Source organism: Beta vulgaris, chromosome 6 (genome assembly GCF_026745355.1).
Source record: "Beta vulgaris subsp. vulgaris cultivar EL10 chromosome 6, EL10.2, whole genome shotgun sequence".
NCBI lineage: Eukaryota > Viridiplantae > Streptophyta > Magnoliopsida > Caryophyllales > Amaranthaceae > Beta > Beta vulgaris.
In genome coordinates this window covers 70,019,900-70,090,865 of record NC_079207.1, presented here as the reverse complement: position 1 = coordinate 70,090,865, position 70,966 = coordinate 70,019,900, and the positions used below count along the sequence as shown (strand labels likewise).

At 33.8% G+C, this 70,966-nt stretch overlaps 8 protein-coding genes across 11 annotated transcripts; 2 read left to right on the top strand and 6 right to left on the bottom strand.

Moving 5' to 3' along the window:
- Positions 1–1,657: 1,657 nt before the first annotated feature.
- On the bottom strand, positions 1,658–10,354 carry LOC104897882 (hypothetical protein). Its single transcript, XM_010684847.4, has 4 exons — positions 10,068–10,354; positions 5,644–6,376; positions 2,896–2,936; positions 1,658–2,805 (listed from the first exon to the last, which is right to left on the bottom strand). The coding sequence occupies exons 2-4, from the start codon at positions 5,960–5,962 to the stop codon at positions 1,933–1,935; spliced, it is 1,233 nt and encodes a 410-aa protein (XP_010683149.1). The 5' UTR covers positions 5,963–6,376; positions 10,068–10,354; the 3' UTR covers positions 1,658–1,932.
- Positions 10,355–12,284: 1,930 nt separating this feature from the next.
- On the bottom strand, positions 12,285–16,049 carry LOC104897881 (uncharacterized). 3 transcript variants are annotated; one of them, XM_010684846.4, is made up of 6 exons: positions 15,650–16,049; positions 14,269–14,364; positions 13,955–14,170; positions 13,408–13,504; positions 12,764–12,826; positions 12,285–12,665 (listed from the first exon to the last, which is right to left on the bottom strand). In XM_010684846.4, exons 1-6 carry the CDS (start codon positions 15,962–15,964, stop codon positions 12,625–12,627), a joined length of 828 nt encoding a protein of 275 aa, XP_010683148.1. In that variant the 5' UTR covers positions 15,965–16,049; the 3' UTR covers positions 12,285–12,624. The 3 variants fall into 3 exon arrangements, with proteins under 3 accessions (XP_010683148.1, XP_010683147.1, XP_048503265.1); XM_010684845.4 differs by having other exon boundaries at positions 12,285–12,681; positions 15,650–16,047; XM_048647308.2 differs by lacking the exon at positions 12,764–12,826 and having other exon boundaries at positions 12,285–12,681.
- A 9,039-nt stretch (positions 16,050–25,088) lies between these two features.
- Positions 25,089–29,040, top strand: LOC104897880 (hypothetical protein). Of its 2 annotated transcripts, none has more exons than XM_010684844.4 (7): positions 25,089–25,247; positions 27,268–27,418; positions 27,609–27,671; positions 27,773–27,820; positions 27,942–27,995; positions 28,484–28,544; positions 28,627–29,040. In XM_010684844.4, exons 2-7 carry the CDS (start codon positions 27,275–27,277, stop codon positions 28,719–28,721), a joined length of 465 nt encoding a protein of 154 aa, XP_010683146.1. In that variant the 5' UTR covers positions 25,089–25,247; positions 27,268–27,274; the 3' UTR covers positions 28,722–29,040. The 2 variants fall into 2 exon arrangements, with proteins under 2 accessions (XP_010683146.1, XP_010683145.1); XM_010684843.4 differs by having other exon boundaries at positions 27,250–27,418.
- Positions 29,041–34,618: 5,578 nt separating this feature from the next.
- LOC104897879 (casparian strip membrane protein 3) lies at positions 34,619–36,262 on the top strand. Its single transcript, XM_010684841.4, has 3 exons — positions 34,619–34,934; positions 35,622–35,745; positions 35,839–36,262. The coding sequence occupies exons 1-3, from the start codon at positions 34,723–34,725 to the stop codon at positions 36,055–36,057; spliced, it is 555 nt and encodes a 184-aa protein (XP_010683143.1). The 5' UTR covers positions 34,619–34,722; the 3' UTR covers positions 36,058–36,262.
- Positions 36,230–37,822, bottom strand: LOC104897878 (photosynthetic NDH subunit of lumenal location 2, chloroplastic). Its single transcript, XM_010684840.4, has 2 exons — positions 37,274–37,822; positions 36,230–36,494 (listed from the first exon to the last, which is right to left on the bottom strand). The coding sequence occupies exons 1-2, from the start codon at positions 37,766–37,768 to the stop codon at positions 36,396–36,398; spliced, it is 594 nt and encodes a 197-aa protein (XP_010683142.1). The 5' UTR covers positions 37,769–37,822; the 3' UTR covers positions 36,230–36,395.
- A 904-nt stretch (positions 37,823–38,726) lies between these two features.
- On the bottom strand, positions 38,727–45,868 carry LOC104897877 (cytochrome P450 704B1). Its single transcript, XM_010684839.4, has 6 exons — positions 45,200–45,868; positions 43,566–43,781; positions 42,068–42,364; positions 40,540–40,926; positions 39,636–39,836; positions 38,727–39,098 (listed from the first exon to the last, which is right to left on the bottom strand). Exons 1-6 carry the CDS (start codon positions 45,536–45,538, stop codon positions 38,919–38,921), a joined length of 1,620 nt encoding a protein of 539 aa, XP_010683141.1. The 5' UTR covers positions 45,539–45,868; the 3' UTR covers positions 38,727–38,918.
- An 8,884-nt stretch (positions 45,869–54,752) lies between these two features.
- On the bottom strand, positions 54,753–56,416 carry LOC104897876 (NAC domain-containing protein 2). Its single transcript, XM_010684838.4, has 3 exons — positions 56,112–56,416; positions 55,723–56,003; positions 54,753–55,349 (listed from the first exon to the last, which is right to left on the bottom strand). Exons 1-3 carry the CDS (start codon positions 56,281–56,283, stop codon positions 54,978–54,980), a joined length of 825 nt encoding a protein of 274 aa, XP_010683140.1. The 5' UTR covers positions 56,284–56,416; the 3' UTR covers positions 54,753–54,977.
- A 9,830-nt stretch (positions 56,417–66,246) lies between these two features.
- On the bottom strand, positions 66,247–68,251 carry LOC104897875 (hypothetical protein). Its single transcript, XM_010684837.4, has one exon. The coding sequence runs from the start codon at positions 68,141–68,143 to the stop codon at positions 66,512–66,514; it is 1,632 nt and encodes a 543-aa protein (XP_010683139.1). The 5' UTR covers positions 68,144–68,251; the 3' UTR covers positions 66,247–66,511.
- Between the last annotated feature and the right edge of the window lie 2,715 nt (positions 68,252–70,966).

The window sequence follows — 70,966 nt, the reverse complement described above, 5'->3', positions numbered from 1 at the left end:
GATTGGACTTGAAACTTAATATTTTTTAATTTTTTTTACATCGAGAAAATTTACATTAAATAAAAGGAAAGTACAGCCTAATGCTAATACAACCAAACTAAAACAAACATGAGCCTCATTGGCTCGTACATACTTTATGAAGAAAAAACTAACTACAATTTGTCCAGTCCAAATGACGTATGTCCTGAATGATGGCGGGAAGGGTTGGATTACATGTCTTGATGAAAAAGACCTGATATGAGAGGGAAACTGTTGAGATACGAAACCCTGACGATCTTGGAAGAGAGATTGTCGCACGACAACTAGTAAACTCCAATGTCTACAATATGCTAAATCACAATGTCCTTGAAAAGAAATATCTTCCTGGAATTATACTGATTCAACGAGCAATGAAGTCACGTCCTTTGGTGACTTCTAATCCTGCTGCGAGGGAACCCAGAGTTTAATCTCAGTAGACAGAAACTCGAAATGCGTGGAGGTCATAAGCTCATAACATGCCCCAGTTCAAACTGGAGAGCCTCCTACAAAATGCATTTTTTTAATTGTGATGACGCTTGAATCATCACGAGAACTTTTGGCGAATCTAATTCGCCCAACTTACGGATCTTCAGATCCAACCTCGCAATCTCCAAAAGAAGAACGACGCTCAACAGATCTAAATTGAGAACCTCTTCTCATCTTATCCAACATTAGAAGTCCTAAAGAGGCATAAACACGACAGCCAACTCCAAGATCATTAACTCTATTAACCACGTTTCCTAAACTTCCTTCGTCATAGGAAACCAAAAACCTTGTAATGCCCACCAATCATCATTGCCGAATTTTCAAGCACAACCATACACAAAAAGGCAAGGGTAATTGGATCTGCAAGAAACTGAACTAAAACTTAAACATAAAACCACCATTAAACAAACTAACAACCCAATGACTAGATTCATGCTAGCCCTCAGACGATGACACAAACCGGGGAACGGGAAGGGGAAACTTGACCAAACCATGGGAGGGGGAAGGGGAAACTGGGGAAAACGCGAAGGGTAGGGGACCTAATGAACTAGAGGAAGGAGGAGAAGGGATGCGCCGCAACAACTTAAGGGGAATGGGGATTCGACAGAGACTCGACGGGGACTCGACGAAAACTCGACCCACAAACGTGACAAGGAAGGAGAACGGAAGGCCCACGAACACAACAGGGCAGAGGTGGCAAGGGAGGCCCAAGAACGCAACAGGGACGGGGGAGGGGAGGCAGACAAATGCAACGAGGGAGGGGGTGGGGAAGCTGACGAACTAACTGGGGAAGGGGGAGGGGAACTAGGGTGACGACGAACCTTGCAACGGCAAAGAAGACAAGAAGAAAGAATGACGAACAAGGAAAGGAAAACAGAGAAAATGGACAAGAAACGACGGTGATAAAGGAACAAGCAAGCTTGTCGCCGACGACCCAGCGGCGATCAGCAAGCCTACGGCAGGAGAGTTATCCTAGGTTTCTTTTTTTGGGGAGAGAGAGAGCCCACGCTAGGGTTTTTATCTTCTTAAAAGTTTGAAATTTAATTTATCAAGGTGAAGAGAATGCACCCTTAACAATAGACAAAAACGAATGAAAAAAAAGAAGATAAAATCACATTGCAAAGCCACATGCACAAAAAAAAAAAAAAAAAAGGATCAACAACCACACAGGATGAAGCTCATATCAGAGCAGCGAAATCACACCAGAATTTTAGTACAACCTTAAATATACATATAAACATAAATCTAGCGAATATCATCTAAGAATCTAACTGCAATCTGAATAGCTGTCAACTAAGAGCTAAATGTGTTCTTTAGAATGTAAACCAACAGTTCAAATCAGAAAAACTACAGATTTACACCTATAATTTAAAAAGGTTATCAAAATCCATACTTCAGAAATTAGTCGCACGACCTTTCTCCCTCCATTCATCCTTTCTTAATGCTAGGACCAGCTGCTGTCTTTGAGCACCCACCTGCACCATGATCCGCAAATCTTCCACCAAAAAGATGCAGCGACGTAGTCTTCTTCAGTTTGCCGGGAAAATCTTTGCCTGAGCTACCCTTATGAGAAAGACTGTTTTTTATTTTATGTCGGGTAAGGAGCAACTTACTGGTTTTCTGTGGAGTATGCAAGGCCCCTTCAACACAATCACCAGCTTGAACACAACCCCAACTTCTTGATGTTCCCTCTTCACTGAAAGCTCTAAGTCGTGGGAGATGATTGCGCAATCTGGGAAATACATGCTGTTCTGGGGAGTGCTCTCTCTCCGGTTTAGAACAAATAGGACAAGGAGGATCACTTTTATGGGACTTTGGAGTTGTTTGGTCCAAGCATTCTGCATGGAAAACATGCCGGCAGGAAAGAACTCCAGCAACAGGCATATCTTCACTTTTAACAATCCGTCTTGAGCTCCAAGGTGATCTCTGAGAAAGCAATCTATCACACAATCCACATTTAAAGACCTCACTAGCATTGGATGGTCGAGTAAGAAACTCGGGCTCAAATTGGTCGGAAATATCTGTTAAGTCAATGCTGCTGCTGCCACTGCTCAAGCGATGATTATCCCTCTGGGGAGTGGTAGCATCATATGCAGAAAGTCCTGTAACAGGACTTGCAGACGCTTCTCTTGTAAAGGAATGAGCCGGGAAGGATAGAGGATGAATAGGTTTGGACATGAAAGAACGACGACTTGGGAAGTTTCGAGGAGTTGAAAGGTTTAGCTTCCCTGTGAGATCAAACTCACTACCATCTGAGTGAGGTGAAGTAAATCCCCCGCCATCTCGAACCATGGATGTACCCTTCAGAGAGAACAGACAGAAAATAGGTTACTAACAAATTCATATCTAAGGCGATTCTAGACATGAAGAAAGACAAACATTCTATAGTACCTCCATTGTAGGCGTGAAGCTTAATGGCCCAGATACTGTATCTGCAAGATTTAAATTATTTTAAAAACATGAAGAAAGACAATATAAAAACTGAGTCATCTCATCAACATACAGGAACAGCAAACTCAATAGGCTATTAACTAACATAATTGGACTTTGGGATTTGACGTTTTAGGATCACACGCCAGTAAAAAGATTACATAAAACACCACTCTTAGTAACATCACAATATACATTTCACACACTAAAACCAAATGAAATGTTGGACGTATTACATGGCCCCTTTCTTTCACCTTCAAAGCACCTGCAAACATACTTACCTAGATATTGTAGGACGCTTTAAATTAGGCCAAAAACATGTTACATATTGAAATTGACCGAGTATTGCATCTGCACACACTCAGGCTGGTTATTTCCAGCCAAACAGCATATACCATATGCTATTTGCAACCGAGTTTGATATCATATTCTGAAGCCTATTATCATTTAGCAAAGCATGGGATCAAGATATTAACACTTTTTAAATGTGAGAAGCCCTAAGACTATACAAATTAATGTTTGCCTGCGTATCTAAGAGGTGATTATCAAGCTCTACTGTTTTTATAAGATTTTCACAAAAACATACGAATGAATCCACATACAATCATACATCACAACCGAACTCTTCTAGCAGAGGAATGACGAGAGAAAAATCTTGACACCTGAATGGTTGCTTCAAGTGGACATCTAAAATGTTTAAACCTCGACTACATGAAATTATTATAAGGCTAAAAGATGGGTAGACCAATTCAAAGATAATTTAAGAATCAAGATTGGCCTAGTTGGTTAGAAGCTCTCCTTCCACCCTTGTAACAAGGGTTCGATTCTTGGCCCTCACAAAGTGGGATCCCCAATCCCCCCAAAACTTGTGCAAGGGGTATTCATCTTACCTTAATAATAAATTACAAAATAATTTTTAAATGGAAAATTTGTCAAAAACTACCTTTTAAATGCCAGTTTTTGTGAGAAACCACCTAATAATTTTTCTTTTGGCATGAAACTACCTTTCATGAACTTTCCTTAGCGATGAAACTTGTCACCATATTTTGGCCATTTACTTTCATTGTTCAGGCGTTCCTCGCATGGTGACCTCACATGACCCACTTAACCCCCCCAAATTTCTTTCTTTTCTACTCAAGATTCTTCAAGAGGATGAGGTTCAGAATGCAAAAAGATGAGAGTGAACCAAGATAGGGAAAGCAATCGAGGGGGTTAAGTGGGTTATATGAGGTCTGCTTGCGAGTCAATGCCTGAAAATGAAAATTTATGACCGAAATTCAACGACATATTTCATCTCACAAAAAATATTTCATAAAAGGTGGTTTCGTGCCCATGTTATTTATAATGTGGAATCTCACAAAAAATGACATTTAAAAGGTGGTTTTTGACAAGTTTTCCTTTTGAAAAAAAAAAACAGATATGAATTAATCCACCATGATAGCTGAAGCTTCAAGTGGACATCTAAAAAAATTAACCTCAGCAACATGATATATTATTATAAGTTGAAAGATGGGCAGATCAGAAAAAGACTACCCAAATTCAATACACAACCAATACACATTCCAATTAATCACCAATAAGTATAAAAAGTTAGATTAAGGGCTATTAAGACTACACTTGTTTTATACAAAGAACTCCTTTATCCATTCCTTAACTTTTCAACCTTGATCTGAACTTATTAGACCTACCCTAATTATCTTAACTTATTGGACAGTACCCTAATTATCAGTACGTATAAGACTAGCCTCATTATCTAACCTTATTGGCCATGATATGAACTTACGTTAGTTGGGAATTCAACTTAGTAGCCTTTACCTAAACTTATTGGTTTACCTTGAAGTAATTCAACCTTACCTCAAGTTATTAGCTCTCAACTAAACTTATAGGCTCTTACATGAAGTAAGTTTTTTTGAAACTTCTTTTTGTAAGATAAATTGAACAAAGCTGAAGTTCTAATATGGATTTAACAAGTGGAAGAACAAAGCCTGAATAACAATAATCCTAAGATACATTTGAATCAACTTTGGATTCAACTGAAACTGAACAAATAAGCCACGTAAAAATCAATGGTTACTGCCATATGAAAAGCAAAAGGATGATGCATAGCCACACTACACATGAAAAAGTTCATGAACATGTATACTCTTACCACTTAATAAAAAAATGTCAAAATTTGTGTAGTTGAAGTTCTTGGAATTAGACAAAAAAATTATGTCTGCAATTAATATATGTAAGAATCCTTATTTTTCATCATTTCCAAAGATGGACGAACTTTTAAGGAGGGAGGAAGTACTAGACATCAGCCCCAACTCAAGGCTCTAGAATAAACCCCCAAAACAACAGAATCAGCAGATTCATGCTACCCCTAGTCCCCTACCACGTGCCAGATGTCAATTCACAGTGTCCCCTAAATATTGGTCCACTCGGAGCATCAAATGCACAAAAGCGTGTCAATTTTGAATTATGGCCTCTTTATATTCTAATCTCTAGCATTATCTTGTTCCAATAGGTACAGTCTGCTAAACATGGCAGGTTTGTACGTAACAAAGTGAACTCCAAAGTTATGATCAAAGTTGACATCATTTAGGACACTCTCGTGATGGGACAAGTAGTAGTAGAATACAACTGATTAATTCAGGCATCGCATATGAATAAGGGAGGGAAAGTAATCAACCAAAAGATGATTTCTTGATGCAAAGCAATACACACCTCTCCTGGCAGAAGTTACAAAATCATCAATACTGACCCCTCTTACTGGTGGAGGAGTCCATGGCTGAATAAGAGAGGCATCAGACGGACTACTAAAATACAGGGCACCGCCCTCAGATGCAGAGTATTGGTGAGTTGGATGATAACCACCTCTTATCCAGCTCCTGCTTTCTTTACTGTTTGATGATGTAGATCCAAACAACTGAATGCTGTCACTAGAGCCATACTGCATGCCTTCAGGCTGAAAGCCATAATCCCATCTTGATGGTGGAGGTGAGAAGCTTGTATTAGTTCGCCAATATGGTTCATGAGGCCCCATAGGCCACTCCCGGCTTGTTGCACTGGATCCATGTGGCCTAGCGGCCACACAACATAGGGACCCCGTTTTAGCTATGTTTTGTGGAACCAAATAAACCCGACCCCCTTGGCTTTAATCTTTACTAAACTAGCATATACCACCTTGAGAAATATACAATCTTTATTCAGTCACAACAATCAACAAGATCAATGTGTACAAGCCTGCAATCTTCAGATATCCAAAGTATTCTCCGACGAGGACAAACAATTGTAAGCAAGTTGGATAAAGAGAGATGTTACTAAGTGGAATCGTATCATGAAAAAGACAATATGCACAGTATCTCTACCACGGATTATTACAGAGACATAGTTCCATCTTGTGGCAGCTTTTTCAGTATCTATAACATAGTTACAACTTCACACCTCAATGCAAGTCCTGCGTAGTACAGAAAACAAATAGAGCTCAATGATATTGTTCTACCATATTAACAACCTTACAGGTTATTCTTTTGCTCAGTTAAAAACAAATCACTTTGATGATGAGGCTCAGAAAAATATCAGTGAAGAAGCAATCAATATTGAGGCTCATGCAACAGAAACAGAACAAGTTTATGAAATTCAACCAGAATACCTAGTTCTTCAATATTTCAACTGTGTAAAATGGCAATTTAAAGCTTGAATCTCACCTAAAATCCTATATGTAACCCTAGGGTACCCAAAGGAGACACTTCAACTTATCTCTATCTCTTTGAAATGCCTGATGACAACAGAAGGCAGAACTTTCACAATAATCTTCTCACGTATCCAATGTTTGTGCCTATGTGGTCTAAGGTCGGACAAATGCTACCTTCTGAATCAGAATAATTGACCCTTCGTCCAATAATGGTCCCTAATTATCCAAACATCTTTAAATAGTTGATAACAATCCCAAGATTGAGGTCCGAAGGCCTGAAAAACCCTAATGGAAGTTGAGAATAGCAGTTATAAGTGTATATTAACAGTGCATGCTGTTGTAGGAAGCCTATACTTATTGCTTAACAGCTAGAAAATAAAGCCCTTGATGTCCAAGCAACGTCACTCAAATATACCCATGGCATGCCAACAAAACATCTCATCTAGACTACCATAGGCCTATGTTTTACTTGTGCCCATGTACAACAACCTAAGCACTCAACACATCTGTATAAAGGCAAGTCCAACAACTGTAACAGAAGCCTCGCTAACAAAGCAAAACCACCTAGCATGCTAACTTGCTAAGGCACAAGCTGATGACTGGGACATCTCCAGAGACATGTTGATGCACAACTAGTGGCACACAAAGCCAAGGATCAGCTGGAAAAATAATCCTCACAAGTTCTAATGCTTGTCGAAGCTCGCAGCTGCAAGTAAAGAGCTAAGAAGAGTAGCATAGACACTCAAGTTCAAACCACCCAGCTGGATCGGAGGCCAGAGGAACATGCAGCCGGCGCAGAATGCTGTGTGAGTGTGACTAGAGCCACCTCTGCACATACTAGTATGCAGATATTCACAATGCAGTAGTGGTACCATGTATCGTCAGGTGCTGTCCATCTCTCACAAAGCCAAGTATAAAGGCAAGTCCAACAACTGTAACAGAAGCCTCGCTAACAAAGCAAAACCACCTAGCATGCTAACTTGCTAAGGCACAAGCTGATGACTGGGACATCTCCAGAGACATGTTGATGCACAACTAGTGGCACACAAAGCCAAGGATCAGCTGGAAAAATAATCCTCACAAGTTCTAATGCTTGTCGAAGCTCGCAGCTGCAAGTAAAGAGCTAAGAAGAGTAGCATAGACACTCAAGTTCAAACCACCAGCTGGATCGGAGGCCAGAGGAACATGCAGCCGGCGCAGAATGCTGTGTGAGTGTGACTAGAGCCACCTCTGCACATACTAGTATGCAGATATTCACAATGCAGTAGTGGTACCATGTATCGTCAGGTGCTGTCCATCTCTGGTGCTTCCAGAGCTTTTCTACCGACCTCAAGGTCCCTGCTTGGCTAATATCAAATCCCTTCATGCCCATGCCTATATATATTCATAATTGAATCCCACTACCCCAGCATGCCTCTCTCATTAGTTATAACACTAATCACCACTCGAAAGTCTGCTAGAATCTCTTTCAAGACTTGCATAAATGCCTGTCTCTATCACCATATTCAAGCATCACATGCACTATCCTGACAAACAACCACCTTCGCTATTTGATCCTCAATTGTGACTCTAATCTTCGACTTTTGGGCTTCTTGCCTCTCTTATTTAAATTATTCTTTTTCCAGTGTGTGTACTCGATTGTTTTGATTAATTTATTTTTACTTTTAAAGTTTATTGATGTATATAGTAATCCTATTTCCACCATATTGTATAAGCATAAATTTGACATAATATCACTAAATTAATTGATGTGATTACTAAACCAAGCTTAAGTACTAGTTGTAGGGTGTCTTAGTCAAATTGCAGTATGGTCAGCACCGTCATTTACTTCTTGTAGATGTAAGTTTGAGTGATGGGCATGCCAAAGGACAAGATTGACGAACTTCTAACATACCCGTTCATCACCTTCAAATCTGAGCTTTTGGCTTCAACCATCAGTTTGGTCTTTGGTGATTCACTTAATTTTTCCCTCTAGTATTAGTTGCTTAGCTTGTCCCTCTATGTTTAGATACTGACTTGCTCTATGATTAGGGTCTATTAATTTTTTCCAAAAGTTCTTTGGTAACTTCCAGAGTTCCACTTCTATATTTGATGCCCTAATTGTTTCCTTCCCCATATCGCAAAACTTTAGTGAACCCCCATGGTCCACACTCTACACGAATACACATTGAGTCTTTAAAAGTTCTTATCACACTTAGATGGGTCCCCACCCACATGTCCAAATAACATAGTTTTTGGCACAATATACGGATCCTTTTACACTAAGAAGATTGTGCCTTGAACTTGGTGGATATTCTTGATAATGAGGAAGTTGGGAGTTTCATATGTAGCATTCGAGAACTGACGCTAACTAGACATTTATAAACTACAAATTGCCTCTAACAAAATTTAGTTTAGGTGACAATAATACAGCAGTTGCAATTTGATAAAAGTCAAACTTAACAGTTATTCTGTTAAAACAACACTGCAAAGTATAAAAATAGTACTAGACTTCCACATCAAGAATCGGAAGTAAACAATTGTCGACCTAATCTCGACTTCTCAAACTCTTAGTTCAAATATTAGTGCCTCCATTAGGATCTTTTAATTTCCATTCTACACCATTCATCAAGAAACTCACTTTTTCTACAGCAATCACAGTACGAGTGTATCACTAATCCCTAGTGCCTTGCCCAACCCTTTCCCACTCATCCAAAAGAAATTTGTATCTGCACTAGTTAATTCTAATCCCACAAGCAAAGGATTTTATCAGAACTAATTCATCATTCAGACTTCATATCAGAACTCCAAGTTTCCATGATTTTGAGACAGACGGAGCACGATTTTCCCTATAGCTCTAAGATAATGTCAAAATACCAGAAATTAGTGAAGTTATTCTTTCTCCTTTTCTCATCTAAAGCAAAAAGAACATCAATTTCGAAAACCCGCCAATCTCATAACTCATGGGTGTCTGTCTGCATGAATCCCAGCAATATATATCAACTAACCCATTCAACTCCTTTTCCTGGTTCCAGTGTCAAGTCAAGAACACAAAATTTAACAACAAAAACAGACAACCAAAGAAATCTCAAAAATAAAAGGGGAAAAAAGACAAAATTTTCAAGGTTTTTCCACTTTCAACTAATCACCTGTAGCTTTGAGATTCTAATCCAGTATATCAGAGCTTCAATAAAATTGCCTTTCACTTTTTTATCGGATATTTAACTCCAATATTTTCATAATTTCTCTTTAAATGAGACCCAAATTTATAAGCTAAAACAGAACACTTCAACCTTTTCACTTGAATCCAACAGATTATGAAGAAAAGCAGCTAAAAAAAGCAACACCCACTAAAGCTAACAAAAGTAACATCATATTCTTAGCATCAAAACAGATAAACTTATGCAAAAAAAAAAAAAAAAAAAAAAAAAAAAAAAAAAAAACTTGATTTTCCATTGAAGAAAGGAGGGTTTACCTGAGAAAAACAGTTGACCAAAAATAGGAGAGAGAAAGTGTGTGAAATGATGGAAGCCATGGGAGAAATCATTAGCAGAATAAAATCCAAATAATTCCTCTATTAGCACATTCTTCGCTGAACAAAAACCCTAATTTGTCGGAGAAGGGAATTATACCCAATTTTATTTGTAAAAAAATTGCGTTTCTCTTCTTTACACAGGCGCTACTACTGATGAGAAGTGCAGAAATTCTCTCTTTTGTTTATACTTTTATCGTGTGATTAGCTTTTTAGTCTTTTACTTTGTCTTTTTTTATGCTTTTGTTTATTGGTTTTGCATTTCTTTTTCAATTGAAAGATGACTCACTCTCTTTCTCAGATTAAGACTGTGAAACTACTCACTTATGAATACTACTTAGCCGTTAGTCATAATACTCACTCTACTTTTAAGTGGATGTCCTAGATTTTTTTTTAAAACGAGATTTAATCTCAGGTCTCGATTCTCGAGTACTATCCTTATAAGACTTTAACAATTAAGTTAGATGGTAGCTATTGTTGATACTAGTATGTAGTTATAGTACTTGTGTGATGCATCATGCATGATAACATTATAGAAGTATGTCTTAATAGTTTGTGATCGTCAAATCACATGTAATTGGTTAGCTACTGGCTAGAAATATTAAAATTGAAGTCATTGCAACGCACGGGGTTGTGATTTAGTGTTTTACGTAGTATGGCTTTTGACAAATTTAATATATTTACTTAATATACTAGGAGTTATATTATTAGTGTTTTAAATGGAGAAGAAATAGGGTATCTAATATAATATATACATTCCACAAAAAAAAAGGGTGGAAATGAATGGAGCGAGTATGATTTTGATTGAGTGATTTATTGGTTCATACTTAAGATTTAAGAATCAATATTACATCTTGCTTACATTTACGATTTTGGATCAATTTCATTTTTGGTTATTGTAATCCCAAAGGATCCAATGGGTAGTAGGTTAAAAAAGCGTAGGTTTCACATTAGGTCATGGTGAAGCTTGTAGGCAAAGTAAGAAAAAACATGTGTATTGGTGCGTCCAATCCTAGCTGATTGTTGTCAGAAATTTTTTATTTATTTATTGGGAAATTAAGTCAGCCCAAGGGTTAACCCCTACCAAGGCTACTAGCCTTGTAGGAACTACCAACACAAGGCTACTAGCCTTGTAGGAACTACCAACACATTGGCTGGTAAAGCATGCTAAGAAAATACCCCAACATAATGCTGGGGGTAAGGATCGAACCCCTAACATACGAAAACCTCAAGGATTAGAGGGGAGTGCTCTACCACATGAGCTAGCTCCTCATCCTTTGTTGTCAGCAATTTTATCTATAGCTTCTTTGTTGCAAAGTTTTTCTTCTGTTAGTTAATTTAGGATTCTTAAAGATTTTTAATTCTCTAATTACTCTAGTTGATAATTGTATACGTAAAATAAATATCTAATTTCACATCATATTATTATATTCTTGATCTTTATAAGAGTAATATGTTTGTTTTTGGAGAAGGGAATAAGGGATATGACTTTGTGTATTATATAAAGTCATAAAAGGGTCTTGGGTTTTGACTCGATCATACTTCCTTTATTTCTTTTTACTTGTAACAATTTGACTTTCACGTTTGCCAATGAATAATTTCAATCATCAATAAGTTTAATTACCGATAAATAAAAATTATAAAAAGTATATATTCGGAAAATATGCATTCATACAAATCCAACAACATCCCACATGAATATATTTTTCCTTAACTATAAATCACCAAACATAAATTAAGTAGAGTTAGTGAATAATGTAAAAGTCAAACCGTTACAAGTAAAAAGAAACGGAGGAAGTATATCATAACATTGGTATTCAAATACAAGAAGTGATTAACTTTCTTTATGTACCAAAAAAAAAAAAATACAAGAAGTGATTACAAACACTAAAGTTTATGGATTAAAATTCTTGAGAAAGACTACAATTCGTGGTATGTGTCGTTTACTGATAAACATTTCATAGTTTTGGTGTTATTTCCCCTACGAGTTTGTGAGGTGTTTTTCCATATTACATTTGCATTTATCATTGTTTTCTATTGTCATTTTTAAAATTTGTTCATATATTTTTCTTGTTAATTGCTTCCAACATTCTGAACCTACCATCACTTGAACAGTTGACATCATTCAGCACATATTAGGACTTAGGAGTAATGGAACACTTTTTGAAGCCAACTAGTGAAGATTTTCTATCATTGACTTTCTATGATCATATCTGCTGAACATCATTCACATTTCTGACTAATTAAAAGAGACTGATCTGATAGACTAAGAAATCCAACCAACCCACTTTGTCCACTAATATTTGCTCTATACTTTGTCTATTACACCTTCAAAGATGCCTTGAAAGGAACTTCACCAGAAATCACTTGCGAGCGATCCCATAGAGATGAGGATTTACAAACATGGAACTCGAGATGGAAATCGTGCTGCTATCGACACTAGAAAAGCCCGCTTCAGAAACGAACCTCCCTGTTTCCCTTGTCAGATGACAACCATCAGCTAACAGCTGCTGCAACGGGTCGAGAATTTTCTGCACAAGTCTGAGAGATGTTCCATCTGTAAATTAAAGTAGCTTGTAATATATCAGACACAATTATGCTGTTCCAAAGCAGGAGAAATTCGGTTCAGTAATCAGTACCATCTGCTGCCACATGCTCTACAAACAAGTAAAGGCCTCCTGGTTTAAGCACCCTCTTTACCTCTGTTATAAAGGTGAAAAAATAGTTAAGAAAGTGTGATTCTGGGTGTGGTTTTAAATTGGAATAACTAAGATGATTGTTGTTGATATAACTGAGTCAAAACAACAATTTTGAGACTACAATATTCTCGAATCCCCAACTGTTTCCGTGCTAACAAAGCCCAAAATGGCTACAACTTGAGACTTCCCCATATATTGACACATTTTTCGTTTATGAAACACCAACTGTTTCCGTCCTACATAACCTCTACTAAATTTCTCATCGCATCTACTTCAAAGAATTATCCTTAGGTTAAGTAATCACTTAGGATTCATGATTTTCAAATCCTATTAAAATTAGTTGTTACTAAACATGATTTCAATTTTCAAGCAATGCAAGGACATGAAAATAGTCTGGGACTGATACTTGAGAGGCAATTTCCAGAAGTTAACCTGGATTCTTTCACTGGAATACACCAATTAGCTCATAAGTCCTCGTCTTCCATCCTTGAGTTTATCGTTATTATAAGTTTCAAACATTATTCTCATTACATATGTGAATTCAGAAACAAATGAAAGGAAGCTTCCTAAGAGAAGGCGGGTACCTTGAAGAGTCCTGTGAACATCAGTAACAGAACACAATACAAGTGTTCCAATGACAGCGTCAACAGAAGCATCATTCAGTGGCAATGCCTCTCCTACCTGAACAAATAGTGGCTGTAATTTATATCACAAACATAAGAAGAACTATGCCAAATTCCACATTGGCGGTAAGACAACATATATGGACTCCCTCTGTCTAAAATCTCCGTTTTTCCTTATAGTCTTGTCTTAAAATCTTAGCTCTAATCTATTTTTGGTGAACTTTTTCTCCAAATTTCCACACTCGTTTTTTTCTCTTTACTTTTCTAACTCTCGTAGAAAGTGTGTAGAAAGAGTTTGGGACACGGGGAGTACATTTTTATGTTCGCTATCAGAATTCCATTAGAGCAGCACTTAATTCATCCTTGCAAGATCCAAACTTTTATTTTTACAGTGTCTAATTACATTTTTTTGCAGAAATACTATAAGCTAAAGGGAATTAGTAATCTGTAGTTAATCATCACCAATGTACGACATCTGAAACTAGTGATGACAAACACAGAAACTTACAGCTTGCATAAATTTGAACTTTTCTGGTGAAAGACCTGCAGCTTCTGCAGCTCCCCTGGCATACTTCTCCATTTTTCTGTTTGGATCAATGCCGAAAACTGTACGTGCATTGCTGGAATAGTATTTGAGGTTAGGACCCGTCCCAACACCAATCTCTAATACTTCTTTGGCTTCTCCTCTCAACTCATTAAAGAGCTTAGACTTGTAACCTGCAATCTTACCAAGTAACAGAAGAAGAGCAAATTCGGTAAGCTAGCAAGAAAGAAACAACAGCATAAAAGGATTAAAGGAGTCATTAATTGATGATAACTAACCTCTTCCTCATATGATTTCATGCCATTGTTCATAACTGATGCGTAGAACTCCTCATACCAATCTGGCCTTGGAGGGTGGACTTTCTCTAACATTCCCTATGTTTTTATAAAATGTCATACATTAAGGATAAAGATCAATGAGCTCGTCCATTTCACTTACCAATTTGGTCGCGAAGATGATAACAACCTCACCACGACTAGTATCCTAGCGTTGTGATGATTACACTCTCCTGTAGCTATGTACTTACATATATATGTAAAGCATCACACCAAGGAATGTGCAAATCAATACTCCTATAAATCATTCATTCTTTCAACTTTTTCAAGTTTTTTTTTTTAACGAGCTCTTTCATTCTTTCTATGATACTTGCATTGTTAATTTTCTACCTTAGTCACTCTCTTCCATTACATGCCTGCACAACGTGAAATTCCTGTAATTGTATCAAAATTTTAATGGATTCACATTAAAACTGTATAGGTAGGAACTACAAATCACTCACAGCAATTCCCACTTCTCCCCCAATTCACCAGCGCTAGCAGACTTTTTGGTCCAAATTCCAATATGTACCACCATAGTTATACAAGATACTACTATGACTTTGTTCTCCTCACCTTATTTTAAACTATTTAAGTTCAGACAAATTAAGTTAAAAGGCCAATAAATTCAAATCAGATCAAATAAGTTAAGTCCTCGATACTCAAGTTTCATTTCACAGCTAAAATAAGTTCAAGTTCAATAAGTTCAGATAAGTCCTATGGTGTGTTAAGTTCACATAAGTGAATAAATATTAAGCGAAGAGAGCGCACCGTACAGGCTACAACTAATGGATCATAAGTAACTATTTTTTCAACTTTATGGAGATTGATTGAGTGACTGTAAGGATTGCCAACTCCCTCTTATTGAATTTTCATTGGTTTAGATATACATTGAAACATTAATTTTATATCACTTCTCCCCTCATTTATTACATACATATATAGCCACATAGGGTTGGCAACGCTAAGGATTACTCAAACATTTCCCGGGATAAAGTTTGCTTGACAAATCCCGGGATTTGTGTAACATACCTCCTTAATTCCTAGTATGAACTCGCGTGATAAAATGTTCAAACTTGAGCACAAAGTATTCATTACTCTTTTTATAATAGTCTATATAAATGCATTATCTTTTATAATCAATGAAAACAGAATTCCCCAAATAAAAGCTAAAAACTAAATATTTACAGTCAAATTAGGCCCTAATCTTTTGGGTTGAAATTTGCGAAACTGAACTGAACTGAGCGGAGCTGAATTGAACTAAACTGTATCCCAATTAGTTAAAATTAGAAAAGACATAAACTTTATCTTGAAAGAGGAAAGAGAAACAGAGGTAAATTTGTACCATGGAAGATGAGTTGGTATCTAAGGCAAGAGAAGTGAGAGAAGGATGAAGAAAATTGGTCGCAATTGTCCCCAAAACATGTCTTCTTCCACATTTGCACACTCCTAATGACTGCAAAATTATTGGTTTATCTTTATCTACTAATTGTGTATGTTTTAAAATAAACCCTTTTTGGATATTGCTGCTGTTAATGGTTTTAGTATGATTATTTAATGATTTGAACTGGGTAACAATTTTGTTGGTGGGAAATTGAAGAGGGTTTGAGTAATTTGGGAAATTTGAGGTGGGTAGTAGTAAAGTAGAGTAGAATAACATTTCCTGTTTCTGCTGCTTAATGGAGTTTTTCTATGAGAGGAGGAGATATATTGGTACAGATGGAAGAAAATAATCCATTTGGAAAAGATAATGAAAGTCAAAAGAAAAGTTAGGTCACCGTTCTTGTGAGAGTAATACCTATTTGGATTTTTTAACTACAATAATACAAACTATTGTCCGTTCTCATGCAATATAACAAACTTTTGTCCGTTCTCACGCAATAATACAAACTTTTGGTTATTTTTTAATAATATAAACTTTACATCAAAATTAGGTCAAGTTGACTTGTAACGGGTAAAACAGGTCAAAAAAACTACAAAATGATCTTTCTTCTTTCTCTCTCCTCCCCAACCCCCCACCTACCTGAACCACCTCAGCTTGTTACCTCCTACAACAAGTTAACAACCGGTATTACCCTACTAGAGGAATTTTGATCAGAATATTATTAAAAAATAATCAAAAGTTTGTATTATTGCGAGAGAACGGACAAAAGTTTGTATTATTCTTGTTGAAAAATCCTACCTATTTTATGGCTTATTTCTGAATAATTTTATCTAGTTGAGAGGAGGTAGATAGGAAATATTCATTATAACCGAGACTAAATGTCCTGCATTTCCAATCCAATTATTTGCACGATTGGCTATTTGAAAACATGGCGTGATGAGCAACTTTAAAATTGTCCAACAATTTGATGGATTTCTTCAACTATTTTTTGCAAATTCAAGGTGTGGCATAAACTTTCTCATTTAAAATAATAATATGTAAATAATTATTTATCATTCCATATTCTAATTACTTTTAACTACAGTGAAAAATAAGAAGAAAAAAAAAATACTATGTTATGATTATGGCATGGAGAGAGTAGTTAGTTAGACTTTCATCCTCATGTTCTAAAAGGAAGTTTTGTTGTAATAAGGTAGAGTCCACCTTATTTGTTGCTATATTGTGTTTTTGTGTCCATAATTCTATATAAATACAAACATTCTTTTACATTTAGATGATGATTGGTTGTGGGTTTCCCAAGATCGTGATGGAGAGTGATTGAGTGTTGTGAACACAATTTTGTCTCATGAGCATGAAGAGAATAACTTCAATCGTATTATATATTAATGATATTATTCATCTTAGCCGTTCGTTGGAAGTTGTCTCTTGGACGCATTTGAAACAAAGTAGCTCATGAGTTAGCTCATTGTTTGCCATGGGCAACGAGAAGGTGGGTGTGGTTTGCTCATTTTTCCAAAACGGTTATCCCTTTGTGATCTTAAGATGATGTTATGAAAGAAATTTAGTTGCCCATTGGGCTTTCCTCAAAAGAAAAAAAGTTCAAAGACAGTCAATTCTAATTACAAATACATTCAGGAAACATTATTCTCAATTCCTTCCTTGTATCCAACAAATTTTTCATTTTTATCTAAGGTTGTAAGGAAGATGTTTAGAGCCTTCGATTTTAATAATTTTTTTAATTTTATTTTGCGGGGGTCCAAAAGGGCTGCGTTTTTAGTCCAAAAACGCAGCCCTTTTACACATGAAGGGTTGCGCTTAAAAATCGCAACCCTTCCTTTAAAGTGAAGGGCTGCTATGGAAAGGGCTGCTGTCAGAATACGCAGCACTAAGGGCCTTTTTTGCGCAGCCCTTCCTTATTTTTCCACTAGTGCATTAATTAAACAACGAAGTACGTCCTATTACTAACACAAATAAACGTAAAACAAAGTATCAACTAATGGAGCCTTATGAGCTCTTACATGCCCTAAAAAACCAATAGAGAACCGCCGATGAAGGATGGTGTCACTGGTCGATGATTGTTCTGGTGGAGTCAAAACTTTAGTAACTGATGGAAGTGGTAGGGGAACAAAGCAAATGTCGTACACAATCCAGACAACGGACAACCATGGCAAGATTCGCATCTTGTCGCAAGAGCAATCCCAAGGAACTTCTGACGCTTGGGATTCTAGGCTCATGATATGTTGAAGAGTCACGTTCCTAAGTGACTCATGACTATCTCTCGAGAGTATTTTAGGTTTCTCCATGAAGTAGGAGAAAAGGGGAGTGCTGAAATCCACCGAATGAAATTGGGGTGCCGCCTACATATTTGAATTTTTCAAGGCAATGACCAAAAATATCGTTGCCAAGCTAGAAGAAAGTTCAACAGTTTGAGCTCTCACGCATACATCCGGCTTATGAAACCGGAAAACACATGTCTGAACCAGTGATACTTTTCATCGCCTCGACCTTGTTCACACTTCTCATCCTCTTGAGTAACCTCTTCAGTCATCATAGATTCTAAAAGAACATATTCAATGACTACAATATTAATCCACCAATCCTTATGCATCTGGCAACCATGTTTGAGTTGTCATAACCAACTACGAACGCCAACACTTACCCCATAGATTAGGAAAAAAACAACAGAGTTATGGCTAACATAGGTCGGGAAGGGAAGACTAACCACCATGGGGTTAGGGAAAGGGATGCCCAAAAACCTAAACTTGACCAAATAAGGGGGAAGGGGACTTAGCAAAATAACCTAAATAGGGGAAGGGGGAGGGGAAGCCCGATGCACAACCAGGGAGGCCCGACTGACGAAAACTAGGGGAGGGGGAGCCCGACACACAACAACCAATAGGGGAAGGGAGGCCCAACCATAAGCGCAAATTAGGGGAGGGGAGAGGGGTACCCAACAAACAGAAACAGGGGAGGGGGAGGTGGTACCCGATGCACAATCAGGGGAGGGGGAGGAGCTGGAGAAGACGCGACGAAGGTAGGGCAACTAGAACGGAAGCGGACGACGACTCGAACAGAAACAGACAACACCGCGAAGGAAAACGAACCCGCCGAAAACTAGGGAAAAACACTAAAAGAAACGAAAGAAAAGCTACGAAAAACAAGGGAAACTTGCCGGAGGACCCGTCGGAGACCTACGCGGCGCCGGAACTCCGGTGAGTTCCTAGGTTTAGGGGTTTTGGGAGTAGGTTTTGAGGAGAGAGGGCAGAGCAAATGTTTAGAGAGAGAAAAGGCTTTTGTTTGTGGTAATTGGTATTCTCAAAGTATTACTATCTTTGGACGACGTAATTTTTTTTTCATTTTGTTGAAGTCGAGAAGAATAGTTAATTAATTATGTTATAACTTCTTCATTGACAAAGACCTTGTCCATTACCAAATCTTTCTTAAATTCTAGTCCAAAGATTCTTAGCAACTTTCACAATTATGAAACTAATTAATCATCCAACTACCATACATTCACATCTAACCCACTATGATATATAAGTTGGTTCAGTTGTTGGAAAAGTTAAGAATAGTTGGTCCTGGTTCAAACTTGGAGAGTGTATTTGTATTGTCCCACTTTATTGATGGTGGACAAATAATTACATAACTATTGAAATAAATCAAATATGATCCGACATAAATTTTAATATTCTATTTTAAAATGTGAAGTAAAGCAATAAAATTTTAAAAAATGTTTCTTTCATCTATAGAAATTAGTTTATGAGCTGATAAAATTTGGTTTAAGAGTATTCTTTATACATTGACATGAATTTGATGAAATGTGATTATTTTTGGCATTTTTCTAGAATTATTTGGTAACCCGACCTGTTGAGTCTGTAGTATTTTGATAATTATAAACAAATAATAATTATTTAATTAACATATGTGTTTGATATGTGTATATTATATTAAGATAGAACAAGTTATGGAAGGTGGAAGATAACACAACCTTTATCATGGCTTTCTTAGTGTTAGTATATTTCTTATCAATTAGGAACAAACCTGATTTAATTGATATTGGAACTAGTGGTAGAAAATAAATAAATCTTATCAAAATTGAGCTACCGTGATATATATGATCAGTGTCCTAAGTTGATAGACATCAACTAAGAAGGTTAATGTGTTGTTGTGTATCCCCAACTTGCTTGTGGTAGGAATTGAATCCTAAACTTCGCCAGATTAGATGAAAAAATTCAGCACTTAAACCAATAACCTTAATATCTATGAAAAAAGTATATATAATAATTTATATAAGTACATTTTTTTAAAACGATATATAAGTATGTATAATAAGATTATATTATCTAGGAGTGTAATGGACTGTGAAAAGTCCATAGTCCAATCCAAACTTGTTAGACTTGACTGGATTCAAAATGTTTGGACTAGAAGTTCACTCAAATTTTCGAGTCCAAATATTTTCATAATGGATTTGGACTTATCCCTTTGGATTTCAATAAGTCCATTTCAGTCCAAAAATATTTTAGCATATAATATATGAATATACATTTTTGACATTTTGCACTGTTTAACATTCCCACTCTATTTTTTTTTACCTAGTGCGTATTCTTCACTTATCCTCCAAAAGTTCAAAATGAGAAAAGACAAAACTTACTTTAAACATTTTGGCGTCTTTTGTATTTTGCAATTTGCATTTTGTAAGATTTTAAAAATGTATGTAACTTACTTTGTGGAATGGATTTAATGAGTCCATTTTTAAAAATTTCAATTATTCAATCATGAAAAAACATTGTAAATCTAAATAGAAAAATAAAAATTATGTAATAATCGAACTGGACTGGATTCGGAGTCAAGAAAAAAATTTCGGGTTGCACTAGACTCAAGAAGAGTTTGAATCTAATTTGCACTCAATTTCTCGAGTCCAAAAAACTTTAGGGATCGTTTGATTCACTATTTTTGGAATTTAAGAAACGTAATCGATTGCCGATTTCCTTTCTTTTTGTTGGGTTAAACCCCTCATCAATCCCTTATCATACTAGATGGTAATGGAATCCCAATTCGTTACATTCTCTTCCCACTCAAGTAACAAAATTCATTACTTAAAGGGTGTTTGGTATAGAAAGAGTTGATGTAGGAAACAGATTCAAATAAGTGTTTCATTTCTAATTGTTTGGTAGGAGCGTTAAGTAACAAATACCGTTTCCGAAAGGATTCCCAATCCCCCCATTTAATTTGTTACCCTTATCAAACTAGTGGAAACAAATCACGTCTCGTTCCTCAATCATAAACCTCTCAATTGTTTCCATTCCATTAGGACACCAAACACTATTAAAGGTAACAATTATTATTTCCATTTCCCCTCCTTATCCAAATCATTTCTATTCCGTTTCCATTAATCATACCAAACGCCCCCTTAAAGGTAATAGTTACCATTTATCGTCATTTTTTGGCTTGAACCAAACATTCAATAAAGTTAACCATTTTTGTAATCATTTCCCTCCTATATCTATATCCATTCATTTTCTATTCCATATTTTGAACCAAATAACCCCTTAAATAATTTAGAATTTAGATAGATTGAATCCACTTACACCTCTAATATTATCCACCTTGGTACGTGCAATGCGTGAGGTATGCCGAGTCGCCGACAAGCCAATAAGAAGCCCATGACGAAGCCATCACTTAAAAATCTCTATTACATAAGGGAAGGGAGGACCTATGGTGTCTTCTTTTGAACTGACTATTTTGCCCCCCTTCCCTTTCTAAATTACAAAAAGAATATCAATACCAAAATGGGGGTTCAAACAAAGCCACCGGAAATTAAATTTCAACATCACTCACAAATCACTTATATCAGGAAACTTTACAAATCACTGAAAGAATTGAGAAAATCACGTTGAAGAAATCACGCAAATCACTCACATGATCATAAACTTTACAAAAAACTAAAAGTTAACTTATAAACTAAAACTAATATAGTAGAACGTCAATACATATAAGATATTCACAAAATTCACTTAGAAATCATTGTTTTCAAAAACCATTCACAATTACATACTCATAAAAATTACCTATAAACACATTAAATCTGAGAAAAACATATGATTTTGACAGTCATATCACACATTCGTCCCGACCATTTTCGAACTTTCAAACAGGTACATAATTCTTTTAATCTCCAAAGTTATTTCACATTAATCGATTGTTATGTAGTTGAAAAAATGGATAATAATAGCAATCAGTTGAGAAGGGCTTTTATATAATTTGATTCATTTTCATATAAAATCTAAAAAAATAAGATGTGTATGAAATTTGATTAATTTATGACACTAATAAAAAGTAACAATTTTAGTTCTTTTTTATTAAATTTCCAATATAAAATTTTTGCCCAAAATTTTTGCAAAATATCCATGTTCAGTTAAAGGGGTCAGTACTCTTCGGACAGTAAATACTATTCTCAATTAAGAGAGGTGAATAATAACTTGGCTCTAAAACTGCTTCCTCTAAAAAAACGAGGATTAAGAATATTTTTGCAAAAAGTATAAAGTATGAATAAAAGGAAATGAAAGAAAAAGGAGAAAGTAAAAATAAAAGAAGTAAAAGTGCGAGAAAATAAAAAGGACAAAAAAAAAAAAAAAAAAGAGAAACCCGAAGAGTAAAAAAGAAAAGGATAAAAAAAAGGAAGAAAAAAGGAAAAATAAAAATAGAGAAAGGAAATCAGAAACTGAAGCATCAGACCCCCTTTTTGTGAACAACTTTTCCAAAAATCCATTTTCAGAAAAATAAAATTACATTAATTTGCGAAACCAGATTGTGTGTGAAAATTTTAAAATTTCATTTCAAATATAATTGAAACTCAAAGTGTTAAAATTTACGAAAGAGAAAAATTAAAAATGACCGTTTCATGCGAAAGTAGATTATGTATGAAAAACTTAAAATTTTATTTCAAATATAATTCAAACTCAAAGTGTTAAAATTTAGAAAAGGAGAAAAATTAAAATGACCATTTCATGCAAAATCAGATTGTGTATGAAAAATTTAAAATTTCATTTCAAATATAATTGAAACTCAAAGTGTTAAACATTTAGAAAAGGAAAAAAACATGTTACCGCGCGCATCGCGTGCAAAAAATGCTAGTATAGAGATGTTTGAGCGGTTGAGGCTTGAGGGAGCAACCAAAGGCTCAATTATCTTATGATAAAGCTAAACAACCCAACGCCAATAAAAGTATTCTCCTCAGATCCTATATGTTTTTTTTGATTCATATGAGCCACGAAGGCGGTACAAAGTACAAAGAAAGGGAGAGGGGATTCGAACCCGTGACCTATCGTTCACAGCACCTCAATCTTAACCATTAGGCCAAGACATCCTTGGTTTCCTCTAATTCTATAGGTAGTATCGGAGAATTTTAATAAGCATAATTTAATCGAAACTCATTATTAAATGACAGTAAGCTAAGTGTGAACAAAAATATCTACTTTCATGTACTACTTTCGTTCCTAAATAATGGTTACACTTTGACTTTTAACACTACTATTACAAATTTCAAATTGACAATCATTTATGATTTATAGGTAAGAAAAAATTTAATCATGTGGGATCTGGTTTGATTTGTTTTAATATGTACTTCTAAAATATCAATTTTTTATAATTTTTACAAATACAAAATTAGAGATATTAATGCTCAAAGTTTTAGGTTGGCATGGATGAAAAGTGTAAGTGTAATATTATTTAGAAACGGAAGTAGTATTTGTTTATTAATATTCAATCAATATAATTTTTACTAATATGTAATGAATGATATTTAAGGTCAAAGAAGTGCATTAGCAAAAGCAAACCGCCAAAACAGGAATAACAAAAAGAAACAGAGGGAGTATACAAAAATACATAGTCACATGGGATCTTAATTTTTTGTCCCAATGTGTGTTTGTAAAATATCAATTTTTTGAAAATAATTTTTGTCTATATCTAATTACTGATACTAATGGTCAAAGATGTGTATTGACAAATCGCAAAAGTGTCTAGTCAAAATAACCTTATATATATATAAAAAAAAAATCAGAGAGAGTATGTGTTAGCAAGAGTGCCAAATGAAAGCTGAGCAAGTGAATAAAAAAATAGACTTTAAAGAAAGAAAGAAAATCATCTTATTAGATTGATTCATGTCAAAATAACTTTCAAAAATATCAACTTTTTATAATTCAACTAGTTATTGGGTCCGGGTTATGCCCCGGGTAAGAAAAGTTTTCATTTATTAATATTGTACTTTGATATGATAACACTAAATACAACTTGGTTTAGTGGTTAAAACTTTAGTAAATGAACTTGAGGTTATGGGATCAAAACCTATACTATGCAATTTCTAATTTTTTTTTATTGTACATAGATTACATGGACTAAAACTCCCTAATGAGAGCGTCACGTGGCACCGTTACTCCTAATAGATACTCTCTTCTATTTGTTTTTTGGACTTGACACACAACACTTTAATGATATGAACACATGTTAACTTAATCCCTTCTCTTAGCCATATCTAATTTTTTTTATTTGTATATCAATTCCCACTATCTATATCTAACTAAAACTACATGACCGAATATCAAATATTTTGAAATGGAGAATAAATAATCAATTTGTAAACAAGTGGAAAATTATAGATAGTCAGGTGATAATTCGAATCCTCCAAGGCAAATATTTCTATAGATTATCCAAATTCTCATCGATGTTATCTGATTAGTACTCATTCATTTATTATATTCTCAATTGACCCACATTTTTCAAGAAGCCAACCAAACAACAAATTATCTTCCCCAGAAAAGATCACAATATTTCTATTGCTAGACTAACTTGTAGTTGGTTCAGACTCTACTTTAGAAAATTATGCTCTTCTTAATCCGTCAAATTACTTTCTTTATAGAAGAGTGTCCTAACCTTCATTCTACATAGCTTCAAAAAAAATTACTTTCTCCGTAACAAAAAAAAATGCAACATTCGCCATATTTGGATGTAACACAAAAATTGCAACAATTTAAAACTTACTTTATTTAATAAAAAAATTTCAATATAGTTACAACAATGTCATTACTAAAAAAAACCCAAAATTATCATTATCACTCTCTAACCTCACGTAAGCAACAAACCCAATGATCCCTTCTTTTCTCTCTCCTCCTTTTCACTAATTCACCCCTCTAACTACAATTACCAAATTTTGACTAGAATAACGTGTCGAGCCAAATTGTTGCAATAATTTCGTTACGGAGGAAATATTAAAAAAGTGGGAAATTATAGATGGAATCTTACCAAAATTTAGTGAGGCCATCCAACATTACATTAGTTGAGCCCAAGAAGCAAAAGCAGTAGGCCAAATCCAACCAACAAAAGTTGCAAACGAATCCCAAATCTCATTGTAGACCCCACATTATTTCCCTCAATTTGCAATTTGTACAACACAACACAATTAAAACTAACGCCAATTTTTTAGTTCCAGTTTTTCCACATCTCTCTCAACTTTCTCTCTCCACTCTTTCCATTTGCTCTGCCACTCCCATTCTTATTCAATCAGGTAATTAATCATTTCTTAATCTTCATCTTCAAAATTCAATCTTTTATATTCCCTTTTATTCACATCATTTTATTATTTTTCTCCCTGAAATTTTGTTGTTCTCTTTAATTTGCTCTAAAAATGCGTAACTTTTAAGCTGAGTTTTTCTTTTCTATGTTAATTCTGTGCCACTTAATACTATTTTATTCGTTCATTGCATCTCATCGCATTTTGGGTTATCTTTATTTGGGCATTTTTTTTTCTTATTTATTAGTTTTTTCTGCAATTTTTTAGATGCACTATTTCATTTCGTTGAGCATGATCAGTTTGTGGAAATTTGATATATGGGAAATATGTGATTTACTAAGCTTCCTTCTAATTTAATTGGGTCATAGAAAATCTCATAAAATCTGGAAAAAAGATCTTTACTTTTAAAGCTATGCATGAAATTGATCACAGAAGATTAGTTGCGTAAATCGTAATTTTTGGACTGTTTATATTTTGTTTGAATATATGGATATTAGATATATATGTTAAAAGTCATATCTTTGATTATGTGAAATGAAAATCTACCTATGAAAGGTTGTTGTCAATTATATCTCATAGAGTTAATATACAAGGAAGTATATGTTCAATGTTCATCCTTGAGATTTGAACAATAATTTGATTCCATGATCGAAATCATAATTCTAAAACAAAATGAATGGATCAAACTGATACTCCCTCTGTTTCATTTAAATTATTACACTTTGATATTTTATACTATTGACAAATTTCACTTTGGCCATCATTTGTGATTTATACGCGGATGAAAATATAGCCATGTGGGATTTTGTTAGATTCATCATAACATGTATTTTATTAATATATACTTTTTATAATTTTTACAAATACAAAACTAAAGATATATGTCCTCAAAGTTTTGCATTGACATGTGTGAAAAGTGTATGTGTGTAGATTAAAATGAAACGGAGGGAGTAAGTAATACAAAAATGACTTGAAGATAGGATGTTTTCATATCTATGTTTATCTTCCATAGCTCATATTAGCTCGGATACTCTCGATCGCTTTAAGGAAATGGATGGTTCATTTCGTATATCAATGGTTAGGATTGCATGAAGGTGATGTATAGGGGGGTTACTTGGAGTATTTTTACAAATATAGAAAATGGAGGAAAGGAAATGGAGAGTATCCTAATTTCCCAATCATGAGTCATGACTGGTGCAATCAATTAGTCAGAACTAGTTTTTACTTTTTAGGCACGAGTTATGCACTGAGTAATTATAATTCTTCATTGATAAGTATTTTACTTTAAAATTATAACACCAAACATTACTTGGTTTAGTGTTTAAGACTTTAGTATACAAGGTTGAAGTCATGGATCAAATATTATGCCATGCATTTTCTAGTTTTTTATTGTATGTGGAGTACATGAATTAACACTCTAAGGGATAGCGCCTCGTGACACAGTTTCTTGTGTAGGAGCACCTTTTAATATATTAGTATAGATTATGAAAGATAATTGGCTGAAAACTTTTTTTTTGTTTTAAAATATTGACAACTATTGGAGGTTTAACTGAGTAATTTGGATGAGACTGTGTTACTAATAGCATATTACTCTTTTTGTTAGTCTCTCAGTAAAATGATCTTTATCTTAGTCAAGACGAGTTGTATTAGGTAAGGCAAGTTGTCTATTACCACTTTTGAAATTTTTAATCTTTGATGTACAAACAAGTGGAAATCTTTGTTCTTTTCTGTCTTGTAATTGCTAGAAAGTTAGAAACTAGAGAATTAAGGTTAGTTAGAACATGATGGCATTATGTGGTACGGTGCCACTTGATGGTAAATCATTCCTTTATTGCTGTTCTTGGATAAATATTCATTTGGAAAAGAGGAATATTAAGGTTTATCTTGTGTATTTAATGACCGAATCAGTTCCTTGTCTATACTAATATGATCATTTATAATATTAGTGATGTTTGCAATTGATGTTTCAAATGATCGACCTCCTTATCCTTTGCAGTATTCGTTCTTTGATCAGGCCAAAGATGTCAGGTAAAAGCGAGAAAGTTGTTCTCCAAGAGCAGGGTGTTGTTGATCGTGAGCAACAAGGGCAAGTTCATGAACTTCCGGAGGAGGCTAGACAAACCGAGAAAAATGAGGAAAATCAGATGCCTTCTACACAAGAGCAGGTATTAATTTGTGTCCTGATTTATTCATAATTTGCTCTGATGAGTTTAAGAATTCAGCCAAATTGATAGATACTTTGTGACAGTTGTGAGTGTAGGATTTGGTTTTTTAAGTTTATCCTCTCTAAAGGAAGCCTGGTCTCTATAAATATTCCCCGTGATCCCTTGGGTTACCCTCGATTTTTTTTTTCAGGAGGTAATAATCAAGAAAAAGTACGGAGGAATTCTGCCAAAGAAAAAGCCACTGATCTCAAAGGTAAGAACTCGTGACTTAGTCTCTGATCAAAGAAGCAGATGCCAATCTGTTTCTATTTGGAATGTCATAGACATTTTTACAACCATTGCATCCTTTTGCAGGACCATGAACATGCATTTTTTGATTCTGCTGATTGGGCATTAGGAAAGGTACATGAATCCCTTGCAGACTATCGAAAGTTTCCATCAATTGACATTTGTGGTGTTTATGGGGGGTGTTATATTTGTCTTCTTAACCGGTGTATCTGTGTTTTTGATGCCATCCAAGCAGCAGGGAGGCCATAAACCCAAAGGACCACTTGAGGCACTCCGCCCTAAGCTACAGGTATCACTTGGATAAATTTTCTTGGTTTGCGTCAACCCCCTAACATAATCTACGTTAACCCCCTTGATTCCACATATCTTCTCCAAAGTTTGAGCTTTCTAGTATTCTGAAGATAAACCAAGAGACTTTTTTGAAATATTATCATGAACTAATGCAGTTTTTGCATAGGAAGTTGTTGTGGGGTTCTTTTAGGAATAGTACTCGAGGATTCTTTTGCTATTGTAGGTCACTGGTCACTATATACGGCCATACGGGTATGAATTGATAGCATTAGCAATATGAGTTAGATTATGCTTTTTGGAGCACCCTACCATATCTTTTGTAATGGTGGGGGGTCATGATTTGAGTCGGTTGCACTAATAAATTTGTCAAAATTGACTAATACTTTATTGAATAGCCTTTTACAAAGATATTTTTTGTTGGATCAATTATGACACTATCATAGTATATGTAATAGCTAAATGGTACTTTTCTTCCTGATTTCTTAGCCAACTCCACATCAGCAAGTCCGTTCCAGGCGCTCAGCGTACGCTCCTGCTGATGGCGAAGGTATATCCGCTTAATTATCTCAGGTTTGGAGAGACTAGAGACATCAGTTCAGATCTCATATTCATTATCCCCTTTTCTACAGATATTTCCCATTTGTCAACTGAAGATCACGACTGCATAGCAGATGATGACAAGCATGAAAAGGTTGTTCCTGAGGATCAAACCTGCCACAACTAAGCTTTCATCTGCTCTCATTCGTGTACAAAAGAAATACCGCTACTGTTGGAAAAATGAGATATAGGGAAGCGAATTCCTAAAGATGCGGATCATAAGAAACAATGTATTCATTCTGCTGATCCACATACAAAGCTTTAGCTGGAAGTTCTCATAAAGGTGATATTGTGTGCTGTGTACACTTAATTGATCTACTAAAACAGTGTGTTGATGCAATACATGTTTAAAATTGACACTTATGAAAAGGTTTTCTGCGGATGTTCACTTATCTAGTTATCTATAAGGAGTCCTGCTGAAGCTAATATTAGCATTTGTTAGTTTATTCTGGTCTCTGCTCAACTTCTTAGAGCCACGTTCATATGCTCGCTGCTGCACTGGTTGCACACGCGTGGGCTGTGCGAGCAGTATGGGTGTGCTGCTGCTTCTGTGTATTGTAGCCGCGCACCTATAAGGCTACAAACTCAACTAGTCAACAGCTTATAGATCATGTTCTCAATGAATATTGAACCATTTATAGCAAACCAAACCGCGTTCACCAAAATTAATGGATATCCAATAACCAACGGGTCAAGAACAACAATACTTTTTAGGTTCGGTTCCGGGTAGAGCGGGAAAAAGTTGACACTACACAAACCATATATGAAAAAATGGGTTAGTGTTGACGATTTCCAAGCCATTATGACGCGACACGTCTTATTAAATGGTCGGGGTTAGTGTTGAGGTTCAATTCCCAACATGAAAATGATAAGCTTCGACCCATTTAATACAAATGTTATTAAACGGGTCAGCACAACACGGGCAGGACAACACGATACGTTTACGAAATGGGTTGGGTAAGATATCTCAACCTGTTTAATTACCAAAAAGTAGTTTACAAAACACGGGCAGGACATGGAAAAATTGGATTAGTGTTAAGACATCTCAACCTGTTTAATTAAACGGGTCAACACAACACGACATGTTTACGAAATGGGTTGGGTAAGCGTATAGCCGGCAAAATTGACCCGTACTCGTTGACCCGACACGAAATACCCGACCCGCAACCCTTTTTCCACCCGAAACTAACGACCCGAATATAACCCGACCCGAATTAAAATAGACCCGAATATGACCCGAACCCGAATCTACCCAATCCCGAATCTACCCGACCCGAAAATGACCCGATAATGATGACCACAACCCGACCCCGACCCGAAAAGTTGTCATATTAGTTACTTTTTATACAAATTTAAGGAAAATATTGTATTGAAATATTATATATAATTTAGCCACTGTCCATGAATTATTTAATCTACTCTCATTAGTTTTATATATGTTTTATTTATTTGGGAGATTGAAAACCCGATCTAACCCGACCCGAAATGACCCGAAATCTCATGGACCCGATATTAACCCATACCCGAACAAACCCGACACGAGCAAAAAGTTGACCCGATTATGACCCGACCCATTTTAACCCGACCCGTTTAACCCGTTTGCCACCTCTAGGTAAGTATCAAGGGTTTTCTACCCCGTTCATATATGACACGAACATGGACACAACATAATCACAATCCTTTGAGAACTCTAATTCCAGGTCCGACAAAAGTGGACCCGATCATAAATATTTTCAGTTTTTGGGGACCTATTATTACCCATTGTTACTTGTTGGAGATAATTTTGAAAATGATTTTGCAGTGAATCTGATCCCAATAGCAAGAGTAAGTAAGAGCTAATAAGTACAAATAAGTCTTGCTGTAAAAAATCAAAAATATTTCGATCGATAAGTGTCTCTAATCATGTTTAATAAGTCTCAATCAGATTTAATATTCCAATTACAAGTGATTATGATAAGTTCTATTCAATAAGTTAGCAAAATGCAGACGGTATCCCCAAACAAAGATAACCTTTATAATATGATGTATTCACATGCCATAGTGCAACTTGAGTGCTTACTAGCTAATTTATAAATCATCGCCACAATCAATATTATCACGATCGGGATTCTTTTTTGGATCACGGTTGGTAGGATTGAATTTTAGGGTCATAAGGTCTTACATAATTGGATAAAATAGTGAAAATTATGCTAAAATATGGTAAAAGACTCATGTTAAAAATTTAAACACATTAATTTTCATTCTCAAATGGTGATAGTAGATCAATACTCCAAGATTGAATTAACATATATGCAACCAAAATCTATTTTATGATTTTTTCAGAATAGGATTGGATCGTAAAATTGTAGGATTGTGGAATGTCATTAAGATTCTACCGTGTGAATTTATATAGTTGGTATAGGAGCTTAAGATCCAGATCGAAATTTTAATAACAACGACCATAATACTTTAATACAGGACAAAATATATCTTAGATTTTCGAATGAATATTTAACAATTACAATTGCATATTTATAGTTTTCAAAAGACTAAAGGAAATCGTTTTTTCTTTTGTATATATACTTTCGAAAATTGTATATAAGTAGTATTTTAAGTAATTATGAACAAATTCTTAAACTTCACATGTGTACAATAAATTATTATGAGATGGAGATGTGTTTTTGCCTAAATGGATCACTTCTTTTAAGTGATCCCTTTAAGTTCAAAAGAAAGTTGTTAGAATGGTGTAATTTTTTGACCTAAATGGGTCACTTTCAGTTATAAAAAAGTAACTCGATCATTTAAGGTTAAATGTTTCCTTTGTTTGAAAGTAGTCGTTTCAACTTAAAAAATTGACGTATCTATACTAATATATTAAAAGGTGCTCTTCAAAAAGGAATTGTACCACATGACACCATCCCTTAGAGTTTTGACTTAATGTACTCCACATACAATAAAAAAAATTGGGATGGTATAATTTTTGACTTCATGTACTCCACATACAATAAAAATATATTAAAAGGTGTTCCTCAACGGAGTTTAACGGTGGTGGGTGATGGTGGGGGTCGGCAGTAGGAATGCCTTTGGTTGATTTTGGATTCGAATTTCGGGGCAGCATGAAGGTGTTTTTGATGGTGGTGGTCTTTCGGTGGTGTTGGTGGTGGTGATGGTGTTTCGATGGTGCTGGTGGTGGTGGCGTTTTGGTGGTGTTGGTAGTGCCTCAGTGGTGGTGGTGGCGGCACTATGTGGTGGCAGCATTAGGTGGTTGTGGTACTAGGTGGTGGTTAATTACACTAAACACTTTCCCTCAGTTTGGTAAGTAACCCTTAAGAAATTTTTCTAGGAGATCGTTCAACCTGAATTGTTGCATTTAATTTGATACGGAGGAAGTATTTGATAATTGTAACTGACTCAGGGCATCGTCCGGGACAAAATACTAGTTTTGACTTAAAAGGTGACCTATTTTGACATAATGTCAAATATTTTACGGTCTTTTCACCAAGTACCTCTGAGTTTTCAGAAAATTCACGAGGTACCCCCATCTTTTCAAAATACAAGGGATACCCATAAGTTTCATAATAATACACCCAAATACCCTTAATGACTAACGACGTTAACCGTCATTAGTCATAATCCTAATTTTGTTTTAAAACCTAATTAACCTCTAATCCTAACCGACCCCTATCTCTAGTCCTAATCCTAACCACCCCTGCAGCCTCCCCCGCCCTCCCACCACCCGTGCAGTCTCCCCCATCCCACCCCCTCCCCTACCCCTGCAGCCCCCTCCTTCCCCCACCCTCAAGACCCCCCTCCCAACCCCCACAACCCCCACCCCAGTGCCCCTAACACCCGCAACCCAAACCTAGTTTAGTTCAGCAAAGACCCCCTGTGCGGTGGAAATTGACCTCCTTGCATGTGCGGTGGAAATCGAATGGGGGAGGAGGCAGAATTTTTTTTTTACAATGGGGAAAGCAAATAATCAAATCTATCCTATATTTTTAGTGAATCCTGAATAAGTTCGAACACAGACTTTTGCCAGGTCATGAAACTTGTTGAACTTATTGACGATTCACCTTTAACAAAAAACACTAATCCAAGTTCATAGAAAGTTGCAAAACTTTAAGGCTTAAGGGTTAAATAAATAAGATAAAAACTAGATATAGTATATAAACATTAAATATTACTTAACGCGTAATTTTGTTATAGATCTTCAGACTAATATCAATTTAGAAACTATATATTTGATACTTATTATCAGGACTTATGATTTGTTTGTCAAATCGAGTTCAAGTATCTATAGTAAACCACTTCAAGCAAGTCAGTTGCTTTGAATTAGGGTTATAACTAGAACATAAGCATTAGGAGTATATATCAAGTTTCAAATTGTATCATGTCTATATCTTTAAGTTCAAGAGATTTGCAAGATGAATTGACATGGGCTTATTCTAAAGATGAGGCTTACTCGGTGAAAACGACGTACATGCTAGGAAAAGGAGGTAATTTGGAGGATTTTCATTGAGCTTGGAGCATCTTGTGGAGCTTGGAGGTGGCACCAAAGGTATGCCATTTTCTGTGGCGCGCTTGCACCAACTCGCTTTCGGTGAGGGAGCTTCTTCATAGGTGAGATCTTGTTGAGAATTCTTGTTGTCCGTACTGCTTAGGCCACATGAAAACTCAACATCATATGTTGTTTTTTTTTGCTCGAGTGTAGCGAGTTTGTGGGAAGAGTTGGGTTGCTGTATTTTGTTGCAAGGTATCGAAGATCAAGGAATGCGCGAAACTCTTGAAAGATGGAGTTCTCTTGATTCAAAAGTTGTTCAAAAAGGCAGCTATCATATGTGGAATGTTTGGGCGGTGCGAAACAAGAAGGTATTTGAAAATCAAAGCCAACATGTTACTATGGTTAGCCAACGAATCCAACGGCAAGTTGATGCACAAAATCAATATACAATGAGAATTTATGGGAGCAATTCGAGGCATCTAGGAAGCAGTCCGACTCGGTGGTGTGCGCTCCACTCCGATATGATCAAACTAAATGCGGATGCATCTATTAGCAATGATGGGTGGGTTGGCTTAGGAGTTGTGGCTCGTGGGTCGTGACTCGAGTGGGCAAGTGATTTTTTCGGCAGTTAGAAGATGTCGTGCCTATTGGCCCCTGGAGGTGGCCGAATGCAAGGCGGTTCATATGGCTGTAAGATTGGCTATCTCGCACGGCTGGTCCCATGTTATTTTTGAGTCGGATTCGCAGGTGGTCTCTTCCAGACTCTCAAAGGCTACATTATATTTTTCAGATTTGGATACCATTCTTGGTGATATTCTCTCTCTATGTGTAACGCTTTCATTTCCATTCGTTTTAGTCATGTCAAAAAAGATGGGAATATTATTGCCCATAATTTAGCTAAAGTAGTGCCGTTTGGAGTTGAGCAATATTGGGAATGTCATTGTCCTAAAGATGTCGCCCCTTATATATTCATGGACTCTTTGTCCCTTTATTAATGCACTTCTCTTTTCCTTAAATTTTTTTTTTCATAAAAGACAGAGTTGAGTTACACCTCATTCGATATTGTTGCCGGGAAAAAGAAAAGTCACTATTTCACAGATCAGGAACACACAAATTCGTTTACGTTTGACTAAAATAAAATCCTTAGTTAAATGGACGTCAAAGATGAGTTGACTTAATTAAAAGGATTAAGAAAAGATTCACCCAAAATTATAAATTAGAAAACAAAACCAATCCACCTAAACTACCGAAGCACCAACTAATGTGGAATTGTTATTTGATCTGAAATAAGAAATGTAAGACTAACCAATTTGCACATCTAAGGCAGGTAGAAAGCCATGAAAAGTTATACAATAGCATATATTTTCTAGCTTTAGCAAGTATACAATCATGCAAATTAAACATCATATACATTATACTTTGGCGTTATTAGAGAAGAAAATTACCAATTCCACTTAGTTTCTAGCAAACCCATTAAGCCAATATTTCTTGTTTCTTCATTCTTGTATTATATTTGTTCTTCTTGGTATAAATACGATTTAGAACTCATTGCATCCATCAAGCATTAAACACCTCTAAGAAGTTACATAAAACTAAGAATTTCAGAGAATATATTAGCCAGTAATCCCAACATCCCAAAAGAAGAAAAATGTCTAAGGGACTAGTACTAGAAGCTGGTGAGGCCTCTAAAGCTCATGCTGCTAGCCGAGGAATTTCTATCCTTGACTTTGTCTTTAGGATTGTTGCTGGTGCTTCTACCTTAGGAAGCGCGATAGCCATGGGAACGACTAATCAAACACTTCCATTTTTCACACAGTTCATCCGGTTTAGTGCCCAATATGATGATCTTCCGACGTTTATGTAAGTATAGTATTATGCAGTCTCAAACTATAACTATCGTTGTCTAGATTTTTGCTATATGTCAAAGGACCAACTCAACCAAAAGTTTAAACTGATGGTTGGAGTCCCAGGAATAGTACATACTCTATCACGCTCCCTCACACGAGAGCCCATTGGGCTTGAGGTGTGGATGCAACACAAGCCTCTCTCTCAGCTGGTGCTAAACATTTCACTTAGAAAGGAGGGGTGTATGAGATTTGAACCGTGACCTTTATGTCACGTTGGCTCTGATACCATCTCAAAGACCCAACTCAACCAAAAACTTAAGCTGATGGTTAGAGTCCCAGGAATAGTACATACTCTATCACTATATTTGGCAATGCTGACTTATAAATTCGTTGAGACTGAAAGACGCTATTGGAAACTACTAATAATTTAACTGATTGCAGCGTCTGTTTAGTAAAATTGGTTATTTCTTTTAGGATTTCAGCTTCTTAATTTGAGAAGCTATTTATACTTATACTTAACTTTCGTTACCTGCCAATTACATATCTTGATATCTATTTGTGTAAGTACCTTGAATGGTTCAACTCATGATCATACAATGTATATCATATATGAGTTACCAAACATAGCTTTAATTGTCACATTAAGTCATTTGTTTACAAACAACATGGTATAATTACTCTTCTTTTTACTCCTGTGAAGGTTCTTTGTGGTGGCAAACGCGATAATAACAGGTTACCTGGTACTCTCTCTTACACTCTCTATTTTCCACATCGTACGAAGTGGAGCTAAAGGCACCAGGATCTTGTTAACCATTCTTGACACGGTATTACAAACATTAATTTACCATCATTGTATAACATATTGTTCAATATATCAATCTCTTAAACCACCTTATTTTCCTTTTCTTATTATATAGGCTGCACTAGGTCTGTTAACCTCAGCAGCATCAGCAGCAGCAGCAATTGTATACTTAGCACACAAAGGCAATACCTCGGCTAACTGGTTCGCAATCTGCCAGCAGTTTGACAGCTTCTGTGAGCGAATTTCTGGTTCACTCATCGGCTCTTTTGTTGCAATTGTCATGTTCGTACTACTAATCATATTGTCAGCATTTGCCATCTCTCGTCGTCACTGATGCATATACATTTGAAGAACTGAAGAATTTTAATGTATATTTTTCTGCCACTTCTATTCGTGTGTTCCTGATCTTTTTCCTTCTTTTCGCTGTTTGTGATTTGAGACTGTAATGTAATTGTGAATGTATCTCGAACAGAAAGTTGCTTAGTTTGTTGTTTTAAATATGAATATAATTAAGAAAGTTTTTCGTTATTTATGTTGAACATTGTTGACATTGATAGAACATAACACCATAAAAACTAGGCCAAATAATGCTTAATATTACAGTGAAGATGATCATATGTACTGAAGTTATGTAACACGGTTGAAACAGGATCCTCTGTTTCTGTGAGGCGTTTATGCAAGGAATCCCAAGAGATTGTCTATTGATTTCAATGTCTTCTCATAGAACACATACGACTCGTACACTTTTGGTGTTCGGACATAGTAATCAAACTGCAAAAAGAAAAAAGAACATTAGCATTCAACCACCAATTTTGGTGCTAAAAAAGGAAGGAACATGAAGTAGAAACTATTTTTGAATAGTTCACCCATTTTTCTTACAGTCCATATTTCTGAAACAATTAGAATAGAATTACGAGAACGAACTGATAGAGTATTAAACTATTTGTGGGACTCCAACCATCAACTTAAGCTTTTGGTTGAGTTGGTCTTTTGACATGGTATCAGAACCAGATTTAATACTCTATCACGAACTTATACATTATCAACCACTCCTCAATTATGCATGCCATTCTATAAGATTTTCATTACAGCTTAGTGATAATAAAGGTTAATGATGAAGACACCTTTTTTAAGGAGGGGGAGATATAACAAAGAACTTATCACAAGATTTTTGTACGACAATTTGATATGAACTCATTATCGTTACCTTTATCTATTACCTTGTGTCATATATGGATCTTCATTATCACCCTAATCCTAGTTTTGACCTCCTATAATATGGTTTTTGCTATGGAAAGTGAAAAAGGAAAGTATGAAATATGCATTTCTTTTCAAGATAGCAAATTATGATGAGTATGAGGAAGGGATGATAGTTGATAGAGAACCTCTAGGAGCAGGGGCGGAGCCAGGATTCCGAGCAAAGGGTAGCGTAATTTTGCTCTAAGTACAAAATTAAAATTTTACATGCATAATCCAAATACAACATCAACAACAAAAATTACAGTTATAATGGGTGTTGATTGAGGAATTATGGGAAAAACATTGATTACCTCAGCCATATTATCCACCAACTCATTAGCAGCATTAACATAATCCTGTTTTCTTCCATCAGGAACCATAACCAAAGCACTCTTCATATCCTGCTTCAAATAAGCCTGTTTTAGCCTAATATAAAATATAACATACCTCCATGACATGGTCTCCAACATGTGTCTTAGGCTATGAAGTCCCTCAGCTGTGTTCTTCATCCTAGCAACCGCATCCTCCGGTGATAAACCGGGCTCGAAAAAATGCTCCCATATAAATGAACGTGTGCCCCATTTCAATTCTTCAGCTTCTGCTTTCAATGCTAATGAAGTAGCATTAAGGCCTAGTCCTCCTAGCAATGTTGACACCATAAACTTTCGCCTGAAAGTTTGATTTTCTTCATTGGAGACTGATGATCTAATCACCCAAGTTTTATGTACATGTTGGTGAGTGTAATGTGGTGATTTTTTGATCTTTGTTTGGAGTAATGAAATTGTAGGATTTAGAATAGTGGTCATGGTTTATTGGTTTGTAGTAGTGTAATAAGTTTGTATGCATTTTGGTTGTGTTTTTGGATAAGGAGGATTCTTCTATTTGGTTGGGCACATCTTTGTGCTGACCATATTTGCCTTGCCAAAGTTGGTGTAATTTGGACCTGTAGTTTTGCAAACGTGGCATATGTTATCCATACCAATTTCGGGCTTTAAGTTAGTTAACAATGGTTTCTTTGGGTTTGGTAATTGGAATTGAGATGTGGGACAATCAAGTTTGATTCACCCATCACTATATAAGGTAGCGGTCCAATTCCGACAATTTATTATACTTTCTCTGTTTTTTTAATAAGTGACACACTTCTTCTAAAAAGCTTTCACATAAAAGGGAGAAATGTGTTACTTATTAAAAAACGGAGGTTAGTATAAGTATAGTGGGGGCAATGGTGTTTTCCTATGAATTTATATATTCACCTCTCAAACAAACCCTCCATCAATCAATTGAAATACGGTAAAATCAAAAACTTGCCAGAAAAAAAATCAATCAAATTAAAAGATTCATTAACTTGCCAGCAAAAAAGATTCAATCAATTAAAATTCACATCCCAATCAACTAAAAAAATTCATAATAAAAAACTTACCAAAAATTAATACCACAGATAATAACAAAAAGATATAACATACTCATATGGAGCTTCACGACATACAAAATCAATTACAAACTCAAACAACTTTTTCCAAAATACAAAATATATTACAAACACAAACTCAAATATTCTTCATTGACTGGAGCAACACGACATTTAATCTTTATAATTTATTTTAGCACAGGCCCCTAATTTTATGAGACGGCCCTGTTCTTTCGCCTCACTATATTTTTTGCTATTATCAATGCTCCTTATAATGTGGCACTATATTGAATCAATAATCCAAAACATAACGACAAGAAAGTAAATACCTAAGAAATAAACTCATGATAAAAAAGTTTCTAAAATTGTGATGCTCAATATTTTTCAGTAACAATCTATGATAATACAATATGAATAATCAACTCTCACTATTAGTACCAAAACAATAACCTATACCAGTTGTTTGGAGCATCATTTTTGTTGGTTACAAGTGATATTACAAGCAAGATTAGGCAAATTAATTAGTGAAATATATAGTGTTTAACTAATTAAGAGCACCTAGAGACTGTAAGCTTTAATCCATGAGCCATTGACAGAATTGTCATCATCCTATACTTGATAGGGTGCCCTGCGACCAACTTGAATGTATAAAATCTACACAGAATAGCTAATGCCATCTTCATCTGTAGATAAGCTGAATCCTTTCCGAGGCATATCCTTGGTCCAGCCTGCAAATATTCAATTCACCATTTTCTTACATTAGTTACGTTTTTGTATCCCTCCCTTTCACCTTGACCTACTCAAATACTTCCTCCGCTTTATATGACTCACATCATATGTGAGTGTCCCACATTGATTAAATAAGAGAGATGAGTTCACTTTATAATACAGAGGAGTTACTCCCTTTATTGCCATATGGTTTTAAGGTGGAACCACCTTTGTATTGTGAAGTGGACTCTACTAATGAAGTATTTACTTTTTATAACTTTTACTTTTGGATATATAAATATATTAATGATCAAAGTTTAACTTGGATAAAGTAAAAATCAAAGCGATGTAACTAGTAAATACAAAATTTTTTCTTTCAAGAGAGCGGAGGAAGTATTACGTATATATTAAATGAATTTTTCTAGAAAATGTTGCAAAACAAGAAGTAACAGGTTATGTAATTAGATACATAATGGAAAACATAAGTGCTACCACACCCATATTATAACAATCAAGAACTTAATTAGGAGGCTAGCTAGTTGCTGATAATGGAGTACCTGAAAAGCAGTGAATTTAAAAGGGGAGGCATTCTGAAAGAACCCATCTTTAAGCCATCTCTCAGGCTTGAAATCAGCAGCATCAGGTCCCCAATTGTACTCCATTCTACCCATGGAATATGGAACATAAGTCACCATACCACCTGCTTTTACTTTTGTTCCATCTGGTAGTACATCATCCTCCAATATACCTTTTGGGTCCTGCAAATTTCATGACCATTCTTAGCTTGTTCATCAACTTCTTCGAACCCACTTACTTACTCGTAACGGTCAAAGCTAGTCAAGAATAACCTATAATGTTATAAATACATCTATTGTGAATGTCCATTATACCCTTAACTTGTATATATATATATACTTCTTTGCCTCTTGAATAAGATAATTAACTTATTATTCTCTAATGTTTCTCTTCCCTTATCCCCTTCTCTCTATTTTCGTAACATGTTATCAGCATCATACTCTAATAATCCGGTTGGATCAATCAGCCTAGTCGCCAAAGGTACATATATAAACGTTTTTCATATTGCTAGACATTTGTTTGTTTCCGTAATTCAATTTATATTCTCATAATAATACCAGTTTTTAAAAAAATTTACTATTATGGAAAAGAACATTGACATAAATAATCAAAAGTGTCAATTGAAAATCGCAAAAGAAAAAACAGATGGCGGAATTAAATTTGAACGTCAAGTGTAATCCTTTATACGAAAAGTGCGCACACTTGTTATGTGGAGTGGCGGATTATAGAAGGGGAGGGTGGGGGCTTGGCTCTCCATAACTGTATAAGATAAATTAAGCAAATTGTAGTCCATGTCACAAAACAAATTATGGCACAATGGTAGTGAAGCAAGGTGTATGTAAAAGTAAATTTGAGCGCTTAAAGTTGCAAGTTCGAAGTACTGACCTGAGGAACTGCAGGATAGAGTCTAAGAGTTTCGGTAACAACAGCATGCAAATAATACAACTTAGCCAAGGAGTCATACGTCAAAAGTTGAGCAAATTGTGACACCCTTTTGTTAAAAGATACAGTGTCATCTATATCACATTCAATCAACTCCACATTCTCTTCAATTGCTCTCTCTTCTTCAAGGGCTTTTAATTCTTGATAAAGCTTTTCAGCAACACTTTGATGGCTCATTATCATGTATATTGCCCATGACAGTGTTGTTGCTGTGGTGTCGCGACCGGCGATCACAAAATTTAGCACTATATCTCTTAGGCTCTTCTCTGTTGTGTTGCTCTCTGGATCTTCTCCAAGCTCTATAAACCTTGACAATATGTCATGTTTCATCTGAAGTATTCACCACGTACAGAATAATATAACATCATGTTCTCCTTAACTTAAACGTCATATCTAATGAAAATCTAATTGAATTTGCAAAAAAAATTGTTGTTAAGACCATGTTCTCTTCAACTTAAATGTCATATTATAAACATCTATTTTTATCTGCAAAATTTTTGTTTGAATAAACAAAATGAAATTTGATTGGTTGATAATGATTCAACCGCGAAATAAATTTAGGGCTGAATTCTCTAGATTAGTATAAAAACTAGTTTATAGGCTTGGGCTATGCCTCGGGTACTTATAGGTTTCGTTATTAATAATTTACTTTAAAATGATATCATCAAATATCAATTGATTTAGTGGTTAAGATTTTAGTATATAAACTTGAATGTCATGGGGATCAAACCATATATAAAATGCATTTACTGTGTGGCGTCGTTACTGAGTTAAGAACGCCTTTTAATATATTGGTAATATAAATTTGATAGTGTTGTGTATATCTATACTAATATATTAAAAGGCGTGCCTAAAGAAAAGACGGTGCCACGTAGCGTTCTCTCGAAGAGAATTTTACTCCATGTGATACACAACAATAAAAAAAGTTAGAAATTGCGTAGTATAGAATTTGATCTCGGGACCTGATTAAGAACATTCACTAAAGTCTTAATTACAAGACCAAATAACATTTAGTGTATCATCTTAAAGTATAATATTGATAAATGAAAAGTTTCCCTTTTCGAGGCATAGCCCGGGCCTAATAACTAGTTAGTATATAAAAATCGACAAACAAATATGGCCTCTTTTGACTAAAGGTTACTTAATCACGTGCACACGATTTATTTTCCCTTTTCTATTTGGTTTTATTTTGTCAAATATTATTAGTTTATGAATTAAAATAACATACACTCCCTCCGTTTTTTTTTTTTTGACAGGTCCCTCGTTTTCTTTTGTTGTTTCTATTTAGAATATTTTTGTAAGAGGAAACTGATCAAAGTAGAAAAACTTTTAAAAACGAAGCATATATTTAAAAAGGTTCATTTTTGTAGTATTAGTCTAGCTAATCGATCAATTGTCCTTTGTTTTGGTTAGCAAAACTCAGTTAACAAAATCAAATGTCAAGTTTGGTACATTTATCAAATAGTGTTACCTTGATGGCGTTGGAATCTCTTTTAGCTTCTTCAATTTCAGATTTGCGTCTTCGGATAACAGAATAAGTAAAATCATCAATTATTTTAATACTTTCGCTAAGTAAAGCCTCCGATCCCACGTTTAGAAATTTTTTGATCTTCCAAAGAGGATCAATAAATCTTAGTGTGACAATGATGTTAGCTGTGTCAAAAGCACGAGCGAAAGAGTTCTCAGGTAGGTCAGGTGCCAAAGTTCCAATCTCTACACCAAAACCCACCTTGCATATGGAATCCAATGTCATCCTCATCAACAATTCCTATAAACATTGAAAGCAAAAGGATTTGATAACACATTACTCTAAGAAGAAAAAACATAAGTTCACAAGTCATAACATATTTGAGTACAATTTTTATCTTACATCTTGGTTTATCTCATTCTAGCCCTATACGTTCATGTGCTCTATAGTGGTACACTAAGGCCATGCATCTTAAGCTTGTTTGTTCATTTGGCGTTTTCCCCATTGTCCTAATTTGGACCCTAAATAATTAAGCCATGAGCAAAATAATAGCCTTGAGTGTACCATATACTCAGTGCACTCGAGTTTATGATAAAAATTGTACGATATATTAGACACAAAAAATAAAAAATAAAAAATACGGGTATATTAGGAAGACTAGGAAAAACACATAGCATTGATAAACCGTGTGATGAACAATTTTTATTCATGAGGAATATGATCCTGGACTTACTAGTGAGCATTTTACCATCGTGTCTTTAAAAACTTTAATTACAATGGTTTTATTGTTTATTTTTTATTAGACAGCGACTAAGTGGAGTGCTTTAGACGATATTTGATCCAAAGTTTTGGGTACTATTCCTATAAGATTTTACCAACTCAATTAATTAGTTGGCGTCTATTGAAATCGTATTTCTATTAAGCCATTAAAAGTTTCGAATAGTTATGTTAAGTGTCGATACCACGCAGATTACTAGTTTCAAACCCTAAAATTAGACCTAGGTCGGGCCAAGCTAGTTCATGGGATCGGCCCGCGGGCTTGGGACAATGGCGGGTCGGGTCGTGCTGTGTTGGTCATGAAAATTGCAGATTTTGTCCACTGTCCTGTGTGCCGGGCTCGTGCCTCCTACGCGTCTAACCCGTGTTTTATGTTGTTTTTTTTTTTTTTTTGAAATTTTAGCAGTTTTAGACTAAAAAACAAAGATAAGGTGTGTTCGGCCAGCGAGTCGGCCCACGGGAATATAGGCAAGCCTGAGATGAAATTTCTTAAACGTGGCAGGCCAACGTAGCGAATAACAGACCAGGTCTTAAGCAAGCGCAAACCGGGCCGGGGAAGCCCGCATGCTGGTCCGGGAAGCCCGCATGCTGGCCCGGCCCTTGCCCATCTCTACCTATAATTGACAACCCAAACAATACTCTTGGGCCCAAATGCTGATGGAAATAATTAATTCACATCTATATATGATGATAAATTGTTTTTGATCAATGTAAAGGATATTACCTGCATGTCGACCGACCGATTCTCAAAAGACGCCTCACTCAAAATAGTAAAAAGCTTCAAGCTATACTCTCTAAAAACAACAGTGCTGAAGTCTCTTAAGTTCTTTGATGCAAACTCAAAGCTTGCAGTTTTTCTTTGTTTTCTCCAACTTTCACCATCTGCATTAAAAATCCCATCTCCTAGCAGAACTTCCATGTACGACTGGTAGACTTCACCCTTAGTTTAGCCAGTAACACAAAAATTAAACCAAGATTAGTCTGGATTACAAAGTAAAAGATGTTTGTACCCAAAAAAAATAAACATAAAGTAAAAGATGTATCTTTACTAATATAGAAATTTGTCCAAAAAAGGAAGTTAGATGAATGGACAAAAATAGACATTGGACAGTTTTTTTATAAACAAAGAGCATTTTATTAGAAATTTAAGCTGGTGTTTAATTTGTTATCAAATGATTTTAAATATCTCTACTTTGAGATAGATTTTTAATGCTTAAATATAACCCCAAAAGCTAATTTACATTTTCCCTAAATTGTTCCACTCATAGTAACTTTGTTGTGTTATAGTGTAACATTGTGTATCTATGTTTGAAGAAGGTTTCTTAGTTCAATATTTACGAGTCAAATACTTTAGAGTAAAAGGAAAGGTAATAGGATCCCACTACCCTCAAGCATCGAGTTCATTCATCATATACCCGGGTGTATCATGTACATAGCACACCCAAGGGTCAAGACTTGTTTATCATATTCACAATACACTCGAACATATGATAAAATTATTCTCAAACATTGTGATTTGATATTATTCAAACTTGATATCTCTTAGTATGAAGAGGCTTTCAAGTGAGCCAAGTCTTGCCTGTACTCACTTTTGACTTTTGACTTTTGAGTGTTTTGGACCTTTTTGGTGTACACTTTTTTCTTTTTTTGGCTTGTGTCCCTTGTGTATGACATATGGGCTGCGTTTGAAAATGAATTGTGGGAACAAGTTATTGGGCTTTTTTGGTATTCAGCTTGATGTTAATGGCCTTTGTCAACTAAGTGTTGGGCCTTTTGTGTCATTGGGCAACTTTGTAAGCAAATCAATATTTATGTTTTCATTTCCTTCCATGGAAAAAATCAACATTTTCAATAACGGGTCAATCAACCCATTTAAGTTAGATTTTTTTTTTGTAATTGGAGTTGTCTAAATTTGCATAAAATTGACCATTTCCTAATGAAACTTTTTTTTTTTCCATTTTATAGCCTTTACTCCTTTAGGGCCAAGCACAATAAGTAGAATCAAGTTTGAAACTCTTGAAAAACTTATGCATCAATTAGTGCTATTCTTAATGTTATCCAATATCTCATATACTTCCACTTTTAGCTTATCATGCTTAATCCTTAGGCTATTTATAGCAAATTTTTTTAACTTCGATAATTATGTAATTATGTTTGCTATATATGTTACTACTCTAATAAGCGTAAACCCTAATTAAACAAGACCTCAATCAGCCCTCAAGCCAGCCTCTACACTACTATCATATCATATACATTAATTTCTCAACGTTTAGTACTCTCTAAATCAATTAGGCGACCTAAATTAGCCAGAGTTGATCAAAACCGATAAGTGAAACAAAGAGTTAATTTTGTAATTACCTTTGGATAATTAACAAAATTGGTCTTAAGAACATGCTCCACGTTAGAAGGATCAGCAATATAGGTGTATGTAGTGAAGGGCATAGGGACCACAACAGTTCTACATTTGGAGAGATATTCGACAAGCCAATCATGCATGTTATCATAATTCATAAATTGTTCAAGAGCTGCCCCAATCAAAGGCCATGTCTTAGGCCCCAACTTGTTCCTTTGGCTCAATCTATGAATGAAAAGCCATGAAAATCCCATGCAACAAGCTACCAAAAGTATGGATCCAGTGCTATAAGATGATGAAAAAGAAGAAATTATGGGCTTAGAATTATCTGTTTTGATCATCATCTGGATAATGAAGCTACACAATTATGAGATTATGGAGGTGTTTTGTTGATTAAACAAAAGAGGGTTTTGGAATTGGTGAAAATTGTTGCAAGTAAGAAGGGGGGATATTGATGTGAATAAGTTGGTAAAAAAGAGGTAATTTTCTTTGCGTGTGCAAAAGTAATGAGTTAGCTACAACATTATTGTGTGCAACAATCTTTACATGCATGCAAAAAGATAGTACCAAGGAATAATTCGTGTGTTTTGTGTTATCTACCTAATTTCTTCTTCTTGTTTATTGTAATTGTATGTAGTTTAGCATTGATGCCACAAAATGTTAATAAATAATGATCGATACCATGCAATTCAATTCTAATGTACATATTGTTACATTAAATAATAAGGATATATTATCGAGATAATCATTGCTTTAAAATTGTGTTATGCACAATATATATATATATATATATATTAATTATATATAATATATTATATATATATAATATATATATATATAATATTATATATATATTATATATATATATATATTATATATATATATATTAATATATTAATATATATATATATAATATATATATAGGGTAGGATCCGCTGAAAACAGCTCTTAATCTGAAACTGAAAACAAGGTAACTTTTAAGCCCTTTGGTTGGTAACTTTTTAACATTTTAGGGTAACTTTGTCAGTTTTGGGTAACTTTTTATATTTGTAGTTCTATATATTTCAAGGGTAAACTTTATTTATTATAAGAGTAACTATTACCACTTTTAGGGTAACTTTTACCATTTTTAGGACAACTTTTTAGATTTTAAGGGTAACTTATTTTAACTTTGATTATAGTTAAACCTATGAAGGATTCGAACCTACATAGTTGTGTCTTACACAATGTTTTGCCAATTGAGCTAATAGGTTGTATGAATTTCGCCAAATATATGTTAGTGAGAGGGGGTAACAAAGAGCTTTAATACAGCAACTAATAACAATTTTTGGAAACTAATAAAACAGAGTATGCTACACCATAATGAACAAGATAAAAATAACAGAGAGAACACCAAAAGTAAAAAGTAGACAATACCACATGAAACGAAAGTTTAGGAAAATTAAAATTATCAGTTTTACATAGAGAAAGCAACAACATCCAAGTAATGTAACCATAAGATTTCATAAACACGCAATATAAAGTTACCCTAAAAGTGCATAAAGTTACCCTTGAAATATATATGAAATTACCCTAAAATTGCTAAAAGTTAGCCTAAAAAGGTAAAAATTATCCTAAAAGTGGAATATTTAGTCTTATAATAAATAAAGTTATCCTTGAAATATATACAACTACCCTTAATATAATAAAGTTACCCCAAAACTGGCAAAAGTTATCCTAAAAGTGTTAAAAGTTACCCTAAAGGGGTTAAAAGTTACCCTTGTTTTCAGTTTTCAGCCTAAAGATAGTTTTCACGAGATCTCATTCCTATATAATATATATATATATATATATATATATATATATATATATTATATATATATATATAATAATATATATATATATATATATTATATATATATAATATTATATATATATATATATATAGTAAACTTTCACTTTCTTTGTAACTAATATATAAGTTTGTATATACTAAATAGAAAAAATAAAAATTGAAATCTATAACGGGAGAATATAACAAAATGAAAAGTCACATAATAATGCAAGATGAGTAAAAACATTGTGAAAAGTCAAAAGTTGCTTTAAGTAGAAGGATCCTTCCTACAATAAAAGTGTAAATGGTATTATGATACAAAAGAAAATGAAAAGTACTAAAACTATCTAGAGAAAAAGTGTAAATGGTATTGTGAAAAAAAAAATGAAAAGTACTAAAATTACTCTAGAGCAAAGGGAGTATTAAAAATTAGTTTACATTGATTTCAATGTACAAGACTATGAGATAAGTATATATAACAAAATAATATAATAAAAAATTTATCACAAGTTATTAAAGATTCTCATTCATGTGCAATCACTTCCTTATTTGTAGTTACTGCCAAAAATTTCTATATAGATAACACCTGCCAAAATTCTTAGTGCAAGCAGTGGTGGCCAGTGGCTGGCCTAGTGCAGTGCAGCGGTGGTGTAAGATAATAAAAAAGAAGGGGTGAGCGTGACTACGGAAAGCAGGAGTGGAAGTGGTTGCATGACTGAGTGCCATTGGTGGTGAGAATTGTGAATTTATCCAAGGCTCTAAGTGAAGCTATGAGCAGAGCAAAGACTTTCAATCAACTATTTTTTTAGTGGTCACATGTTACACCATACTACATCAATCATTGAATACACAAGTCATAAGCCAATTTAAAGACATTTTTAATGCACGATATGATTATAAAAACTTTAAATCACAAGCTACTATTCACACCATGTTTTTGGGAGAATCATCCTAAAATATCAAATTTATAAAACAAAAAATTCTCGTGTGTTTTGCATGGGTCAAGAAAAAATTACAATAGGAAACGACATATGGTTTTTTGGTGTAACTTTTAATAGTATAATATATATTTATGATCTAAATATATACGTGACCTTTTACAAGATATCATGAAACATGAGAAACAACCATTCGATGTAATTTAGTAAATCTTAAATAGTAATTGAACTCAAATAATAAGAGAAAATCAAAATCATGGCAAAGTGAGCAGCGGCTAGTGGGTGGCCTGATGTGGTGCATCAGTGGTGCAAGACAACTAGAGAGAGGGTGAGCGTGATCGGACTATCGAAAGCGGGAGCGACATCGATTGTCATGGGTGAATGTCGTGGTAGTTCGAATTGTGATTTTATTTTAACATCTGAGGGAAGCAGTGTGCAGACTAATGACTATTTTAATCAACTTTTTTGTAAAATAAAATGACGGGTCACGTGATCCACTATGACATTGACTACATGTACCACTAAACATATGAGTCATAAGTCAGTTTTAAAACAATCTTAATACACGATTATAGATCTTTTAATCAAAAGTTAATATTCATACTATTATTTTAGGAGAAACTTTGTAAAATCTTAAATTTATAAGACAAAATATTTCACGTGCAATTTGCACGGAACTAAAAGCTAATTGTCACATTAAGGATAAGGATTATCGAAATAATCATTGCTTTAAAATTGTGTTATGCATGAAATATATAGTAAACTTTCACTTTCTTTCTAACTAATATATAAGTTTATATATACTAAATAGAAAAAAAGGAGAAAAGAGATGGAAATTATTTTATTTCATGTGATACAACACTAGGTATTAATCATTTATGAATACAAGTTAGTTGTACTACTAAAAGCAATGAATTTAATTATTCAAGTTATTTATGAAATATCTTAATAACATAATTATGTAATAGAACATCTTTAGAATCAAATATACCAATTATTTTAAATCAAAAGAAATACAAAAGTGGTTATTGGCTTATTAAAGACTCCGGCCATACATTTGAAAAATAATATAGAGTCGCTTACATTGCACATATCTAATACCGCTTTAATATTTAGCTTATTCTCTTAAGATTAATTCTTATTCAGAATAAAGTAACTTATTATCTCTATTATATAAGGAAGAGAGGGTGACACCAAAAATTATAAACCTCGTTATACCCTCAATTAACAAAGCACAATTACACTCCTCTCTTGCTGTTATACTCACCTGACAAAAACATTTATAACATGTCTAATTTATTGATCTAAAAAAACGAAAAAAATACAATAAATGTTGTGAAAAAAATTTCATAGATGTTATTACATAATCGAGTTTTTTCTATTTGTTTTCGCACGCATCGCGTACACATAAAACTAGTATAATATATTGTAGGATCCTCTTTCAATGATATCTATCAATATCTACATATTTTTTTTTTATATCTATTTGACCTAACCGCCACATAGTTGAGCACATATTTACATTTTGTTTATTCAGTCTACATGCGATCAGCCTAACGGAATTGCACTAAAATTGTCAAAAGGGTCGTGGATCAGTCAGCACTTGACTGGTTCAATTGTGTTGGCTGCTCAAACTTATCTTCTGCTTTCTTCTAACTTGTGATTTGGTAAATACTTTTTCCATGTCACTACCAAACCATGCACATGCAATGCACCAAACTCTTTGGAGCTAAGCATGCATCATATAGAATCCAAATATTCCCCGAATTCCTATCCATAAGGTCGTATATGCATATGCGCCAATTATGTCTGCATAATATTATATACTTATTAGCATATACTTTCCAATTTTCTCAAGGAAACATATAGCCTATGGATAGTTTTGACCAATGACCAAAACAATGATGGAAAAATAATACCATTAATTACTTGAAACAAGTCAAATATTGCTCAATTACTACTATAAAGTTTCATTTGATATATATATTGTTATGTACTCATGTTATATATTTAAGAAATAAGAGTTTATGTCAGTTAGATAATTCGTTTCAAAGGTAGGAGAATATATTATAAAGAATTTATACTTTGATCAATTACTTTTGTGATTCTTTCTCTATGTGAAATGGATTGTCATATCGTCGTAGCTTTTGATATTAAAGAAAATTATATTATTTTTTATAAATTCTATTTCAAATATTTGTACCCACTACTTTTATATAGGGACCTATATATTAAGAAGTCCAATCATAAATTATTTATGTATAAGAAAAGGTGGTACACCCTCAGTTAATTATGAAATATCAATAATGATAGTTGTGAACAGAGTTATTTACAAAGTTTTTTTTATTCCAATCGGCTAAAAGTTCAGTTGGACTCAACTCGGTTAAAGTTAGATTATTCATAATACCACTACTTAAAACAAGTCAAAATGTCTCAATTACTATAAAGCTTAAATTGATATAATATTCTTATGTACTCATGTCATATACTTAAACAAAACAAGAGTTCAAGATAATTCGCCAGATCATTTCAGACGTAGGAGAATATATCATATATAATCAATATATACTTTGATCAATTACTTTATAATTCTTTCTCTATTCGAAATTCGTTGTCGTATTATCGCAATTAAGTTAACAACCTATCATAATTAAGAAAGTGATATTATTTTTATACAATATATTTCAATTTATTTATATGTGTATCCATTACTTTTATTAAGAGACCTATTAAGAAGTCCAATCATGAATTATTAAAATATAAGAAAAGGTGAAAATACATATTCTCAAAGTCTTTCTAAAACAATACTATATCTGTTCCATAAAAAAAACAATCATTGGCTGGTAAGGCATGCATAGCATGCTAAGGACATACCCCAGCATAATGCTGGGGGTAAGGATCGAACCCCTGATCTCAAAGGCCAATGGGGAGCACTCTACCCACTTGAGCTAACTCCTATCCTTATGTGATAACTTTTCTATGATCTATACAAATGTTTCTAGCTTTTTCCTCGATAAGGATTCATCCTTAAAAAAAGTTTGGTAATTGTAGTCAAAGAGAAAAGAAATCAAAGAGGTCTATTAACTAAAAAACTATTGGAATGAGTTATCATCATCATCTTGTACTAGTCATAACTCATAAGCATTAAGGATATTCCTTTAATTTGTTAACAATGTGGTCCTAAACTCTTAATTGTAAGCTTCTCCTAAATCGGAAATAAAAGGTACCATACTTTCTTTGGTTTGAATAGATAAAGTTAATTAGTCATCATGAAAATGATACTCCTAACATACACGTAAATTAACAAAATTAAACATGGAGTTATCATTGTACGAATATGATGTCATTGTAATATTATGGTATGGTTATTTATTACTCACGCGGATGTGTCGAAGTGGCTATGCCGATAACCTTATCTTATGCCTACATTATTGTAACTTTCTTTATCTCCTTTCCAATTATAGAGGCACATTGAAAGGCCTAAGCTTAATTAATTATGTGACTTGTTAACAAAGATTTTGTTGGTTCCTTCGTTGTTTCATGATTAACTAGTCACTCTATTATTCTAGAAGAACATATAAAAATTGGGGAATGGGGTGAGGATAGCTAGTACAAACTTATCACAAAATATTGGGAATAAGTTAAGCTGATGGATTGGGTTCGATAAAATTAAGCTTGCTGGGAGATTATAAGTGTCTTTTAATAAAATTTAGTAAAGTAATCGATTATGATAAAGGATCAAATTTTGCAGTTTTTTCTTCTACGGTACCTTAATGTGACATATGTCATGATTGTAGAAGGGGTTCAAGAATCAGTTTTCTTTTTCTAAGATCTAAAATTACTTATTTTGGCTTTTTTCTTAATTCGTCGGTTGGTCTTTTACCTTAACTTCCCCTGGCATAGATCTCCCATGCCGCTTCCTCTGTCTATCCTCGATCAGTATTGTATGCTCTCGATGATTCTTTGGAATCTATTATTCCTCAAATTCTCTCACTCAACACCACATCTTCAACATAATCTGGTTAAAGCCTTCTTCTGTGAAGAGTTACTAATAATAATAACAACAACAAAAAAACATATCCCTAGCTTTTGATATAAAAAAAAGGCACAATGTCGAAGATTTTAGTACTTGATAAATTTGATATGATTGAAAATGGGCATGGACTACCATTTCACGTTTATATTTAATACTAATCAATAAATGACAGTAGTCGTAGGTGTTGCTGCCAATGGGGTAGTGAGAAAAGAAGAGGGAAACGAGAGGGGTAGAAAGAAAAGCAATTTACAGTGACTCAATTATTAGTGATTAAACCCCATTTATGATAAAATGGTAGTATATTGAAATAAATTTGTTGTATAAGATAGTTTTTTGAAAGAAAATTTTTAAAAGTTAATTTTTTGAAATTTTTTTATTATAAAAGGTAGTTTCATGAAATTTTTCCATAATATAAACTAGTATAAAGTATTCAACTCTACACGTGAATACATGACGCTTCCCACATTCCACAATCCCACTTGTTTCGATCAACAAGTCAAGGGCGCCGGCTATTAGTGATCCTAATTCCTAGGTGCAAAAGGTCCAATGAGTTTCTAAATTTATTTATCTAAAAGGAAGAGAATAAAAGCAAAAAAACACCGACATTTGCCGTCAGATATTGAACTTTATTTGATCTTTTATCCCAAGTGCATTTTTTCTTGGTACATGCGTTTCATTGAGAAAGATTATAGAAAGTAAAAACTCACTAGTATATTATACAACCATTCTAATTTTGTTTGAAAGAAATTGTGGAATGGAAAATAGTGAAAATTGTAGTAATTCAGCAATCAGGAATTCGAGATCACAATGACATGATCACATGACATTAACATTCAACATTGTCGAGCTCTAGTCGTTATCCAAAATATGAAACCGGATTAACGGAATGTAGCTAAATGGCAAACAGTTTGACAACGAATAAATGATGTAAATGGTCTCTTATGCCCTCATTTATTAACTATGGTTACTTTATAAGTAGATATTTTCTATTTTTTTGTTTTTGGATCAAAAATTATACTGAAAGTATTGGGTCAGACCGTCTGACCCAATACTTTCCGTCGGACTGGCTGAGTCTAACTTAACGCGCGCGGGTTCTCGCCGTTGTTTCACATCACCGCCGTCTTCATTGAACACCCACCAACATCGCCGATTCGCCGCCGTTACTTGTAACCTAGATCTGAGGGTTCCAGATAAGTTTTTTTTTACGAAGAAGGGTACATGTCTCTTCGACGTGGTTTCATTTATTATCTGGCAATGGCGGCATAGTTCTACCATTATCTCCCTCCTTTCTGATTGATTATGTAAAGATGTATCAATCGAGATTTATTCTGATTGGTTAGATTTCAATGGAGTTGACAAAGTATTGAAGTTGATATATTGAGCATCTGTAATGTAGACCAAAGACTTGCCGAAGTGGTTAGAACTTTGAAGGTGCTAGGAAGTGAACACTAACCACATTTTTGTCTGAACATGAGTATGGAGTATCAGCTAAGAGGAATGAAGAAGAAGGAGAAAGTGAGAGAAAGCAGAGGTTAGTGTTTTGTTTTCTTTTCAGTTGGACTTTATTTTCTTTCAGTTGTATTTTGTTTTCTTTCATTTGGACTTTGTTTTCTTTCAGTTGGACCTTGTTTTCTTTCAGTTGGACTTTGTTTCGTAATATGTATACCAACTGAAACAAATAATGGACCAACTGAAACAAAAAATGGACCAACTGAAAGAAATAATGGGCCAACTGAAAGAAATAATGGACTAACTGAAAAAAAGAAAAAAAATGAAGACTACCTGAAAAAAAAATTAAGACTAACTGAAAAAAAATTGGAACCACCTGAAAGTCGTCCGACCAAAGATTATGGTCGGACGAGTCCGACACAATACGTTCTCAAAATTATATACACCTAAAAACAAATTTTGTACATACAAAAATTATTCAAAAAGTATTTTTGTACATCGATGTAACAAAAAAAACTGATCATACGAATGGAATAGTCCTATAATTCATATGTAAAAAATTATTCACATGCATCCTCCAAAACACAATAAAGGACTATTCCATTTGTATGATCAGCTTTTTTTTTTTTGGCACCTACTTGGACCCATCATAAAATAAAGGGTACTTTTAAACCGACACCTCTCGCAGATTAATCTGGTATGGATTTGCGAACAGATATTTTGGGATTGAGGAGGTAATACGGGGAAATCCTCTGTTAAAATGCCTCTAGTGGAGATCAAACTCTCAACCTTAGCTTGAAGCTGGAAAATTCTTTCCTTACCACTAGGCCAAGCTTAGCTTGGTGTATGATCAGAATATATAGTCTTTCCAAATGCATTAAGTATCTCTACATGTGTAGAAATACTTTTTTACTACTCTGCTCCATTATTATTATATTTATCTTTCACCAAATTTATTGCTTTTTTTTAGTTAATTGTAAATGACAATTACCTTTGCATCTTTTCGATAATCTATATTATATATCTAAAACCCAAGATTAAAAAAATGCCATGTTGCCACGTGTTTTCTCCCTTTCACTATACAATCAAATGAGATATATATACAACAATAAAAATGTGTGTTTCAAGACTCGAACCCATTGACCTCTCATTTGATATGCTAATGCACTAACCAACTACACTACAATACTCATGTTGGTTTTTGTGAGGGAAAAGTCATTTAAAGATAAGATACTATTTCTATTTCTGAAGACTTTAAATGCACGTTGGTAAATAATCCGGAACGTATCGCTCGGGATAAGAACTAATTATTACACTAAAAATCATATAATTAGTTTATTCATACCTATTAATTACACCTCTAATATTTACAGAAATCATCAAAAGAAATATTAGTAATCTCTACTTTGAGGTAAAAAAAAAAAAAAACAAGAAAACCAACATTTGATCAAGGAACAATAATATTTACAATTGGAGTTCCTAAGACTATATTCACTATGCACATGTATGTTGCATAACAATCTAGGAGGTGCTTTATAAAACTACTCCTATTTATAAAATGGGTTCCCATTTATCTGGTGGTAGCTTAATCCAATAGTATTCGGGTATGACAATATTGGGCCCATATTGGGGTCCATAATAACATTACTTCCCATGCTTGTTTGGTGATCAAAGCTTTCATTATATGATGTGTTGTCATTTAATAAGTGGGCAATTGGGCCCAAATAGTCCAAATCCAATAAGTAAGATAATGATTGAGACCTTGGGAACTTCAATGGTTGTTGATTTTGATCACTAGAAACATTGCTTTCTCCTCCAATGCTTAATTGCCCTTGTGGTGAAGCTAATTCCTCTGTTTTCTCCTCTACCCTTACCACATGCCTTTTCTTGTATATTCTACATAGCACCCAATCATCCAACTACAACAATTCAAAAATAACAACATTTTAGTCATAACACAAAGCTTACAATCGATTTATCAGATAAGGTAACGTAGTCAGTTAAACTGATCAATATAATTATCAATCGGTTAATTCTGTAACGTAGTCAATTAAACTGATCAATATAATTATCAATTGGTTAATTCTGTAACGTAGTCAGTTAAATTTATCAATATAATTGTCAGTCGGTTATTTCTGTAGCTGAAACTAGATTTAGTATTATATATTATAAAATTGTTCAAAAAGAAACAAGTGATCAAGTTGTTTAGGTCACATTTTCTTTAGATTGGTCATTTCATAGAAAAGTAAAGACAAAAACAAAAAGTGTCATAAAAAGTTGAGATTTACTTACCCTCATGGATCCATGTTGCTTGATAGGTAGATGTTTAGTCTCAGTTAAACGATATTCATGCATAATCCAATCAGTCTTAGAACCCTTAGGAGGTCTCCCCTTGTAAAACACAAGAGCCTTCTTAATACCAACATACTTAGCTCCACTATATATGGATTTATCCGTACCCGTGGCCTTCCAATAACCCGATAACGTCGCTCGATTGGGTCGGATTCCATTCGGATATTTCCTATCTCTTGGAGTAAAGAAGTACCATTCATTTTCACCAAAGACTGCCTTATCTACATAACATTAAACCAACCAAAAACATATCAGTATATATCATATTAACAAGCAGACGTTTCATTTAAAACAGAACGGAAGAAGTATATATTTTGCGAAATACTAACCGGGTAATTGCCAAGGATCAAACTTGTATATATCAATTTCAGGAATAATTGAAACAGGGCAAGGCTTAGACATGGCTTGATTTTTAAGGTAGTGTATGATTAATTCTTCATCAGTAGGATGAAACCTAAAACCAGGAGGAAGATTATTACTAGAACATCTTTTAGCATCCATTTTTTTTGATATGAATACTAATGATCTTTTTCTTCTTTTCTATTGGTTGGAAATTAGAGTATTTTTTTTTTTCTTGGCTGTAAATTTTAAGGGTGGGAAGAATGAAATGGGTGTTTGAAATGTTTGCAAGGAGATGTGAGGGGATTTTATGGGTGAGGATTATTTGTCTTGTAGTGGGAAGATGTGGAAAGATTAATATTAATGTTACGTCATGTTGATTAAGGAAGTTTTTGGCTTTTTTGACTTACATTATATTCCTAGGATGATGAGGATAATCCATGCTTGCAAGATTAGGTAAACTATAATATATGGTATTTTTGTTTTTCATATTTTTATCAAAGTTTTGAAATAATCAAAGTATGTTAAGGATTAGTCTATAAATGCGGTTAATTCATAATATAATGATAGAAATTTTATATTACACACAGTACAGTACTTCCTCTATAAAAAAAGAAAAAAAATCTTTACAATATGTGGTTAGAGATTCATATCACCAAAGAAGTGGCGAGTTATTGATAGATTCATATTAATGTATAGTTATATAATACTTCTTTCGTCTCATAATATATCGTTTGTTTGTTTTTTATATGATCTTCAAGATATATATTTGACCTTCAATATTTTCAATTTTGTATTAATAAAATATATAAAAAGTTGGTATTATGAGAATATATGTTGAGGTGAACTTAACAAAATCCTACATGAGTATGTTTTTTTGTTTATATTAATGAGAATATTTGGTCAAATATTTTAAAATTTGACCTCAAAGAGAGATAAACAAGCATTATGTTATAGGATGGAGGGTATTAAATTTTCTGATTTTAACTATATATTTAAATAGGCAAAAGCTAACAGACGCCTCGGGGGCGCTAGATAAAAAATATATAGTTGTATTTAATTACTCATATTTATATAAAATAATATAATAATGTATAATTCCCATTTAAATATATCAATGATAAAAGATTGTGCATTGAGAACTACGCAGAACTAAATGCTTCATCGGTGTCTTTTTACTTGTAACATTAAAGTTTGGCACAAGAACTTATAAGAGAAGAGAGATTGAGAGAGATAAAAAGGACCCCATATATTAGGAAAAAGTAAGAGATAATGTATTGCAAAATATATCTATATTACAAGTGTACAACTTTTTGAAAATGAAACACATAACAAATAAAAAAGAAACGAAGAAAGTAGTATAAAGCTTTTTAAAAAAAGTACAGAGATAGCAAGTAGCATCTTGTAGTATATGTATATATTTGAGTGGTTGTAAACTTGTAATGTTGTATCTTCAATTTGGTCCAAAAGGTTGTTTGCCTATAAATTGTATAGTACTTATTTATTGAATGTGTTGAAGTCAATTATTACATAATCCAGCTTACATGTGTATATTATGTGGATGTATCCATACAACTGAATCTCCCTCAAAATATTTATTAAGTTCTATTGTTATTTAAATGTGTGAACTATGGAGAACCTTCATTGACATCTAGAGTCTACCCGATAATATATACTTCCTCGTTTTATAATTCTTTAACATAATTACAATTTATGGTCAATGTTTATAAAAACTACATATTTAAATAAATCTAATAAAATCGATTTTTTTCTGCCTCCTCTCTTTTTTCTATCTCTCCTCTCACACAAAACCCTAATTTACGATATAGGGGCTATAAGCCATTTTTTCTCCTTTTGTTACTAGTATTTTTTATGTTTATGTTTCTAATGAATTGCAGTCTCTCTCTCATGGAGAGTTTTACTACCCATATAGTGAGAGTTTGGAGACTTTATTTTGGGGTTTTTGTATAATTCAAGATGTTGATTTGTTGATCGAAATTTGTGCGAGTTACAACAGATGTCAAGACTTCATTTACAATCACTTGAATTGAATCTAGTTCTACTTCAAAACTACAAAATATTGACAGACCCCCTTGCAGAAGGCTGCATCAGACAACGATGTGAAAGACGAGGGGTTTTAGAAGTGTTAGATCTACTCAACGATCGTGGTTTTTTCATATAAGAATTGTATCTATGGTTTTTTCACCAAATGCCCCGAGTTTCCATGAAATTCACCGGGTACCCCTGCACTTTTGAAAATACACGAGGTACCCCTCAGTTTCAACATAATACGCCCAAATACACCTTGATGACTAACGGTGTTGACTAACGACGTTAACTGTCGTTAATTGCCTTTAACTGTCGTTAGTCATTAACCCTTATTTGTTGTTTTCAACCCAAATACCGGACCCGGGATCGGGAATTTTTGTGGGCCGAGAACCTGTATAATCTGATCCAAATTCCGATCTGAAGATTTGTGCACACCCTTACCTGCACCATATTTATTAAGTACGTTCTCAATTTCTTTGTATTGTTCCTATTTAAAATCTTACTGTGAAAATAAATAAATACAACTTTGTAAAACGGAAGAAGCATTAATACTATATAACAAATATAGGTTGCTTAGGGCCGACTAATTAATAACGCACATAAAATACAAAAAGAACCATCTTCTAGTCTTGCCATTCACATTGGCACGCTTATGACTTGTGTGCTAAACTCGAATAGGAAAAAAGACTTTTTAAAAAAAAAAAAGAAGCTATCATGACATCACTTAGTTAATATGGATCGATCATTAATAAACAATTCTATATTCATCACTTAATTAGTTGATATGGATGATGAAGTACTATATCAATGTTTTTTTTGTTTCTTTTATCGACATTCGATAAGATATTATATATAATGCTGAAGTAGTACTCACAACTTCACAAGTGGACAAAACTATGAGTATCATTTTCTTATGTGCAGTTTTGAGGTTCATACTTAATAATGCACTCAAGTATCGAAGATTCTTTTTCAGAAAAAAAAAAAATTGTCCATTACATATCTGTATTAAGTAATCCGTTTCATATTATTGCTCCCTTCAATTGTAATTTCAGATACTAATCTATATATATATATATGAAGAGAGTGTGTACGAGTAGATCTTGGTTTTAATAATAATAACTAAATTTTAGTCCGAGTTATGCTTCGGATAATCATAAGTTTCATTTGTTAGTATTTTACATTGAAATTATAATAAATATTAATTAATTTAGTGATTTATACTTTAGTATACAAACTTGAGGTCATGGGATTATATACTAGTTATTACAGTTGTGAAATAGTATCAAAAATAAAACTTAAGAAATAGAGGAAAATACATCTCATACATGTCGAAAATAAACTATTCATCACGTCAAGTATAATAAGTAAAGATAGAATGAAATAAATTATGGTAATGATCGTAGTTTTAAAATTAATGGTTTGCAATAAGATTACTATTATAAGATAGAGCTATAATTTCAAAAGTATAATTTATATATTTTTTACTATTAAACAATATTAACATGATATTTACGTTATAATCATATATACTTTCTTCTTGTGTTTGTTTCTCTTCCATTGTATGGTCTCATGTAAAGCGTGATAGATGGGAACTTTGTTGCCCACCATTATTTAGCTAAGCTAACCCCTTTGGTGTTGAACAAATCTGGGAGAACCACTATCCTCCAGAAGTGGCTCCCTATATTTTGATGGACATTTTGTCCTTGGTTTAATACTACCTCTGTTTTTATTTAGTTGCAACGTTTTGACTTTCACGCTTACCAATGTACAATTTCAAATCGTTTTATCTCTAATTGTATATAAGTAAAAATTATAAAAATTTGATATTATGAAAGCTTACATCGAAACGAATCAAACAAGACCCCACATGACTATATTTTGTTTAACATATAAATCAATAAATGTGGTCAAATAAGAGAACATGAATAGTGCAATTTGTCAAACGTTGCAAGTAAAAGAGAACGGAGGTAGTATTAGCTAGCTTTCCCCTCAAAAAAAAAAAAAAAAATCATATATACTTTCTTTCTTCTAAAAATCTTTAGATCACCTTTTATCTTCAATTCAAATACTCCAATGAACTACACTACCTACTGGCTACCCATGCTGATATGAATATTTTTTTATTTTACTATAGTTTTAACTTCACTAGACTTGTGTGTTATTATCATACTTTGTTCCAATAAAATCGTGTATATATTATTTGTCATAAGTATTTGGAATCTAATGTACATATTACGTAAGGAGGGTCACGTGAAATAAGTGGATAAGGTTCTAAGTGAATCCATAGATGATGAAATTATTGCCTTAGCTCTAAACAAGGGTTAAAAAAAAGAAAAGCCAATCATATGCTTTAGCTCCAAGTCAGTACACTCATTGTGGTCTATCCAAATGCTTACGATTGCGCATAATTATGCTTTCTTAATTCTTAATTAGTGCTAATCCTGGTTCGTATACATAAAATTCCTACGTACTTTGCATTTTGGGAAAGCCAATGACCTATCTACATGAATTAGGGAGATCATTACCCCGATTATAATATCCACTACGGGCATGTTTTCTTCGACAGAATAGCTGAACTGAATTGAATTGAACCAAACTAAACTAAACTGAACTGAAATGAAATGAATAGTGATATGTGAGAATAAAAGTATTATTGTCCGGAGCTGAACTGAATTGAATTAAACTGAACTGAATTTAAAATAATTGGGGAGAACAAACCTTACAAGTTAGAAGTTACCCGATTATATAATTTTCAAGCTAATTTGAGATTGAGATGATGTGAGAAAAAAAATGTTTAGCATCCATAGAAAGAATTTGTATCATGATCTACTAAAATATTAGTAACGATTCTCTAATTTTATCCCAATCCACTAAAGTTTCTTTCTAAATTCATTAGGTTTTTATAATGAAAGCACTTAAATAGGTAGAATATTTTTTTAGTAATTCTTAGGAAAGGACAATAAATGAGATTAAATAATTTTGTTTGAAAAAGTCTATCATTTGATAGTTTAGGTGAGTTCCCTATAACTAGTTTCGATCCATTTTTCACTTACTAATATTTGTAGGGACAATATACAATTTTCAATCTAAATCAAATCGAATTAAATGCACATTTGAGTAATTTATTTGTATTTATATATAGCATGATGAGATTTTGATTTGTCAATATGATTGGTTTTGGATCAGGGGGGTTTATGATCACAAGGCTGAAATAACAAAACTTTTATTATCATCTTTTTTATTTTGAATTTAGTTTATGTATATTTTATTGCTTTTTAAGTCTTGTAATATATAAATATTGGTTTGAGATTTGTGTTTAATGTTTAAGACATTTTTTTTAATATTGCGAAAATTTACATTAATTAGAGAACGGAAATACAACCTTATGCTATCACAACTAAACATGAAACAGAAAGAACTGAATGCTAAAGTGAGTTTCACTTGCTCTTACATAACCTACGAATAAAAACCAACTTATTGACGTTTCAATCCAAATGAACCTTATCTTGGGCGGTTTTTGGTGGGGTTGGGTTATATGTCTTGGAGAAAAAGACGTGATATAATGAGAGGGAATTTGTTGAGATGTTAAACCCAACGATGTTCAGAGATAGATTGCCACATTTCATCTTGTAGAACCCTATGTTCACAAGTCGATAAATCCCAAGGTCTTTGAGCAGAAATTTCTTCCTGAAATTCTACTGAATGAAGTAACAAAGAAGTCACATGATTTGATGATTTATGGCCCTGCTTGGAGGGTGTCCAGAGTTCAGCATCATATGGCTGAAACTCAAAATGCGTTGCGATCAATACTTGCCCTAAAAATCAAGGGCATCCCACAAGTTGCATTTTTGAAGTGTGATGACTCCAAAATCACATGAACTTGGGACAAATTATACTAATTTAGTTCACCCAACATTGGGATCAGAATTCATTGATGTTCATTATTTGGTACAACTTATGAAATAATTTTAGCCTCTGGTTTTTTCTCTCTGGTTTTTTTCTCCATTATAGTGAAGAAATTCGAATCCCCCGCCTGTGGACGTAGGTCTATTTTGATTGAACCATATAAATCCTTGTGTTCTTTGTTTGTTCTTCTTTATTGTTTTCTCATCCTAATTATTTCATTAGTTTTGTTCCGCATTAATCAACTACAACACTTTGTTTTCTAACAGGATTGGATTGGACTCTAAATACAAAACACAAGTTATTTAGTATTTGATAAAGGGCAAATCCAAACCGAACTTACATCCTTCGCCTAGGAGATATATTACCCTATCCGGCCCAAAAAGATATTCTCATTTTTTTTTTACGTTTGTCAATGCGCATAAGTCTAAAATTATAAAAATTTAATTTTGATAATTGAAACGAGTCAAACAAAACCACCATATGATTATGTTTTTTCTAATACAATGGATTGAATTTAAAGGATTCTCCCAAATTTTAAATAGTGTCCAGATTTCAAAATGGTATGTCTGTTTAAAATGAATGGAGTATATAAAAGTTGAGAATAAAAAAAACACACATTAAAACTTACTTATATTTAACAACATTAAACATGATAATATAATACTTATTTTCCTATGTGATGCATGTATTTTTTTTTAAAAATTAACATTAATTCATTGATTCAAAGTCATACGACATCTACAACATAAGTCAAAACTAAACAAATACATATCAAAATGAAATAAATACAATTCTAATATGACAAAACCACGATCGTTGAGTAAATCTAACACTTCTGAAAACCCTCGTCTTCCATATCATTGTCTGATGCAGCCTTCTGCAAGGGGTCTATCGATCTTCTGTAATTTTGAAGTAGAACATGATTCAATTCAAGTGATTGTAAACGGAGTCTTGACATCTGTTGCAACTCCACACAAATTTCGATCAACAAATCAACCTCTTAATTTACACAAAAATCCAAAAACAAAGTCTCTAAACTCTCACATGGAGAGAGATAAAACCCAATATATACATGGGTAGATATAACCCGATATATGAGTAGAAAAACTCTCCATTAAAAATAGACTGGGGTTTATTACAAACATAACTAAATAAATAAAAACTAGTAACAAAAGGAGAAAAAAAAGCCTTACCATCGTCTAAAAGGATGGTAGTTGCCCCAAGGTTAAAAATTAGGATTTTGTGGGACCTTACATTTGGTTTTTTTTTAATAATCCTTACATTTGTGATGCATGTATTTATAATTTATGGTCGATGGAATAGTACTCCCTCTGTTTCAAAATATAAGTCATTTACGCTTTACGAAAATTTGCTTTGACCACAAATATCTGTCAAATACGATAAGTAAAAATTCTAAAAATTATACCGTTGGATTCGTCTTGAAAAATACTATGATTATATTATTTTTTAAAATTTTATATCAACATAAATTGAGAGTAATTAACGGTTAAAATTTGACCGCGAACATCGTGCGTGCCTTATATTGTGAAACGGATGGAGTAATGTTTATGCGAATATCTTGACAGTTTGACTAAATGTGTTAAAAGTATGATCCACAGGATGACGATACATGGGGAAAAGACGTGGCATGTAAGAAAACAAATTTGAAGAATATTCCATGAATTACAGCCGTCAGATTCGTATGTTTTGGGGTCCCTAATCACGCTATTAAGTTGGGTTCTATTACTTGACGCCATCTGTAATTTGTACTTAACCAACAAGACAGTTAATCATCCACGTACTATACTTTGAAAATTGACCACTTTCACCATGGACAACAAATAAGCAAGAAAATGCTGAACTAAGGTGAAAGAGACATCTTCTTATTACATTACTTTTGAATTTTCTTCAAATGCTTTTTTTCTTTCAAGTAGAATAACACAAACATCAACTAAAGATTAAGAAAGACTACTAAAATTCAAATAGCATTTGAGTTGCTTATATAGTGCGCAATATTTGGGGCTTCTTTTTATTCTATTTCCTTTTTTGAAGATGAATCCACATTCTTTTGGTTGAAGTATGGACCAAAAATAGCTAATGGTATTGACAACCTAGCTACCATTTTCCACATATGATAATACTAGACTCTTTTGTAACACATTGCACACCTAAATGATGATGAAGTATTAATAATCCTATTAAGAAATTATCGGTAGCTTTTATCAGTTTTTATCACGTTGATGCCTCATTAGTGTCCCCGTTGTAACCTTTATACGACTCACATATACATTATCAATAACTTAAGCTACACCGTCGACTAATGATACAATGTGTCACATATATTATTTTGTATTTCTTAAATATATCAAGGTGTACCTAATATAGGCACATCTAAGGTCTTATGTATCTTTTACAATGTAAAAAAAAAATATTAGATTTATCCTTCAAGAATCAAGACATAAAATATATTACCTTAAACGTACCTTTAATTCACATATCTTCGAGTATATAATTGAGATCTTAACTTCTTAAATCGACATGATAACACGAATTGTAAAAGATTTTCTAATGTTAGAATATATGTTTAATTTAAAGCGAGTGTCTATTAAATGTTAAAGAGTACGAAGAGGTGGCTATCAAATTTTGTATCAACTCTTTTGTCCTTTTCATATATCCCTCATAACAATAAAATTTCTTTAGTGAATCCAGTCGAACTTGACCTTTGTTACTCAACTCGACTCATATCACTACATTCGAGATTAAGCCGAGTCTCAAATTCTCTGAGCACTAATAAATTATCAACTTCTACTTATAACATATTTTATTCTAAGCTTTTGCTAATTTTTAAAGGCCTCTGTAAGTATCGTCCAATAGTATTCTACTTAATTACAAATTAATTATTGTATGGAAAGTAAATCAAATATTTGATAACTTTCTCTTCATTATGATTCTTCCAAGTTGAATGTAGATTTACTAGTCTCATGAAAATCTCAAGCTTAGGCTTCAATCTCTATTAGGTTCAAAATATAAAGATGCACCATGTTTGATGTTGGCTCATTCCTTTTACAAGTTGTTATCGAATGTGGTTTAAAGTCAGTGGTAAATGATCTGCCACATAGCTAACCCTTTCTTCCTTTTGCAAATTCATGAACGTAAAAGAAAAGTATATTACAAAAGACTAAAGTCTAAAGTAGATTGCAAGTAGAAAGCAACAGTTTCTCAACTTAGTCCATTTGGCTAACCTATGTTAACGCATCATTTTCAATCATTTATAATCTAGGCAATCATTTATATCAGCTAAATGTCATCACAAAATGTCAAGATGTAATGTAATAGAATATAACATAGTATAGCTCAAGTATATGTAAAGATTAGTGTTTATCGATTACAGAATCACATACGTTATGCGACACAATACTTATTACTTAGGAGTTAGCACTACCTTGCAGGCTTGCACTTGTTACTTAGGTAGAAATTGTGAAGTACCAAGTAACACTTCATCAATTGGCTAAGCAAAGAACAACTAACGAGGGGGAGCTACCAAGTAAAAGCGAAAGAAAATCTGAGAGAAGCGAAACCCTAGGCGAAACCAAGAGCCTTTCCTTAGCTGTCAAACCCTAGGGCTCGACGACCGCCTGAGTCGCCTCTGTGCCCTCACGACGGTCGTCGAGCTCTTCCCCCCCCCCCCCTTTTCTTTTCGGTTCCACCTCGAAGATTCTAGATCTGGTCTCGTCGTTGCTCCTCTATGGCTTTCCCGTGTTTTCGTCGTCTTTGCCGCGGAGTTTCCCCCTCCCTTGATCGTCGGTTAGTCCTCCCCACCCCCTGTTTCTTTTCTTTAATTTGTTTCGTAGGTTTTCCACCCTCCTCCCGTAGTTTAGTCGCGTCGGGCTTCCCCCTCCCCCTCCCCTAGTTGTGTGTTGGGTCTCCTCCTCTCTGTCGATTTTATTTGTTTCTGTTTTTTAGGGCATGTACGAGCTACTAAAGCTCTTCTAGATGTTTCTTTGTGTTTATGTTTGATTGTACTAGAAATAGGTCGTACTTGGTTGTTTAATTAATGCAAGTTTTCCCGATGTCAAAAAAAAAAACTGTGAAGTGAGTTAAGATTCCATAATAATTACTTTTAAGAAGAAAAAAAATTGGTTAGAGCATTTGGATGTTCACAAAACAATATGTATCAATTTGTCTTTGGTTGTATTAGCAATCTAATTATGCAGAAGTTACAAGGACCCTTGACAAACATGATTGTCTTGCTACCAACAACTTGTACAAGACATAAATTCTAAGCAATCATCTCTTAAAGTTGAAACTTAAAAGGAGTTAAAACAACTAGCTAATTTTTCTCTACTAATTCATTTAAGAATTAAGAATAATTAGAGCATAAGAATGTTGTTGAACTAAGAAAACAAAGCATGCTACTAAGCTAGTAGCACTACTATTATTCATGAACTCCAAGCTCAAGTAGAATCCTCAATGCTTGTTTCTTCACAACCTTCCCATAAACACCTCTTCCTAACTTGATTGCCCTTTCCGTTTCTCCAAATCCACAACCACTTTTCTTCAATTTCCTTATAAGCACCTTAAGAACTCTTTCATCACTCCCAATTGCTTCCATTAAGCTATCAACAATAGGCTCCAATGCAGGCATCTTCCTCCCCCATCTCCTTATGATCTTGTCCGATTCATACGCCTCCGAAATAGCCTTCCAAAATGATGCTCTAAAGTAACCTTTCTCCTTTCCTCTCACCACCCATCTCCTCATACATTCCTCCAACCGAAATATGGCACAACCAACATCCACTCCTCTTTCGAGCCCTCTTTCGATGTCACCCATCTCTGGCTTAGATTGCATTTCTTCTTCATATTTGCACCTCTTACACTCACATTTAAAACCCCATGTTTTCGCCATTTCTTTCCGTTTGCTCAATGGAGAAAGAACATCATAGTAAGCAAATGTGACCTCTTCCCCTGCCTTCACTTCCCTAGAAGCAAGAACAAGCACATAATCACCTATATGCAACCGCCTTACATTCGGAATACAAGAATGGTTTATAAAAGAAGGGAGCAACCATAAGCCCACACCATAATAATCACTGTTTTTCCCAACAACTTTGGCAGAAACTGCATCTTCAACAAGTGAATTCACATCTAGTATACTCAAAATCTTATCAACATCCACATCAAGCTTCTCATTTGGGAAAAATCCTGCTTTAGTTTCAGGCTTGAAGAGACTAATATCAGGGATGTCAAGATCTTCCTCATTTTCACCAATTGACAACTTAGTAATCAAATGACAAAATTTGAGACATTTTGAGGTAGATTCATTAACTTTATCAATAAAATTCTTCCACATAACCAATTGTGCATTTTCACCCAAACTACCATTACTAGATTTAGGTAATATGCATCTTTCAGTAGCAACTGCTTTAGTAACCAAAATCAAACCTCCAACATCAATATTCTTAGTGGAAAACAAACCTCTACCACTAATTTTAGATCTTCTAATCTCAACATTACCCACAAATTCACCAAGTTCAGGACATATCCCAGATAACCCACTTGTAACCCAATTAGAAACATCAAAATTACCAGTTCTTGACAAATAATCAAGCTTTTTGCATTTCTCAATGAACCCATTTAACATCTCTAAATTCCCATTATTACAATGTGACTCAAGAAGTAAACCCTTCTTAAAACAATCCAAAGCCAAAGAATATCTATTGAGATTAAGCAAGATTTTACCTTTACAAACCATTGTTTTGAAATGGGTATTGTCAATTTGAAGAGCTTCCTCACAATCCTTGAGTGCTTCCTCAAGATCCCTTGATCGGAATCGAGCTTCGGCTCGATTCGAGAGGGATAAACAGAGGGATTTCTGGAGCTTTAAGAGGTCAGATTTTTGATTGGTATTAAAGATTTGTTGTTGGCAAAGAGAGATGAATTGAGAGTAAGTTTTAATTGATTCATTCCAATCTTCTCTTAGAAGAAATTCTGTGGCTTTTGATCTGAGTTTCTGTAATGTTGTTTCTTCTTCCATGTCTGCTTTATGAGATTGCTCTTTCTCTCTCATCTCTATTCTCTGATCACTAATGGTGTGGAGTTTATTCTTTGTTGTGTGTTTAATGTTTCTGTTAGATTTGAATTCCGGATGATTGTAACGGTCATCTTGAGATATAAGAATAAACTATAAAGATGATGCGTTTTGTTTTTTGTAACGGCTAGCCACATGAAACTTTTATCCCTAGAATTCGAACACTGAACTTTAAAATGAAATATGAGAGTTTAATCACTAATTTATTACAATTTTAATGTTTAATGTTTTAAAGTAAATATGCAGACAAGTTATTTGATCTTTAACCCTTTTATTAAATGATAACATTCTCTTACCCAAATTGCATTGAAATTGTTATTTTTATCCCTAATTTCTTATAAGTTTTTTAAAAACAACTTATCATGTCATAGCGTCTATTTCAAATCTGGCACTAGACAAAATATTACGAGAAGCTAATAGAATCAATTACGAAATTTATTAGGGGTATTCTACATTATATCCTTGTGTTTTGAGAATATTTATAGTACACCTGGGTGTACCATGCTCATGGTACACCCAAGACTATTTTCTCCAAATGAGCAAAACGAGCCAATGAGCATATGAGTAAAACGAGCGAATGAGCAAATGAGCAAAACGAGCGAATGAGCAAATGAGCAAACATTTCTACTCATTTAAGAAAATGAGCACACACTTTTATTACAAATTGAGCAAAATGAGCAAATGAGTAAATAAGCAAAATGTCCATATGAGCAAATTTGGTGTCAAATGAGCACCTGAAGTTCTAATTTATTACAAAAATACCCCTGGGTGTACCATGCTCATGGTACACCCGGGTGTACCATGAGTGAACTCTTGTGTTTTTTCAGTTTCCACGTTGTACCCAACTTTTTTAAAATTCTATACGATACCCTTAAACTTAATTTTTTTTATACACAATACTTCTACCGCTATTTATAAGTTGTTAATTTCGTTTGTTTTTGCAGAGTTTAACCCTTGGAGGAATATTTACAAATTAGATTAGTTCCACTAAATTATAAAAAGTAAACTGAAATAATGATATATAATTAGCGGTAGGGGTATTGTGCATCAATAAAGGTAAGTTTGACGGTATGTATCGTGTGAAATTTTAAAAAAGTTAGGATACAACGTAGAAATTGAATAAACACAAGGGTATAACGTATGAAATCCTAATTTATTAATAATAATATATTTGATAATCTATATTATATAAGCCAAAGGAGAGCTACGATGTCCTCATATGAAAAGTCGTTTTTGTTCTTTGCTAAATATATAATTGGATATTCATATTTTTTATTCTATTATATCCTTTCCTAATTTAAAGATGGGGATCATGGTGTGTATTGATGTCTCCTTAAAATTTCAATAATAAAATAAACAAGCATTAATAAAATGATTTGACATAAAGAGAAAAAATGGTTACTCAATAAATAAAAAAACTGTTACAAATTTAATTTAACTATAAGACTTTACATATATTTTCATCACAACTTCTAAACACTTTACAATTCACATTAGTTTGTACTATAATGTTTACAAATTGCACTTTCAAAATTATATTTAATAGACCAACGATGCGTGCATAAAAGGCTAATTGTAATTGATTCAGGGCATTGCCCAAGCCAAAATACTAGTTTCTAGTCAAAGATTGATAATTCACAACTTTGTACAAACAAAACTATTGCACATTCTAAGGGTCTATTCTCCCCAACTTATTTTCAGTTCAGTTCAGTTCAATTCAATTCAATTCAGTTCAGTTCAATTCAATTCAATTCAGATCAGTTCAGTTCAGTTCAGTTCAGCTCTTGACAATACTTTTACTCTCACATATCACTATTCATTTCAGTTCTATTCAATTCAATTCAGTTCAGTTCAAATCAGCTGTTTTATGCCGAAGAGAACAGGCCCTAAGTTCATAATGTATATTCAACCATTACATATGGGATATAACCGTATATTATCATAATCTATTAAATCTATAATCTATACAATTTTACTAAGTGAGTATGTGAATAAATATGTATTTCGAATATGAGAGTTATTTATTAAATCACTAATATGGTAGTAATAAGTACCTTAAATATGCCTCTATATAATTTGAATAAATTAAATACATAAGAAAGTTTAAAACTGTGTTTTCATCATTAAAATTGTATTCTTCAATGACGATATTGTTCCTTTTCCATATTTCTTCTTTCTTATAAGGTTGAGAGTAAATTTTATTCTTCTTTTATGGTATTGAATCTACAGTATCTAGTTATGAAACTGTGCTTTATAAACAAATTAAAGTAACAAATTTATGAAGTAACTAGTTTTAGGACCCGTGCATGATGCACGGGAGTATTAATTGCTTGATAGCATAAATAATCATCAATAAAATTAATCAAAATATCGTAACATATTTAAATAATCATATATGAAGGCATCAAATTGTTATTTACATAAATGATTTTTCTAACGCAATCTATATGTTTGAAAACACTTCCTTGTAAACTACGTTTGTTGTACTTGTACGCACTCCGTGTTCTTTGTCAAAAGGAAGTATCTTCAGACCTTTTTTCTCGTAACTCTGGAAACAGCAACATAAAATTGACCATGGCTAAAAACAGGTCTCGGAAGATACAGGCCTACATGAGACAAAGATTGTCCTTGACTTTTATTTATAGTCATAGCAAAACAAACCATTAAAGGAAATTGACGTCTCTGAAATCTGATAGGAAACTTGGTGGAGTCCGACGGCGTCAATGTCATTCTTGGGATAAAAACTTTTGCACCCACATTACTTCCGGAAATAACAGTAGCTTCAATAACACGATTACCTAA

What these genes read in the sequence shown, in the direction of transcription:
- LOC104897882 (XM_010684847.4), bottom strand. Translation starts at nt 5,962, where the DNA reads ATGGGGCCTCATGAACCATATTGGCGAACTAATACAAGCTTCTCACCT. An exon ending in TGTAACTTCTGCCAGGAGAG is followed by an intron (nt 2,937 to 5,643) that starts GTGTGTATTGCT and finishes TAAATCTTGCAG; the next exon opens with ATACAGTATCTGGGCCATTA. An exon ending in GCTTCACGCCTACAATGGAG is followed by an intron (nt 2,806 to 2,895) that starts GTACTATAGAAT and finishes TTCTCTCTGAAG; the next exon opens with GGTACATCCATGGTTCGAGA.
- LOC104897881 (XM_010684845.4), bottom strand. Translation starts at nt 15,964, where the DNA reads ATGTTATTCTACTCTACTTTACTACTACCCACCTCAAATTTCCCAAAT. An exon ending in ATACCAACTCATCTTCCATG is followed by an intron (nt 14,365 to 15,649) that starts GTACAAATTTAC and finishes ATAAAAACATAG; the next exon opens with GGAATGTTAGAGAAAGTCCA. An exon ending in AGAGCATGTGGCAGCAGATG is followed by an intron (nt 12,682 to 12,763) that starts GTACTGATTACT and finishes TTTAATTTACAG; the next exon opens with ATGGAACATCTCTCAGACTT.
- LOC104897880 (XM_010684844.4), top strand. Translation starts at nt 27,275, where the DNA reads ATGTCAGGTAAAAGCGAGAAAGTTGTTCTCCAAGAGCAGGGTGTTGTT. An exon ending in AAAAGCCACTGATCTCAAAG is followed by an intron (nt 27,672 to 27,772) that starts GTAAGAACTCGT and finishes ATCCTTTTGCAG; the next exon opens with GACCATGAACATGCATTTTT. An exon ending in CTGATTGGGCATTAGGAAAG is followed by an intron (nt 27,821 to 27,941) that starts GTACATGAATCC and finishes CCATCCAAGCAG; the next exon opens with CAGGGAGGCCATAAACCCAA.
- LOC104897879 (XM_010684841.4), top strand. Translation starts at nt 34,723, where the DNA reads ATGTCTAAGGGACTAGTACTAGAAGCTGGTGAGGCCTCTAAAGCTCAT. An exon ending in GATGATCTTCCGACGTTTAT is followed by an intron (nt 34,935 to 35,621) that starts GTAAGTATAGTA and finishes ACTCCTGTGAAG; the next exon opens with GTTCTTTGTGGTGGCAAACG. An exon ending in TGTTAACCATTCTTGACACG is followed by an intron (nt 35,746 to 35,838) that starts GTATTACAAACA and finishes CTTATTATATAG; the next exon opens with GCTGCACTAGGTCTGTTAAC.
- LOC104897878 (XM_010684840.4), bottom strand. Translation starts at nt 37,768, where the DNA reads ATGACCACTATTCTAAATCCTACAATTTCATTACTCCAAACAAAGATC. An exon ending in TGGTGGATAATATGGCTGAG is followed by an intron (nt 36,495 to 37,273) that starts GTAATCAATGTT and finishes TTCTTTTTGCAG; the next exon opens with TTTGATTACTATGTCCGAAC.
- LOC104897877 (XM_010684839.4), bottom strand. Translation starts at nt 45,538, where the DNA reads ATGATGATCAAAACAGATAATTCTAAGCCCATAATTTCTTCTTTTTCA. An exon ending in TCTATCCTGCAGTTCCTCAG is followed by an intron (nt 39,837 to 40,539) that starts GTCAGTACTTCG and finishes TGAAATTTGCAG; the next exon opens with GACCCAAAAGGTATATTGGA. An exon ending in TTAAATTCACTGCTTTTCAG is followed by an intron (nt 39,099 to 39,635) that starts GTACTCCATTAT and finishes GAATATTTGCAG; the next exon opens with GCTGGACCAAGGATATGCCT.
- LOC104897876 (XM_010684838.4), bottom strand. Translation starts at nt 56,283, where the DNA reads ATGGATGCTAAAAGATGTTCTAGTAATAATCTTCCTCCTGGTTTTAGG. An exon ending in TGATCCTTGGCAATTACCCG is followed by an intron (nt 56,004 to 56,111) that starts GTTAGTATTTCG and finishes AATGTTATGTAG; the next exon opens with ATAAGGCAGTCTTTGGTGAA. An exon ending in AGCAACATGGATCCATGAGG is followed by an intron (nt 55,350 to 55,722) that starts GTAAGTAAATCT and finishes GAATTGTTGTAG; the next exon opens with TTGGATGATTGGGTGCTATG.
- LOC104897875 (XM_010684837.4), bottom strand. Translation starts at nt 68,143, where the DNA reads ATGAGAGAGAAAGAGCAATCTCATAAAGCAGACATGGAAGAAGAAACA.